General features: G+C 47.2%; 4 protein-coding genes and 1 non-coding gene across 9 annotated transcripts; 4 read left to right on the top strand and 1 right to left on the bottom strand.

Moving 5' to 3' along the window:
• Positions 1–39847: 39847 nt before the first annotated feature.
• LOC103645768 (anamorsin homolog) lies at positions 39848–43515 on the top strand. 2 transcript variants are annotated; one of them, XM_008670474.3, is made up of 8 exons: positions 39848–40089; positions 40232–40365; positions 42100–42260; positions 42352–42447; positions 42532–42691; positions 42785–42921; positions 43041–43115; positions 43231–43515. In XM_008670474.3, the coding sequence occupies exons 2-8, from the start codon at positions 40242–40244 to the stop codon at positions 43267–43269; spliced, it is 792 nt and encodes a 263-aa protein (XP_008668696.1). In that variant the 5' UTR covers positions 39848–40089; positions 40232–40241; the 3' UTR covers positions 43270–43515. The 2 variants fall into 2 exon arrangements, with proteins under 2 accessions (XP_008668696.1, XP_035821018.1); XM_035965125.1 differs by having other exon boundaries at positions 39877–40365.
• Positions 43516–44957: 1442 nt separating this feature from the next.
• Positions 44958–48422, top strand: LOC100281605 (uncharacterized 100281605). 3 transcript variants are annotated; one of them, XR_561722.2, is made up of 6 exons: positions 44958–45357; positions 46217–46451; positions 46595–46893; positions 46985–47478; positions 47571–47862; positions 47936–48422. XR_561722.2 is itself a non-coding variant. In XM_008669712.2 (5 exons), exons 1-4 carry the CDS (start codon positions 45319–45321, stop codon positions 47474–47476), a joined length of 1065 nt encoding a protein of 354 aa, XP_008667934.1. In that variant the 5' UTR covers positions 44958–45318; the 3' UTR covers positions 47477–47478; positions 47555–48422. The 3 variants fall into 3 exon arrangements, 2 of the variants coding, with proteins under 2 accessions (XP_008667934.1, NP_001357646.1); XM_008669712.2 differs by having other exon boundaries at positions 47555–48422; NM_001370717.1 differs by having other exon boundaries at positions 45155–45357; positions 47571–48399.
• Positions 48423–58013: 9591 nt separating this feature from the next.
• On the top strand, positions 58014–61869 carry LOC103645767 (uncharacterized). 2 transcript variants are annotated; one of them, XM_008670473.4, is made up of 2 exons: positions 58014–58372; positions 61185–61869. In XM_008670473.4, the coding sequence occupies exons 1-2, from the start codon at positions 58215–58217 to the stop codon at positions 61555–61557; spliced, it is 531 nt and encodes a 176-aa protein (XP_008668695.1). In that variant the 5' UTR covers positions 58014–58214; the 3' UTR covers positions 61558–61869. The 2 variants fall into 2 exon arrangements, with proteins under 2 accessions (XP_008668695.1, XP_035821017.1); XM_035965124.1 differs by having other exon boundaries at positions 58123–58372; positions 61167–61869.
• MIR396c (microRNA MIR396c) lies at positions 59427–59500 on the top strand. Its single transcript, NR_121106.1, has one exon. It is a non-coding gene; the product is annotated as a microRNA MIR396c (primary transcript).
• A 2240-nt stretch (positions 61870–64109) lies between the features above and the next one.
• On the bottom strand, positions 64110–64922 carry LOC100286242 (uncharacterized). Its single transcript, NM_001372396.1, has 2 exons — positions 64628–64922; positions 64110–64493 (listed from the first exon to the last, which is right to left on the bottom strand). The coding sequence occupies exons 1-2, from the start codon at positions 64839–64841 to the stop codon at positions 64312–64314; spliced, it is 396 nt and encodes a 131-aa protein (NP_001359325.1). The 5' UTR covers positions 64842–64922; the 3' UTR covers positions 64110–64311.
• Positions 64923–69932: the final 5010 nt, after the last annotated feature.

Below are 69932 nucleotides of genomic sequence, written 5' to 3'. Positions count from 1 at the left end.
ATCAACAAAATAAGGAGCTATGGAAGCACGCGATGGACGGACCATGACGTCGTCCGACTATTACTAAGGTCCTTTACCATCCTTGATCCTCATTTGGTGAATAATATTCGTGAGAATCCCAGGTACACCAAAATGTCGCCCGAAGAAGTCCTAGGAAAATTCGTCAGCGGACGAATGATGATTAAGGAAGCAAGGTACGTGGACGACGCCTTGAATGGACCGATCAACGAGCCGCAACCTCTTGCTCTCAAAGCAACAAGAAGCAAGGAGGCGCTACCTAGCAAGGTGGCACAAATTGAGGCGGACGGACTTAATGATGAAGAGATGGCTCTCATCATCAAACGCTTCAAGACGGTGCTAAAGGGTCACAAGGGACAGCCAAGCAAGACCAAGACAAAGGGGAAGCGCTCATGCTTCAAGTGCGGTAAGATTGGTCATTTTATCGCTAACTGCCCCGATAATGAGAGTGACTAGGAACAGGGAAACAAAAGGGAAAAGAAGAAGAATTACAAGAAGACCAAGGGCGAGGCACATCTTGGAAAGGAATGGGATTTGGATTGCTCCTCTTCCGACTCCGACAACGAGGGACTCGCCGCCACCGCCTTCAACAAATCGACCCTTTTCCCCAACGAGCGTCACACATGCCTTATGGCAAGGGAGAAGAAGGTATGTACTCGGAACTCTACCTATGCTTCTTCAAGTGAGGACGAATCTAGTGATGAGGATGAAGTAGATTACTCATGTTTGTTTAAGGGGCTAGATAGAACCAAGGTAGACAAAATTAATGAATTGATTGATGCCTTGAATGATAAGAATATACTCTTAGAGAAACAAGAGGATTTATTATATGAAGAGCATGATAAATTTGTAGAAGCACAAAAATCTCATGCTCTAGAAGTTAAAAGAAATGAAATGCTTTCTTGTGAATTATCTTCTTGTCATGAGATAATTTCTAAATTAAGGAGCATTAATGATGATTTGAATGCTAAGTTAGAGATTGCTAGTAAATCTACCTCTTGTGTAGAAAATGTTATAACGTGCACTAGGTGTAAAGACATTAACCTTGATGCTTATAGTGAACACCTAGCTTGCATTTCTAAATTAAATGAAGAGGTAGCTAGTCTTAATGCCCAACTTAAGACTAGCAAAAGTGATTTTGAGAAACTAAAATTTGCTAGGGATGCCTACACGGTTGGTAGACACCCCTCAATTAAGGATGGACTTGGCTTCAAGAGAGAAGCCAAGAACTTAACAAGCCATAAGGCTCCCATTCTCGCCAAGGAGAAAGGGAAGGCCCCTATGGCTAGTAGTGTGCAAAAGAACCATGCGTTTATATACCATGACAGGAGACAATCTAGAAATGCTTATCGGAGTTATAATGCATATGATGCTTTTGATTCTCATACCATGTTTGCTTCTAGTTCTTCCTATGTGCATGATAGAAATGTTAGTAGGAGAAATGTTGTTCATAATATGCCTAGGAGAAATGTTGTTGATGTTCCTAGGAAAGTTAATGAACCTTCCACAATATATCATGTTTTAAATGCTTCCTTTGCTATTTGTAGAAAGGATAGGAAGATAGTTGCTAGAAAATTAGGGGCAAGATGCAAGGGAGACAAAACTTGCATTTGGGTCCCTAAGGATATTTGCGCTAACCTTGTAGGACCCAACATGAGTTGGGTACCTAAGACCCAAGCCTAAATTTGTCTTGCAGGTTTATGCATCCGGGGGTTCAAGCTGGATTATCGACAGCGGATGCACAAACCATATGACGGGGGAGAAGAAGATGTTCACCTCCTACGTCAAGAATAAGGATTCCCAAGATTCAATTATATTCGGTGATGGGAATCAAGGCAAGGTAAAAGGGTTAGGTAGAATTGCAATTTCTAACGAGCACTCTATCTCTAATGTGTTTTTAGTAGAGTCTCTTGGATATAATTTGCTATCGGTTAGTCAATTGTGCAATATGGGATATAACTGTCTATTTACTAATGTAGATGTGTCTGTCTTTAGAAGAAGTGATGGTTCACTAGCTTTTAAGGGTGTATTATACGGCAAACTTTATTTAGTTGATTTTGCAAAAGAAGAGGCCGGTCTAGATGCATGCTTAATAGCTAAGACTAGCATGGGCTGGCTGTGGCATCGCCGCTTAGCACATGTGGGGACGAAGAACCTTCACAAGCTTCTTAAGGGAGAACACGTGATAGGTTTGACTAACGTGCAATTCGAAAAAGATAGACCTTGTGCAGCTTGTCAAGCAGGTAAACAGGTGGGAGGAGCACATCACAGCAAGAATGTGATGACCACATCAAGACCCCTTGAGCTGCTACATATGGACCTCTTCGGACCCGTCGCCTATCTGAGCATAGGAGGAAGTAAGTATGGTCTAGTTATTGTTGATGACTTTTCCCGCTTCACTTGGGTATTCTTTTTGCAGGATAAGTCTGAGACCCAAGGAACCCTCAAGTGCTTCCTAAGGAGAGCTCAAAACGAGTTTGAGCTCAAGGTGAAGAAGATAAGGAGCGACAACGGGACCGAATTCAAGAACCTTCAAGTAGAGGAGTTCCTTGAAGAGGAAGGGATCAAGCACGAGTTCTCCGCTCCCTACACTCCACAGCAAAATGGTGTGTGAAAGTCTCCTAGAGGGGGGGTGAATAGGGCGAAACTGAAATTTACAAATATAAACACAACTACAAGCCGGGTTAGCGTTAGTAATAAAGAAACGAGTCCGCGAGAGAGGGCGCAAAACAAATCCCAAGCGAATAAGCAAGTGAGACACAAAGATTTGTTTTACCGAGGTTCGGTTCTTGCAAACCTACTCCCCGTTGAGGAGGCCACAAAGGCCGGGTCTCTTTCAATCCTTCCCTCTCTCAAACGATCCACGGATCGAATGAGCTTTCTCTTCTCAATCACTTGGAACACAAAGTTCCCACAAGGACCACCACAAGTTTGGTGTCTCTTGCCTCAATTACAAGTGAGTTTGATCGCAATGAAAGAATCAAGAAAGAGGAAAGCAATCCAAGCGCAAGAGCTCGAAAGAACACAAGCAAATCACTCTCTCTAGTCACTATGGCGTTGTGTGGAATTTGGAGAGGATTTGATCTCTTTGATGTGTCTAGAATTGAGTGCTAGAGCTCTTGTAGTAGTTGGGAAGTGGAAAACTTGGATGCAATGAATGGTGGGGTGGTTGGGGTATTTATAGCCCCAACCACCAAAAGTGGCCGTTGGAAGGCTGTCTGTTCGATGGCACACCGGACAGTCCGGTGCACCCTGCCACGTCATCACTGCCGTTGGATTCTGACCGTTGGAGCTTCTGACTTGTGGGCCCGCCTGGATGTCCGGTGCACACCGGACAGGTACTGTTTGCTGTCCGGTGTGCCAGTATGGGCGCGACTGACTTCTGCGCGCGCTGCGCGCGCATTTATTGCTCTGCAGGTAGCCGTTGGCGCGGAGATAGCCGTTGCTCCGGAGTCGCACCGGACAGTCCGGTGCACACCGGACAGTCCGGTGAATTATAGCGGACTAGCCGTTGGCGTTTCCCGAAGTTGGCTAGTTCCTGAGGCCGCTCCTCCTTGGTGCACCGGACACTGTCCGGTGTACACCGGACAGTCCGGTGAATTATAGCGCAAGTGCCTCTGGAAATTCCCGAAGGTGGCGAGTTCGAGTTGGAGTCCTCTGGTGCACCGGACACTGTCCGGTGTACACCGGACAGTCCGGTGCTCCCAGACCAGAGGACCTTCGGTTGGCCCTTTGCTCTCTTTGTTGAATCCAAGACTTGATCTTTTTATTGGCTGAGTGTGAACCTTTTACACCTGTATAATCTATACACTTGGGCAAACTAGTTAGTCCAATAAATTTGTGTTGGGCAATTCAACCACCAAAATTAATTAGGGACTAGGTGTAAGCCTAATTCCCTTTCAATCTCCCCCTTTTTGGTGATTGATGCCAACACAAACCAAAGCAAATACAGAAGTGCATATTTGAACTAGTTTGCATAATGTAAGTGTAAAGGTTGCTTGGAATTGAGCCAATATAAATACTTACAAGATATGCATGGATTGTTTCATTCTTATATAACATTTTGGACCACGTTTGCACCACGAGTTTTGTTTTTGCAAATTCTTTTGTAAACCCTTTTCAAAGTTCTTTTGCAAATAGTCAAAGGTAAATGAATAAGATTTTGCAAAGCATTTTCAAGATTTGAAATTTTCTCCCCCTATTTCAAATGCTTTTCCTTTGACTAAAACAAAACTCCCCCTAAAAGAGATCCTCCTCTTAGTGTTTAAGAGGGTTTTGATATATCATTTTGAAATACTACTTTCCCCCTTTTTGAACACAAAAGAGTACCAATTGAAAAATATTCAACACTAAGTTTTTGAAATTGGTGGTGGTGCGGTCCTTTTGCTTTGGGCTCATTTCTCCCCCTTTTTGGCATGAATCGCCAAAAACGGAATCATTAGAGCCCTCGAGGCACTATCTTCCTCTTTGGTCATAAATAAATGAGTTAAGATTATACCAAAGACGAAGTCCTTTTGCTTGGTGCTCATGTTTCCTCCCCCTAGAACGGAGAGTTGCTTGGAGCGACGACGAAGGATGAGTTACGTAGTGGAAGCCTTTGTCTTCGCCGAAGACTCCAATTCCCTTTCAATACACCTATGACTCGGTTTGAAATAGACTTGAAAACACATTAGTCATAGCATATGAAAGAGATATGATCAAAGGTCTACAAATGAGCTATGAGTGCAAGTTAACAAAAGAAATTCCTAGAATCAAGAATATTTAGCTCATGCCTAAGTTTGTTAAAAGATTGTTCATCAAAAGGCTTGGTAAAGATATCGACTAATTGATCTTTAGTATTAATGTATGAAATCTCGATATCTCCCTTTTGTTGGTGATCCCTAAGAAAATGATACCGAATGGCTATGTGCTTAGTGCGGCTATGCTCGACGGGATTGTCGGCCATTTTGATTGCACTCTCATTATCACATAGCAAAGGGACTTTGGTTAATTTGTAACCGTAGTCCCGCAGGGTTTGCCTCATCCAAAGCAATTGCGCGCAACAATGACCTGCGGCAATGTACTCGGCTTCGGCGGTGGAAAGAGCGACCGAATTTTGCTTCTTTGAAGCCCAAGACACCAAGGATCTTCCCAAGAACTGGCAAGTCCCCAATGTGCTCTTCCTATTGATTTTGCACCCCGCCCAATCGGCATCGGAATAACCAATTAAATCAAATGTGGATCCCCTAGGATACCAAAGCCCAAACTTAGGAGTATAAGCCAAATATCTCAAGATTCGTTTTACGGCCGTAAGGTGAACTTCCTTAGGGTCGGCTTGGAATCTTGCACACATGCATACGGAAAGCATAATATCCGGTCGAGATGCACATAAATAGAGTAAAGAACCTATCATCGACCGGTATACCTTTTGATCCACGGACTTACCTCCCGTGTCGAGGTCGAGATGCCCATTAGTTCCCATGGGTGTCTTGATGGGCTTGGCATCTTTCATCCCAAACTTGTTGAGAATGTCTTGTGTATACTTCGTTTGGCTAATGAAGGTGCCCTCTTGGAGTTGCTTCACTTGAAATCCTAGAAAATACTTCAACTCCCCCATCATTGACATCTCGAACTTCTGTGTCATGATCCTACTAAACTCTTCACATGTAGATTCGTTAGTAGACCCAAATATTATATCATCAACATAAATTTGGCATACAAACAAATCATTTTCAAGAGTTTTAGTGAATAGAGTAGGATCGGCTTTACCGACTTTGAATCCATTAGCAATAAGGAAATCTCTAAGGCATTCATACCATGCTCTTGGGGCTTGCTTAAGCCCATAAAGCGCCTTAGAGAGCTTATAGACATGGTTAGGATACTCACTGTCTTCAAAGCCGGGAGGTTGCTCAACATAGACCTCTTCCTTGATTGGTCCATTGAGGAAGACACTTTTCACGTCCATTTGATAAAGCTTAAAGCCATGGTAAGTAGCATAGGCTAATAATATGCGAATTGACTCAAGCCTAGCTACGGGTGCATAGGTTTCACCAAAATCCAAACCTTCGACTTGGGAGTATCCCTTGGCCACAAGTCGAGCTTTGTTCCTTGTCACCACACCATGCTCGTCTTGCTTGTTGCGGAAGACCCATTTGGTTCCTACAACATTTTGGTTAGGACGTGGAACTAAATGCCATACCTCATTCCTAGTGAAGTTGTTGAGCTCCTCTTGCATCGCCACCACCCAATCCGAATCTTGTAGTGCTTCCTCTACCCTGTGTGGCTCAATGGAGGAAACAAACGAGTAATGTTCACAAAAATGGGCAACACGAGATCGAGTAGTTACCCCCTTATGAATGTCGCCGAGGATGGTGTCGACGGGGTGATCTCGTTGGATTGCTTGGTGGACTCTTGGGTGTGGCGGCCTTGGTTCTTCATCCTCCTTGTCTTGATCATTTGCATCTCCCCCTTGATCTATGCCGTCATCTTGAGGTGGCTCATTTGATTGATCTTCTTCTTCATCAACTTGAGCTTCATCCTCATTTTGAGTTGGTGGGGATGCTTGCGTGGAGGAGGATGGTTGATCTTGTGCATTTGGAGGCTCTTCGGATTCCTTAGGACACACATCCCCAATGGACATGTTCCTTAGTGCGATGCATGGAGCCTCTTCTTCACCTATCTCATCAAGATCAACTTGCTCTACTTGAGAGCCATTAGTTTCATCAAACACAACGTCACATGAGACTTCAACTAGTCCAGTGGACTTGTTAAAGACCCTATATGCCCTTGTGTTTGAGTCATAACCAAGTAAAAAGCCTTCTACAGTCTTAGGAGCAAATTTAGATTTTCTACCTCTTTTAACAAGAATAAAACATTTGCTACCAAAGACTCTAAAATATGAAATGTTGGGCTTTTTACCGGTTAGGAGTTCGTATGATGTCTTCTTGAGGATTCGGTGTAGATACAACCGGTTGATGGCGTAGCAAGCGGTGTTGACCGCCTCGGCCCAAAACCGATCCGAAGTCTTGTACTCATCAAGCATGGTTCTTGCCATATCCAATAGAGTTATATTCTTCCTCTCCACTACACCATTTTGTTGTGGAGTGTAGGGAGAAGATAACTCATGCTTGATGCCCTCCTCCTCAAGGAAGCCTTCAATTTGAGAATTCTTGAACTCCGTCCCGTTGTCGCTTCTAATTTTCTTGATCCTTAAGCCGAACTCATTTTGAGCCCGTCTCAAGAATCCCTTTAAGGTCTCTTGGGTTTGAGATTTTTCCTGTAAAAAGAATACCCAAGTGAAGCGAGAATAATCATCCACAATAACTAGACAGTACTTACTCCCGCCGATGCTTATGTAAGCGATCGGGCCGAATAGGTCCATGTGTAGGAGCTCCAGTGGCCTGTCGGTCGTCATTATGTTCTTATGCGGATGATGAGAGCCAACTTGCTTCCCTGCTTGGCATGCGCTACAAATCATGTCTTTCTCAAAATGAACATTCGTTAATCCTACAATGTGTTCTCCCTTTAGAAGCTTGTGAAGGTTCTTCATCCCAACATGGGCTAGTCGGCGGTGCCAGAGCCAACCCATGTTAGTCTTAGCAATTAAGCAAGTGTCGAGTTCAGCTCTATCAAAATCTACCAAGTATAGCTGACCCTCTAACACTCTCTTAAATGCTATTGAATCATCACTTCTTCTAAAGACAGTGACACCTACATCAGTGAATAGACAGTTGTAGCCCATTTGACATAATTGAGAAACAGAAAGCAAGTTGTAATCTAAAGAATCTACAAGAAAAACATTGGAAATGGAATGGTCAGGAGATATAGCAATTTTACCCAAACCTTTGACCAAACCTTGATTTCCATCCCCGAATGTGATCGCTTTTTGGGGATCGTGGTTTTTCTCATATGAGGAGAACATCCTTTTCTCCCCTGTCATGTGGTTTGTGCACCCGCTGTCGAGTATCCAACTTGAGCCCCCGGATGCATAAACCTACAAAACAAGTTTAGTTCTTGACTTTAGGTACCCAAATGGTTTTGGGTCCTTTGGCATTAGACACAAGAACTTTGGGTACCCAAACACAAGTCTTTGACCCCTTGTGCTTGCCCCCAACATATTTGGCAACTATCTTGCCGGATTTGTTAGTTAAAACTGTAACGCCCCGAATTTTGCAGTGAATTTTTTTTTTCTTTTCTTTACTCGCCAAAATTCGGGCGTTACCTTTTCCTTTTCTTTTTCCCTTCGCTAAACCTTGACCTTTTCCAAAGTTCTAAGCGGGATTCGGTTTGGAATTCCCGTGTAAGGAAAAACCCTAAATACTTTATGTTGTTTGATGCACCATGCCGAACCTTGCATTTCTTTTGATTGCTTTGAAAGCGCAATTGCATTCATGTAGAAAGATCGGATTTCGAAAATGTGGAGAAGATCTTTTCTTTCTTTTTTCTCCCTCTCCTTTTCTCTCCTCTTTTTCTCTCTCTCCCGCGCCGTGGGCCGACCCCGGCCGGCCCAGCCGCCCCTGGCGCCCCCCCTTGGGCCCAATTGGCCCAGCCGCCCCCCCCCTCTTTCCCTTATTCCCTAACCCTCTCCCTCTCCCCCCTCATTTTCTCCCTCCCCACCTAAGCCGCCGCCCCTACCCCCTACCCGCCCCCTGCCCTAGGTCGCCGCGCCGCCCCCTGCCGCCGGCCGCCCCTCGCCGTCGATCCCCGACACCGGTGAGCCCCCCCTCCTCTCTCTCTCCCTCCTCCCTCTCTCCCCTCTCCTCCCTCCCCTTCCCCTCGCCGCTCGGCCCCATGGCCGGTTCGGCCGCCCGCCCCCTGCTCGGCCGCTCGGCCGCTCGGCTGCCCCGCGCCCTGCCCCGCGCCCTGCCCCGCGCCCCTGCGCGCCCTGCGGCTCGGCCGCCCCGCCCCCCTGCTCGGCCGGCTCGGCCGCCCCCTGCGCCGCCCGCCCTCGCCAGCCCCGGCCGCGCCCGCGCCCGCGTCCCGCCTAGGGCCGGTTCAACCGCCCTAGGGCCGGTTCAACCGCCCCCCCCCCCTTCTGTTTTTTTTATTTTTTTTATTTTATTTTATTTACTTTCTGTGATCATAATTACTGTATTTTAAGTAGGCTAATCACTGTTCATGCTATGAGAAAATAGGAAGTTTAATTTAAAATTCCGTTGTGTTATTGATTCACGTAGTTAATTGTTTACCCTGTGCAATGTTGATCAACTAAAAGTGATTAGGTTTCCATCAATATATATAAATATATATAACAGAATTATTTTGTTAAAAACCAATTGTGTCATTAGTGCATAAGATTTAACCCCCCTGCGAGACCTTTCCCCGTTTCTTTCTAACCATAACAAATGCGTTATCGAATGTCATACTTGATGCATATTCGCTTTATTTGTTATCTTGTATGGTGTACTGTTCTTTTGTATTAAATATGTGGATGTATGTATGTTTGTTTGCGCTCGCATAGAGAACGATCCGGTCGAAGAGCCCGAGGAATTCGCAGGAGAAGCCCCTGAGCAGCAGTCGGTTGGTGGAGGCAAGTGTCCTTTGACCTATCTCTGTCCTATTCATTCTTTAATTCACCTCCCGCATTACACATTTATACCTAAGGATTGACTAGCTTTTGTTATCCATGTCCTTGTTTACCTATTTGGGTCGGATTATTACTACTTAGTCTGATGCTATTGCTCAACTCTAATCAATGAACATGATGTGATTATCTATGATACACTGTTTTCCCGTTCTTCTTTATGATTATACTTGTGGTTTTCAAGGGGACTCGAGCGGTTTCTCGAGTGCCTCTCCGTAAGGACCTGTTCTATGGATGACCGCCCGGGAAAACAGTGCAACCATGAGGGTGGAATGGGGTGCCCTTAGCTGAATAATTAGAGGATCCGGGATGTAGTTCACTTAGCCGTCGTGCCATCAATGGGGCTCGGTGTATGCGGCTCGCTCTGCCAAGTTTGGGTTCGCCCCTTGGGGAGGAGTGCGGTGCATTTAGGAAACCTAACGGGTGGCTACAGCCCCGGGGAATCTTTGTAAAGGCTACGTAGTGAAACCCTGCCTATTCACCTTGGTAGTGTTTAAGGGTTTGATCGGCCCGAGGCAAGAGGGAATCACGGCTTGTGGGTAAAGTGCACAACCTCTGCAGAGTGTTATGAAACTGATATATCAGCCGTGCTCGCGGTTATGAGCGGCCAAGGGAGCTCCAGAGATTAGTGATACTTGATCAGAGATTAGTGATACTTGATCAGAGATATTTTGGTACAGGTGGCAATGAGATTGATGGTTCTGGTTATGATTATGGTGCTGGTAAGTGGTATTCTTTCCGTTTGGAAAGGGTACATCGGGTTAATAACTTGGGTTAATGCTAAAACTTGGCTTTCTACTAGTAAATAATAATCTGACCAACTAAAAGCAACTGCTTGACTTATCCCCACATAAAGCTAGTCCACTACAGCCAAACAGGATACTTGCTGAGTATGTTGATGTGTACTCACCCTTGCTCTACACACCAAACCCCCCCCCCCCCAGGTTGTCAGCATTGCAACCACTGCTCAGGCGAAGATGAAGCTGTGGAAGGAGACTTCCAGGAGTTCCAAGATTACGACGAGTTCTAGGTGTGGGTTAGCGGCAACCCCCAGTCGGCTGCCTGTGAAGGCCGCGGTTATCTACGTTTCTTTTCCGCACTTTGATTTATTGTAAGAACTATATGGACGTCTCAGACGTATGATGTAATCGACTATTTTCCCTTATTAATACTATTTTGAGCACTGTGTGATGATGTCCATATTATGTAACTGCTGTGTACGTGAATAACTGATCCTGGCACGTACATGGTTCGCATTCGGTTTGCCTTCTAAAAACCGGGTGTGACATAAGTGGTATCAAAGCCGTGCTGACTGTAGGACCGCTAACCTAGAGTAGAATGGCCGTTCTAAGGACTATAGACCTCTGTCTCTTCCTTGACTTTGATATCCCTTCAAAAGTTGGTCCTACTGACCAAACCTATGTTCTACTACATATTATACCTTGCTGAAAATTATGTTTTATTCTGATCCTTCATTTATTTATGATTCATTACTTGCTGGTCATATTAATTCTGTTCTCACCCTTTTGCTTGCGATGTCTTTTGTAGATGGCTCGACTTAGACACACTGCACGAAAGTCAGTCATCCCCTTCTTACCCTCCCGCCTTGCTGAGCGTCCGCTTCGCCGTCCTGTGGCCGGACAGTCCAGCCACTTGGAGAGACTACACCACCGCCTGCGTGAGGAGCAGGAACGTCGACGACAGGAGCAGCAGAGCTCTTCCCTCTCGCTCCACCAGGAGATAGAGTCTGTGAGGAGCTGCTCCCCTGTGCTTCCTCTGGAGCCGCCCCCTGCACCACCACTGGGCGCCCCAGCCTCTGGAGTAGCTGCTGGAGGAGACCCAGACGACGGAGGAGGCGACGACAGCTCGAGCCACGACACCGACTTCTCTGCTAACCCTGAGCCGGAAGGATGGGTTGCTCGACCCATCACTCGCGACGCTGCTCGCGGGTGTCACTTCCATGATGCGCTCGACACCCTGCTACGTCGGGCATTTGACCGGCATACTTGGTCCGTCGAGTATCGCTGTCTGGTCTACCAGCATAGTCGCGGGGTCTACCCGGACCGCTGGGAGGCGACTTGCTTGGTGCGCTGCCCGGAGAACAGTCTCCAGGGTGCAGAGGCCTGTTCAGAGCACTATTCTATCTCTGAACGGGACTCAGCTGAGGCAGCCATGCAAGATGCTGCACGGCGTGCGCTTTCGCACTACTGCTCGGTTTTCGGTGGGGCAGCTGACGGTCTTGACCTGAAGTATTACCCCCGCCGTTCATCTGGCAGCACAGGAGGCGTGATTGTCTCACCTGTCGGTGAGGGCAATCCTAGGTTGAGCAGCACAGTCAACCTAGCCGCCGTGCTAAACACGGAGCTGGACCATGCATTAGACGAGCTGAGTAGGGCTCGTGCTGAGATCGCCCTGCTGCGGGCTGAGCGCGCGGAACGTCGTTATCTGGACGGTGGTTCCCCCGCTCCCGTTGGGACTCAGCACCCGTACCGCTCACCTCAGCGTGGACACCAGTCTTATGGCAATCCCGCCTGCAAGACCAAGATAACTCTAGAACCATAGATCGTTAGAGTTGGATCTTGTAATTAATACGAAATAAATTTATACATGGAAGCTTCAGTCTTAGCGTTAGTCTCGGTCTTAGTTAGTTTTAGTTAGACAGGGTAGTTTGCTATATCCTGTGCATTTATGTTTGTCATGATGAACTATGTTTGATTTGGATCTTTGTAATGATTGTCACCAGAGTGTGGGTATCCCCTGCATTTTGGTTTACATACTATGTCAATAAAGTTAGTTATATAGTTGGGAAACCCATTATTCTCCTTTCCTCTTTATCTGAGAAGCTGTGTGGTCTGTGTTGGAGATCAGTGAAGATGCTCATCTGTTCAGTGCTGTTGGAGAATTCTATACTCTTTCCTTATGCTGCAAGCTTTGCCAGATCAGTTCTGATGTGTGGTTGCGTTCTGCAGATGTCAGAGAACAGGCGTAGAGGAGGAAGGCGTGCTCAGCAGGAGCGAGCCGCTCCGCAGGATGAGGTGCCCCAGCAGCAGCACCTGCCGCCCCCGCCCCCGATGTCGATTGAGCAGATGTTTCTGATGCAGACTCAGGCAGTTCAAGCCATCGGTCAGACTTTGGCCGCCATTCAGCAGCAGCAGCAGCAGCAGCAAGCACCACCCCAGCCTCAGATGCCTCAGATGCCTAGAGACAAGCGTGCTGAATTCATGAGAGGTCATCCACCAACGTTCGCTCACTCTTCTGACCCCATGGATGCTGAAGATTGGCTGCGCACTGTGGAGCGGGAGTTGCATACCGCTCAGTGCGATGACAGGGAGAAAGTTCTGTATGGTCCCCGTCTGTTGAGAGGAGCAGCCCAGTCATGGTGGGAGTCTTACCTCGCCACCCATGCCAACCCCGACGCCATCACCTGGGAAGAATTCCGAGGTAGCTTTCGTCAGTACCATGTGCCTGCAGGTCTGATGACAGTGAAGAAGGAGGAGTTCCTGGCCCTTAAGCAAGGGTCATCGTCTGTCAGTGAGTATCGAGACAGGTTTCTGCAATTGTCTCGCTATGCTCCTGAAGATGTCAACACCGACGCCAAGCGACAGTACCGTTTCCTGAGAGGCTTGGTTGACCCTCTGCAGTATCAGCTGATGAACCACACCTTCCCGACATTCCAGCACCTGATTGACAGAGCAATCATGACAGAAAGGAAGCGCAAGGAGATGGAAGATTGTAAGCGCAAGATCAGTGGACCCCAGCCTGGAAGCAGCAGCCGTCCCCGTTTCTCAGGCAATCAACCTCAGCAGTTCAGGCAGAACCAGCGTCCATCTCAGCAGCATCAGCAGCGTCAGCAGTATCAGCAGTTCCAAAGGCAGTATCCTCAGCATCAGTACCAGAACCGTCAGAGCAATCAGTCAGGAGGTCAGTTTCAAAAGCAGAATCAGCAAGCACCTCGTCTTCCTGCCCCAGCAAATCAGCAGAACAGTCAGGCAGCACCAGCTCAGGTTGGAAACAGGGCATGTTTCCACTGTGGAGAGCAAGGCCATTGGGTGATGCAATGTCCGAAGAAGGCAGCCCAGCAGCAGTCAGGCCCCAATGCCCCAGCAAAGCAGAATGTGCCTCAGCCTGGAGCAGGCAATCGCTCTCAGCAGCGCTATAATCATGGAAGATTGAATCACTTGGAGGCTGAAGCAGTTCAGGAGACCCCCGACATGACAGTAGGTATGTTCCCAGTCGATTCCCATATTGCAGAAGTGTTATTTGATACTGGAGCAACACATTCTTTCATTACTGCATCATGGGTAGAAGCACATAATCTTCCAACTACTACCATGTTAACCCCCATTCAAATTGACTCAGCCGGTGGTAGAATTCGAGCTGATAGCATTTGTTTGAATATAAGTGTGAAAATAAGGGGGATAGCATTTCCCGCCAACCTTATAGTAATGGGTACTCAGGGAATAGATGTCATCCTAGGGATGAATTGGCTAGATAAGTATCAGGCAGTTATCAGTTGTGATAAAAGGACAATCAAGTTGGTGTCCCCACTAGGAGAGGAAGTGGTGACCGAGTTAGTCCCGCCTGAGCCAAAGAAAGGAAGTTGTTATCAGATGGCTGTCGATAGCAGTAAAGCAGACCCAATTGAGAGTATCAAGGTTGTGTCTGAATTCCCAGATGTGTTTCCAAAGGATTTACCGGGTATGCCACCAGAGCGGAAAGTTGAATTTGCTATAGAGCTTCTTCCTGGAACCGCCCCTATCTTTAAGAGAGCTTACAGAATATCTGGACCAGAGTTGGATGAGCTTAAGAAGCAAATTGATGAGCTGTCAGAGAAAGGTTACATCCGGCCAAGCACCTCGCCTTGGGCCGCCCCTGTCTTGTTCGTAGAAAAGAAAGATGGCACTAAGAGGATGTGCATCGATTATCGAGCTTTGAATGAGGTCACGATCAAGAACAAGTATCCTTTGCCCAGAATAGAAGATCTGTTCGACCAGTTGAGAGGAGCCAGTGTGTTCTCCAAGATCGATCTGAGGTCAGGTTATCATCAGCTCAGGATCCGACCTTCGGACATTCCGAAGACGGCATTCATTACCAAGTATGGTTTATATGAGTTCACAGTGATGTCTTTTGGTTTGACCAATGCGCCAGCATTCTTCATGAACTTGATGAACAGTGTATTCATGGATTATCTTGATAAGTTCGTGGTGGTATTCATTGATGACATTCTGGTTTATTCTCAAAGTGAAGAAGAGCATGCAGATCATTTGAGGATGGTATTGCAGAGATTGCGAGAGCACCAGTTGTATGCAAAGTTGAGCAAGTGTGAGTTCTGGATCAGTGAAGTCCTGTTCTTGGGTCACATAATCAACAAAGAAGGATTGGCTGTGGATCCGAAGAAAGTGGCAGACATTCTAAACTGGAAAGCGCCAACGGATGCTCGAGGAATCAAGAGCTTCATTGTAATGGCCGGATATTATCGGCGATTCATTGAAGGGTTTTCGAAGATTGCGAAGCCAATGACAGCGTTGCTAGGCAACAAGGTTGAGTTCAAGTGGACCCAGAAATGCCAAGAGGCCTTTGAAGCGCTGAAAGAGAAGTTGACTACAGCGCCCGTCCTAGTCTTGCCTGATGTGCACAAGCCCTTCTCGGTGTATTGCGATGCTTGTTACACAGGTTTGGGATGTGTGTTGATGCAAGAGGGAAGAGTTGTGGCTTACTCGTCCCGACAGCTGAAGGTTCATGAGAAGAACTACCCAATCCATGATCTAGAGTTGGCAGCAGTGGTTCACGCACTGAAGACATGGAGGCACTATCTGTATGGACAGAAATGCGATGTTTACACAGACCATAAGAGTCTGAAGTACATATTCACTCAGTCAGAGTTGAACATGAGGCAGCGAAGATGGTTAGAGTTGATCAAAGACTATGAGTTGGAGATTCATTACCATCCAGGAAAAGCGAACGTAGTGGCAGATGCTTTGAGCAGAAAGAGTCAAGTCAATCTGATGGTTGCTCGCCCGATGCCTTATGAGTTGGCCAAAGAGTTTGACAGGTTGAGTCTCGGATTTCTGAACAATTCGCGAGGAGTCACAGTTGAATTGGAACCTACCTTGGAGCGCGAAATCAAAGAAGCGCAGAAAAATGATGAGAAGATCAGTGAGATTCGGCGATTGATTCTAGATGGCAGAGGCAAAGATTTTCGAGAAGATGCTGAAGGTGTGGTATGGTTCAAAGACCGCTTGTGTGTTCCCAATGTCCAGTCTATTCGGGAGTTGATTCTTAAGGAAGCTCATGAGACAGCTTATTCGATTCACCCTGGCAGTGAGAGGATGTATCAGGATCTGAAGAAGAAATTCTGGTGGTACGGAATGAAAAGAGAAATCGCAGAGCATGTGGCTATGTGCGATAGTTGTCGAAGAATTAAGGCAGAACACCAGAGACCAGCTGGATTGTTGCAACCGTTGCAGATCCCTCAGTGGAAATGGGATGAAATTGGTATGGATTTCATAGTCGGATTGCCTCGCACTCGAGCCGGCTACGATTCCATTTGGGTAGTAGTGGACCGCTTGACCAAGTCAGCCCACTTCATACCTGTCAAGACCAACTACAACAGTGCAGTATTGGCAGAATTGTATATGTCTCGGATCGTTTGTCTTCATGGTGTGCCAAAGAAGATAGTGTCAGACAGAGGAACGCAGTTCACCTCTCATTTCTGGCAGCAGTTGCATGAAGCCTTGGGCACGCATCTGAATTTCAGTTCAGCTTATCACCCGCAGACAGATGGTCAGACTGAAAGAACCAATCAAATTCTTGAAGATATGTTGAGAGCCTGTGCGTTGCAAGATCAGTCCGGATGGGACAAGCGATTGCCTTATGCAGAGTTTTCCTATAACAACAGTTATCAGGCCAGTTTGAAGATGTCACCGTTTCAAGCGCTGTATGGAAGGAGTTGCAGAACTCCGTTGCAATGGGATCAGCCTGGAGAGAAGCAGGTGTTTGGGCCAGATATTTTGCTTGAAGCCGAAGAGAACATCAAGATGGTCCGAGAGAATCTGAAGATAGCGCAATCAAGGCAGCGAAGCTATGCAGACACAAGAAGAAGAGAGCTGAGTTTCGAAGTCGGAGACTTTGTTTATCTGAAAGTGTCACCGATCAGAGGAGTCAGAAGATTCGGAGTGAAAGGCAAGCTAGCACCCCGCTACATTGGTCCGTATCAGATTCTTGCAAGACGAGGAGAAGTGGCTTATCAGCTCAGTTTGCCAGAGAATTTGTCTGCTGTGCATGATGTCTTTCATGTGTCTCAGTTGAAGAAGTGCTTGCGTGTGCCGGAAGAGCAGTTGCCAGTGGAAGGTCTGGAAGTCCAGGAGGACTTGACCTATGTTGAGAAGCCAGCTCAGATCCTTGAGGTTGCAGATAGAGTCACCCGAAGGAAGACCGTCAGAATGTGCAAAGTCAGATGGAGTCACCACTCTGAGGAAGAAGCAACCTGGGAGCGTGAAGATGATCTGATGGCCAAGTACCCGGAGCTCTTTGCTAGCCAGCCCTGAATCTCGAGGGCGAGATTCTTTTAAGGGGGATAGGTTTGTAACGCCCCGAATTTTGCAGTGAATTTTTTTTTTCTTTTCTTTACTCGCCAAAATTCGGGCGTTACCTTTTCCTTTTCTTTTTCCCTTCGCTAAACCTTGACCTTTTCCAAAGTTCTAAGCGGGATTCGGTTTGGAATTCCCGTGTAAGGAAAAACCCTAAATACTTTATGTTGTTTGATGCACCATGCCGAACCTTGCATTTCTTTTGATTGCTTTGAAAGCGCAATTGCATTCATGTAGAAAGATCGGATTTCGAAAATGTGGAGAAGATCTTTTCTTTCTTTTTTCTCCCTCTCTTTTTCTCTCCTCTTTTTCTCTCTCTCCCGCGCCGTGGGCCGACCCCGGCCGGCCCAGCCGCCCCTGGCGCCCCCCCTTGGGCCCAATTGGCCCAGCCGCCCCCCCCTCTTTCCCTTATTCCCTAACCCTCTCCCTCTCCCCCCTCATTTTCTCCCTCCCCACCTAAGCCGCCGCCCCTACCCCCTACCCGCCCCCTGCCCTAGGTCGCCGCGCCGCCCCCTGCCGCCGGCCGCCCCTCGCCGTCGATCCCCGACACCGGTGAGCCCCCCCCCTCCTCTCTCTCTCCCTCCTCCCTCTCTCCCCTCTCCTCCCTCCCCTTCCCCTCGCCGCTCGGCCCCATGGCCGGTTCGGCCGCCCGCCCCCTGCTCGGCCGCTCGGCCGCTCGGCTGCCCCGCGCCCTGCCCCGCGCCCCTGCGCGCCCTGCGGCTCGGCCGCCCCGCCCCCCTGCTCGGCCGGCTCGGCCGCCCCCTGCGCCGCCCGCCCTCGCCAGCCCCGGCCGCGCCCGCGCCCGCGTCCCGCCTAGGGCCGGTTCAACCGCCCTAGGGCCGGTTCAACCGCCCCCCCCCCCTTCTGTTTTTTTATTTTTTTTTATTTTATTTTATTTACTTTCTGTGATCATAATTACTGTATTTTAAGTAGGCTAATCACTGTTCATGCTATGAGAAAATAGGAAGTTTAATTTAAAATTCCGTTGTGTTATTGATTCACGTAGTTAATTGTTTACCCTGTGCAATGTTGATCAACTAAAAGTGATTAGGTTTCCATCAGTATATATAAATATATATAACAGAATTATTTTGTTAAAAACCAATTGTGTCATTAGTGCATAAGATTTAACCCCCCTGCGAGACCTTTCCCCGTTTCTTTCTAACCATAACAAATGCGTTATCGAATGTCATACTTGATGCATATTCGCTTTATTTGTTATCTTGTATGGTGTACTGTTCTTTTGTATTAAATATGTGGATGTATGTATGTTTGTTTGCGCTCGCATAGAGAACGATCCGGTCGAAGAGCCCGAGGAATTCGCAGGAGAAGCCCCTGAGCAGCAGTCGGTTGGTGGAGGCAAGTGTCCTTTGACCTATCTCTGTCCTATTCATTCTTTAATTCACCTCCCGCATTACACATTTATACCTAAGGATTGACTAGCTTTTGTTATCCATGTCCTTGTTTACCTATTTGGGTCGGATTATTACTACTTAGTCTGATGCTATTGCTCAACTCTAATCAATGAACATGATGTGATTATCTATGATACGCTGTTTTCCCGTTCTTCTTTATGATTATACTTGTGGTTTTCAAGGGGACTCGAGCGGTTTCTCGAGTGCCTCTCCGTAAGGACCTGTTCTATGGATGACCGCCCGGGAAAACAGTGCAACCATGAGGGTGGAATGGGGTGCCCTTAGCTGAATAATTAGAGGATCCGGGATGTAGTTCACTTAGCCGTCGTGCCGTCAATGGGGCTCGGTGTATGCGGCTCGCTCTGCCAAGTTTGGGTTCGCCCCTTGGGGAGGAGTGCCGTGCATTTAGGAAACCTAACGGGTGGCTACAGCCCCGGGGAATCTTTGTAAAGGCTACGTAGTGAAACCCTGCCTATTCACCTTGGTAGTGTTTAAGGGTTTGATCGGCCCGAGGCAAGAGGGAATCACGGCTTGTGGGTAAAGTGCACAACCTCTGCAGAGTGTTATGAAACTGATATATCAGCCGTGCTCGCGGTTATGAGCGGCCAAGGGAGCTCCAGAGATTAGTGATACTTGATCAGAGATTAGTGATACTTGATCAGAGATATTTTGGTACAGGTGGCAATGAGATTGATGGTTCTGGTTATGATTATGGTGCTGGTAAGTGGTATTCTTTCCGTTTGGAAAGGGTACATCGGGTTAATAACTTGGGTTAATGCTAAAACTTGGCTTTCTACTAGTAAATAATAATCTGACCAACTAAAAGCAACTGCTTGACTTATCCCCACATAAAGCTAGTCCACTACAGCCAAACAGGATACTTGCTGAGTATGTTGATGTGTACTCACCCTTGCTCTACACACCAAACCCCCCCCCAGGTTGTCAGCATTGCAACCACTGCTCAGGCGAAGATGAAGCTGTGGAAGGAGACTTCCAGGAGTTCCAAGATTACGACGAGTTCTAGGTGTGGGTTAGCGGCAACCCCCAGTCGGCTGCCTGTGAAGGCCGCGGTTATCTACGTTTCTTTTCCGCACTTTGATTTATTGTAAGAACTATATGGACGTCTCAGACGTATGATGTAATCGACTATTTTCCCTTATTAATACTATTTTGAGCACTGTGTGATGATGTCCATATTATGTAACTGCTGTGTACGTGAATAACTGATCCTGGCACGTACATGGTTCGCATTCGGTTTGCCTTCTAAAAACCGGGTGTGACATAAACATAAGATGCATCAAAAGTTTTAAATGAAATGTTATGATCATTTGATGCATTAGGAGTTTTCTTTCTAGGCAACTTAGCATGGGTTGGTTGCCTAAAGCTAGATGTCTCACCCTTATACATGAAAGCATGATTAGGGCCAGAGTGAGACTTCCTAGAATGAATTCTCCTAATTTTGCTCTCGGGATAACCGGCAGGGTATAAAATGTAACCCTCGTTATCCTGAGGCATGGGAGCCTTGCCCTTAACAAAGTTGGACAATCTCTTAGGAGGGGCACTAATTTTGACATTGTCTCCCCTTTGGAAGCCAATGCCATCCTTGATGCCCGGGCGTCTCCCAGTATAAAGCATGCTACGAGCAAATTTAAATTTCTCATTTTCTAAGTTGTGCTCGGCAATTTTAGCATCTAGTTTTGCTATATGATCATTTTGTTGTTTAATTAAAGCCATATGATCATGAATAGCATTAACATCAACATCTCTACATCTAGTACAAATAGTGACATGCTCAATGGTAGATGTAGACGGTTTGCAAGAATTAAGTTCAACAATCTTAGCATGAAGAATATCATTCTTATCTCTAAGATCGGAAATAGTGGCATTGCAAACATCAAAATCTTTAGCCTTAGCAAGCAATTTTTCATTCTCAATTCTAAGGCTAGCAAGAGTAATGTTCAATTCTTCAATCCTAGCAAGCAAATCCTCATTATTATCTCTAGGGTTGGGAATTGAAACATTGCAAACATGAGAATCAACCTTAGCTAATAAATTAGCATTTTCATTTCTAAGGTTGTCTATTGATTCATGGCAAGTGCTTAGCTCACTAGATAATTTTTGACATTTCTCAATTTCTAGAGCATAAGCATTTTTAACCTTAACATGCTTCTTATTTTCTTTAATAAGGAAGTCCTCTTGGGTGTCCAAGAGATCATCCTTTTCATGGATGACACTAATCAATTCATTAAGTTTTTCCTTTTGTTGCATGTTGAGGTTGGCAAAAAGGGTACGCAAATTATCTTCCTCATCACTAGCATTATCATCACTGGAGGTTTCATATTTAGTGGAGGATCTTGATTTTACCTTCTTTTTGCCGTCCTTTGCCATGAGGCACTTGTGGCTGACGTTGGGGAAGAGAAGTCCCTTGGTGACGGCGATGTTGGCGGCGTCCTCGTCGTCGGAGGAGTCGCTTGAGCTTTCGTCGGAGTCCCACTCCCGACAAACATGGGCATCACCGCCCTTCTTCTTGTAGTACCTCTTCTTGAAAGGGAAATGTGCCCTTGGGCCATTTCTAAATATTTTGGTGATTGAGTGTCAACACAAGTGCTTAAATGTAAATCTATGCCCATGGATGGACAAGTTGCAAATCAAGAGTGAAGGTATGTTTCTAAGCCTTAGTACATTGGTTTTGTGTACTAATATACTTGTCTAAGTGTTAGAAACAGAGAGAAGAAGAAAGAAGAAGAGTTGGCTGTGTGCAGCCAAAAGGCTGTTTCGGTCTGGGGCACCGGACTGTCCGGTGGTGCACCGGACAGTGTCCGGTGCGCCAGGCTGCCTCGGCCTGAAGACGCTGTTCTCGGGAATTTGCCGACGGCGTACGGCTATAATTCACCGGACTGTCCGGTGTGCACCGGACTGTCCGGTGAGCCAACTGTCGGCCAGGCAAACGGTCGGCCGCGCGATCTGCGCGAGACACGTGGCCGAGCCAACGGTCGGAAGGGGGCACCGGACTGTCTGGTGAGCCAACTGTCGGCCAGGCAAACGGTCGGCCGCGCGATCTGCGCGAGACACGTGGCCGAGCCAACGGTCGGAAGGGGGCACCGGACTGTCCGGTGTGCACCGGACTGTCCGGTGCGCCATCGGCTCCCAGATCTTCAACGGCCTGCAACAGTCGACTGCGCTGTTTATGGAAATAAATCGGGCACCGGACAGTGTCCGGTGTGCACCGGACTGTCCGGTGCGCCCGACGACAGAAGGCAAGGATGGCCTTCTAGATTTATTCTCAACGGCTCCTAGCTGCCTTGGGGCTATAAAAGGGACCCCTAGGCGCATGGAGGAAGATACCAAGCATTCCTACAACCTTTCTAAGCACCAAGACATTGATCTCGCGCATTCGATTCATTGTGATAGCATATAGAGCTCTTGTGGAGTTGTGTACTCTTTGAGTTGTGTTGCGAGCTCTTATTGCTGCTTGTGTGCGTGTTGCTCTGATCTTTTGAAGTCTTGTGTGCGTTGCTCATTCCCTCCCTTACTCCGTATTTCTTTGTGAATCTCAAGTGTAAGGGCGAGAGACTCCAAGTTGTGGAGATTCCTCGCAAACGGGATATTGAAAGGAAAAGCAAAACACCGTGGTATTCAAGTTGGTCTTTGGACCGCTTGAGAGGGGTTGATTGCAACCCTCGTCCATTGGGACGCCACAACGTGGAGTAGGCAAGCGTTGGTCTTGGCCGAACCACGGGATAAACCACTGTGTCCTCTCTGTGTTTGATCTCTTGTGGTATAGTGTTTTGTTGAGACTCCTCTCTAGCCACTTGGCAATAATTGTGCTAACACTTAACAAGTTTTTGGTGGCTATAAGTTTAAGTTTTACAGGATCACCTATTCACCCCCCCTCTAGGTGCTCTCAATTGGTATCAGAGCCGTTCTCTTCAAGAAAGGGACTAACCGCCCGAAGAGATGGATCCTAAGGGGAAGGGAATCGTGATCAACGATAAGGAGAAAGAGTCCTTCGTCAATGAGCCCAAAGATGACAAGCTTACCGACTCCGGCTCGGGTCATAGACGAAAGGAAGGGAAGAAGAAGAAGACGAGGCGTATCAAGGAGATCGTCTACTACGACGACAGTGATGAGTCTACTTCCTCCCAAAAGGACGACGACCACAACAACTACGAACAAAGGAAACCGGTTAATTCTAACTTTTCCTTTGACTACTCTCGTATTCCGCAAAGTTCAAATTCACATTTGCTTTCCATTCCACTCGGCAAGCCCCCACACTTTGATGGGGAGGACTACGGATTTTGGAGCCACAAAATGCGTAGTCACCTATTCTCTCTTCATCCTAGTATATGGGAGATTGTAGATAGTGGAATGCACTTTAATAGTTCGGATAGTCCTATATTCATTAATGAGCAAATCCATAAGAATGCACAAGCTACTACTGTTCTTCTAGCTTCATTGTGCAGGGATGAATATAACAAAGTGAGTGGCTTGGATAACGCCAAGCAAATCTGGGATACCCTCAAGATCTCTCATGAGGGAAATGACGCTACCTTGCTCACCAAAATGGAGTTGGTGGAGGGCGAGCTTGGACGGTTCGCGATGATAAGGGGAGAAGAGCCAACTCAAACATACAACCGGCTCAAGACCCTTATCAACAAAATAAGGAGCTACGGAAGCACGCGATGGACGGACCACGACGTCGTCCGACTAATGCTAAGGTCCTTTACCGTTATTGATCCTCATTTGGTGAATAATATTCGTGAGAATCCCAGGTACACCAAAATGTCGCCCGAGGAAGTCTTAGGAAAATTCGTCAGCGGGCGAATGATGATCAAGGAGGCAAGGTACGTGGACGACGCCTTGAATGGACCGATCAACGAACCACAACCTTTTGCTCTCAAAGCTACAAGAAGCAAGGAGGCGCTACCTAGCAAGGTGGCACAAATTGAGGCGGTCGGACTTAATGATGAAGAGATGACTCTCATCATCAAACGCTTCAAGACGGTGCTAAAGGGTCACAAGGGGCAGCCAAGCAAGACCAAGACGAAGGGGAAGCGCTCATGCTTCAAGTGCGGTAAGGTTGGTCATTTTATCGCTAACTGCCCCAATAATGATAGTGACCAGGAACAGAGAAATAAGAGGGAAAAGAAGAAGAGTTACAAGAAGGCAAAGGGCGAGGCGCATCTAGGCAAGGAGTGGGATTCGGATTGCTCCTCTTCCGACTCCGACAATGAAGGACTCGCCGCCACCGCCTTCAACAAATCAACCCTCTTCCCAAATGAGCGTCACACATGTCTTATGGCAAGGGAGAAGAAGGTATGTACTCGCAACTCTACCTATGCTTCGTCAAGTGAGGATGAATCTAGTGATGAGGATGAAGTAGATTATTCATGTTTGTTCAAGGGCTTAGATAGATCTAAGATAGACAAAATTAATGAATTAATTGATGCCTTGAATGAAAAGAATATACTTTTAGAAAAGCAAGAGGATTTGTTGTATGAAGAACATGATAAGTTTGTAGAGGCTCAAAAATCCCTTACATTAGAAATTAAGAGAAATCAAATGCTTGCTTGTGAAGTGTCAACATGCCATGATTCTATTTCTAACTTAAAAATCATAAACAATGATTTAAATGCTAAACTAGTAGATGCAAATAAATCCAACTCTTGTGTTGAACATGTTGAAATTTGCACTAGGTGTAAGGATGTTGATATTAATGCTTGTAGTGAACACTTAGTCTCCATTTCAAAATTGAATGATGAATTAGCTAGTCTTAATGCCCAACTTAAGACTAGCAAGAGTGAATTTGAAAAACTAAAATTTGCAAGGGATGCCTACACTATTGGTAGACACCCCTCAATTAAGGATGGGCTTGGTTTCAAGAGGGAAGCCAAGAACTTAACAAGCCATAAGACTCCCATCTCCACCAAGGAGAAAGGGAAGGCTCCTATGGCTAATAGTGTTAAGAAGAATCATGCTTTCATGTACCATGATAGGAGATATTCTAGAAATGCTTGTAGAGGTCATGATGTTTTTTCACATGCTTATGACTCTTATGCTATGACTGCTTCTAGTTCTCATGTTATGCATGGTAGAAATGTGCCTAGGAGAAATGTTGTTTATAATGCTCCTAGGAAAGTAGTGAATGAACCTTCTACAATTTATTGTGCTTTAAATGCTTCCTTTGCTATTTGTAGAAAGGATAAGAAAATTGTTGCTAGGAAGTTAGGGGCAAAATGCAAGGGAGACAAAACTTGCATTTGGGTCCCTAAGGATATTTGCACTAACCTTGTAGGACCCAACATGAGTTGGGTACCTAAGTCCCAAGCCTAAATTTGCCTTGCAGGTTTATGCATCCGGGGGTTCAAGCTGGATTATCGACAGCGGATGCACAAACCATATGACAGGGGAGAAGAAGATGTTCACCTCCTACGTCAAGAATAAGGATTCCCAAGATTCAATTATATTCGGTGATGGGAATCAAGGCAAGGTAAAAGGGTTAGGTAAAATTGCAATCTCAAATGAGCACTCAATTTCTAATGTGTTTTTAGTTGAGTCTCTGGTATATAATTTACTATCTGTAAGTCAATTATGCAATATGGGATATAACTGTCTATTTACAAATGTAGATGTGTCTGTCTTTAGAAGAAGTGATGGTTCACTAGCTTTTAAGGGTGTATTAGACGGCAAACTTTATTTAGTTGATTTTGAAAAAGAAGAAGCCGGTCTAGATGCATGCTTAATAGCTAAGACTAGCATGGGCTGGCTGTGGCATCGCCGCTTAGCACATGTGGGGATGAAGAACCTTCACAAGCTTCTAAAGGGAGAACACGTGATAGGTTTGACTAACGTTCAATTCGAAAAAGATAGACCTTGTGCAGCTTGTCAAGCAGGTAAACAAGTGGGAGGAGCACATCACAACAAGAATGTGATGACCACCTCAAGACCGCTGGAGCTGCTGCATATGGACCTCTTCGGACCCGTCGCCTATCTGGGCATAGGAGGAAGTAAGTATGGTCTAGTTATTGTTGATGACTTTTCCCGCTTCACTTGGGTGTTCTTTTTACAGGATAAGTCTGAAACCCAAGGGACCCTCAAGCGCTTCCTCAGGAGAGCTCAAAATGAGTTTGAGCTCAAGGTGAAGAAGATAAGGAGCGACAACGGGTCCGAGTTCAAGAACCTTCAAGTAGAGGAGTTCCTTGAAGAGGAAGGGATCAAGCATGAGTTCTCCGCTCCCTACACACCACAGCAAAATGGGTGGTAGAGAGGAAGAACATGACGCTCATCGACATGGCAAGGACGATGCTAGGAGAGTTCAAGACCCCCGAGTGCTTTTGGACGGAAGCCGTGAACACGGCTTGCCACGCCATCAACAGGGTCTACCTTCACCGCCTCCTCAAGAAGACGTCGTATGAGCTACTAACCGGTAACAAACCCAATGTATCTTACTTTCGTGTATTTGGGAGCAAGTGCTACATTCTAGTGAAGAAGGGTAGAAATTCTAAGTTTGCTCCCAAAGCTGTAGAAGGGTTTTTGTTAGGTTATGACTCAAATACAAAGGCATATAGAGTCTTCAACAAATCATCGGGATTGGTTGAAGTCTCTAGCGACGTTGTATTTGATGAGACTAATGGCTCTCCAAAAGAGCAAGTTGTTGATTGTGATGATGTAGATGAAGAAGATGTTCCGACGGCCGCTATACGAACCATGGCGATTGGAGAAGTTCGGCCACAGGAACATGATGAACGAGATCAACCTTCTTCCTCAACAACAGTGCATCCCCCAACTCAAGACGATGAACAGGTTTATCAGCAGGAGGCGTGTGATCAAGGGGGAGCACAAGATGATCATGTGATGGAGAAAGAAGCGGAACCGGCACCTCCAACCCAAGTTCGAGCGATGATTCAAAGGGATCATCCCGTCGACCAAATTCTAGGTGACATTAGCAAGGGAGTAACTACTCGGTCTCGATTAGTTAATTTTTGTGAACATTACTCCTTTGTCTCTTCTATTGAGCCTTTCAGGGTAGAAGAGGCCTTGCTAGATCCAGACTGGGTGTTGGCCATGCAAGAGGAGCTCAACAACTTCAAGAGGAATGAAGTTTGGACGCTGGTGCCTCGTCCTAAGCAAAATGTTGTGGGAACCAAGTGGGTGTTCCACAACAAACAAGACGAGCACGGAGTGGTGACAAGGAACAAGGCTCGACTTGTGGCAAAAGGTTATGCCCAAGTCGCAGGTTTGGACTTTGAGGAGACTTTTGCTCCTGTGGCTAGGCTAGAGTCCATTCGTATCTTGCTAGCATATGCCGCTCACCATTCTTTCAGGTTGTTCCAAATGGATGTGAAGAGCGCTTTCCTCAACGGGCCAATCAGGGAGGAGGTGTACGTAGAGCAACCTCCTGGCTTCGAGGATGAACGGTACCCCGACCACGTGTGTAAGCTCTCTAAGGCGCTCTATGGACTTAAGCAAGCCCCAAGAGCATGGTATGAATGCCTTAGAGATTTCTTAATTGCTAATGCTTTCAAGGTTGGGAAAGCCGATCCAACTCTTTTCACTAAGACATGTGATGGTGACTTATTTGTGTGCCAAATTTATGTTGATGACATAATATTTGGTTCTACTAATAAAAAGTCTTGTGAAGAGTTTAGCAGGGTGATGACGCAGAAATTCGAGATGTCAATGATGGGCGAGTTGAACTACTTCCTTGGGTTCCAAGTGAAGCAACTCAAGGACGGCACCTTCATCTCCCAAACGAAGTACACGCAAGATCTGCTGAAGCGGTTTGGGATGAAGGACGCCAAGCCCGCAAAGACTCCGATGGGGACCGACGGACACACCGACCTCAACAAAGGAGGTAAGTCCGTTGATCAAAAGGCATACCGGTCAATGATAGGGTCATTACTTTACTTATGTGCTAGTAGACCGGATATTATGCTTAGCGTATGCATGTGTGCTAGATTTCAATCCGATCCTAAGGAGTGTCACTTAGTGGCAGTGAAGCGAATCCTTAGATATTTAGTTGCTACGCCTTGCTTCGGGCTCTGGTATCCAAAGGGGTCTACCTTTGACTTGATTGGATATTCAGACTCCGACTATGCTGGATGTAAGGTCGATAGGAAGAGTACATCGGGGACGTGCCAATTCTTAGGAAGGTCCCTGGTGTCATGGAACTCTAAGAAACAAACCTCCGTTGCCCTATCCACCGCTGAGGCCGAGTATGTTGCCGCAGGACAGTGTTGCGCGCAACTACTTTGGATGAGGCAAACCCTCAGGGACTTTGGCTACAATCTGAGCAAAGTCCCACTCCTATGTGATAATGAGAGTGCTATCCGCATGGCGGAAAATCTTGTTGAGCACAGCCGCACAAAGCACATAGACATCCGGCATCACTTTTTGAGAGACCACCAGCAAAAGGGAGATATCGAAGTGTTTCATGTTAGCACCGAGAACCAGCTAGCCGATATCTTTACCAAGCCTCTAGATGAGAAGACCTTTTGCAGGCTGCGTAGTGAGCTAAATGTCTTAGATTCGCGGAACTTGGATTGAATTGTAGCATACATGTGTTTATGCCTTTGATCATGTTCATTCTGCATTTTGTTGCTTACTATGGTGCTCAAGTTGTACAAACACTCCCTGGACCTCACAAGTCTGTTGCAAAGTGATGCACATGTTTAGGGGGAGATGTGTTACAACTTGACCCTTTGAGACTAACCATATGCTTGAGTTTGCTTGATTTAGTCTCGAAGGAGAATTGAAAGGGAAAAGGTGGACTTGGACCATGAAAGACTTCCACTGCACTCCGATGAGAGGGTAACTTATTCCAAGTTCATCTCATGAACTCTTATTGCCATTTGATCTTAATTGAAGATTTTGGTGAGGCAATGGGGTTAAAGGGCCAAGATTAATCCCGTTGTGGTGCTTGATGCCAAAGGGGGAGAAAATAAAGGCCAAAGCAATAGATGGATCAGCTACCACTTGAGAAATTTTGAAATTAGTAGAATAGAGCTTTTGGTTTGTCAAAACTCTTTGTATTGTCTCTTTTATCAAAAGTTGGTTTCTTATGGGGAGAAATGTTGATTATGGGAAAAAGGGGGAGTTTTTTTTGAAATCTTTGATCAATCTCTTTTGGAATGACTCTCTTTATGCTTCAACATGTGTGTTTGACTTAGAGATAGAGATTTGAGTTTGATTTACAAAAATAAACCAAGTGGTGGCAAAGGATGATCCATATATGCCAAAATTAAATAAAACTCAAATTTGTTTTATTTGAAGTGATTTTGCACTTGTTCTAGTTGCTTTATGTTGTGTTGGCATAAATCACCAAAAAGGGGGAGATTGAAAGGGAAATGTGCCCTTGGGCCATTTCTAAATATTTTGGTGATTGAGTGTCAACACAAGTGCTTAAATGTAAATCTATGCCCATGGATGGACAAGTTGCAAATCAAGAGTGAAGGTATGTTTCTAAGCCTTAGTACATTGGTTTTGTGTACTAATATACTTGTCTAAGTGTTAGAAATAGAGAGAAGAAGAAAGAAGAAGAGTTGGCTGTGTGCAGCCAAAAGGCTGTTTCGGTCTGGGGCACCGGACTGTCCGGTGGTGCACCGGACAGTGTCCGGTGCGCCAGGCTGCCTCGGCCTGAAGACGCTGTTCTCGGGAATTTGCCGACGGCGTACGGCTATAATTCACCGGACTGTCCGGTGTGCACCGGACTGTCCGGTGAGCCAACTGTCGGCCAGGCAAACGGTCGGCCGCACGATCTGCGCGAGACACGTGGCCGAGCCAACGGTCGGAAGGGGGCACCGGACTGTCCGGTGAGCCAACTGTCGGCCAGGCAAACGGTCGGCCACGCGATCTGCGCGAGACACGTGGCCGAGCCAACGGTCGGAAGGGGGCACCGGACTGTCCGGTGTGCACCGGATTGTCCGGTGCGCCATCGGCTCCCAGATCTTCAACGGCCTGCAACAGTCGACTGCGCTGTTTATGGAAATAAATCGGGCACCGGACAGTGTCCGGTGTGCACCGGACTGTCCGGTGCGCCCGACGACAGAAGGCAAGGATGGCCTTCTAGATTTATTCTCAACGGCTCCTAGCTGCCTTGGGGCTATAAAAGGGACCCCTAGGCGCATGGAGGAAGATACCAAGCATTCCTACAACCTTTCTAAGCACCAAGACATTGATCTCGCGCATTCGATTCATTGTGATAGCATATAGAGCTCTTGTGGAGTTGTGTACTCTTTGAGTTGTGTTGCGAGCTCTTATTGCTGCTTGTGTGCGTGTTGCTCTGATCTTTTGAAGTCTTGTGTGCGTTGCTCATTCCCTCCCTTACTCCGTATTTCTTTGTGAATCTCAAGTGTAAGGGCGAGAGACTCCAAGTTGTGGAGATTCCTCGCAAACGGGATATTGAAAGGAAAAGCAAAACACCGTGGTATTCAAGTTGGTCTTTGGACCGCTTGAGAGGGGTTGATTGCAACCCTCGTCCATTGGGACGCCACAACGTGGAGTAGGCAAGCGTTGGTCTTGGCCGAACCACGGGATAAACCACTGTGTCCTCTCTGTGTTTGATCTCTTGTGGTATAGTGTTTTGTTGAGACTCCTCTCTAGCCACTTGGCAATAATTGTGCTAACACTTAACAAGTTTTTGGTGGCTATAAGTTTAAGTTTTACAGGATCACCTATTCACCCCCCCCCTCTAGGTGCTCTCACTTCTTCTCCTTTCTTCTCCCCTTCTTGTCGTCGCCTCGGTCACTGTCACTTGATATAGGACATTTAGCAATAAAATGACCGGGCTTACCACATTTGTAGCAAACCTTCTTGGAGCGGGACTTGTAATCTTTCCCTCTCCTTTGCTTGAGGATTTGGCGGAAGCTCTTGATGACGAGCGCCATTTCCTCATTGTCGAGCTTGGAGGCGTCTATTGGTTTTCGACTTGGGGTAGACTCCTCCTTCTTTTCTTCCGTCGCCTTGAATGCGACGGGTTGAGCCTCGGATGTAGATGGATCATCAAGCTCGTTGATCTTCCTCGAGCCTTCGATCATGCACTCAAAACTTACAAAATGCCCGATTACTTCCTCGGGGGTCATTTTAGTATATCTTGGATTACCACGAATTAATTGAACTTGAGTAGGGTTAAGGAAAATAAGAGATCTTAGAATAACCTTAACCATCTCATGGTCATCCCACTTTACGCTCCCGAGGTTGCGCACTTGGTTCACCAAGGTCTTGAGCCGGTTGTACATGTGTTGTGGCTCCTCCCCTTTGTGAAGCCGGAACCGACCGAGCTCCCCCTCGATCGTTTCCCGCTTGGTGATCTTGGTGAGCTCGTCTCCCTCGTGCGCAGTTTTGAGCACATCCCAAACCTCCTTGGCGCTCTTCAACCCTTGTACTTTGTTATACTCCTCTCTACTTAAAGAGGCGAGGAGTATCGTTGTCGCTTGAGAGTTGAAGTGCTCGATTTGGGCCACCTCATCCTCATCATAATCCTTATCCCCTATGGATGGTACCTGTGCACCAAACTCAACAACATCCCATATACTTTTATGGAGTGAGGTTAGATGAAAACGCATTAAATCACTCCACCTAGCATAATCTTCACCATCAAAGGTTGGTGGTTTGCCTAATGGGACGGAAAGTAGAGGTGCATGTTTAGAAATGCGAGAGTAGTGTAGGGGAATCTTACTAAACTTCTTACGCTCTTGGCGTTTAGAAGTTACGGAGGGCGCATCGGAGCCGGAGGTTGATGTCGATGAAGTGTCGGTCTCGTAGTAGACCACTTTCCTCATCCTCTTTTGCTTGTCTCCGCTTCGATGCGGCTTGTGGGAAGAAGATTTTTCTTTCTTCTCTTTATGGTGAGAAGAAGATTTCTTCTCCTTCCCTTTGTTGGAGGAGCTCTTCTTCTTCTCCCTCCCCTTGGTGCGGGACTCTTCCGATGAAGTGCTCCCGTGGCTTGTAGTGGGCTTTTCGCCGGTCTCCATCTCCTTCTTGGCGTGATCTCCCGACATCACTTCGAGCGGTTAGACTCTAATGAAGCACCGGGCTTTGATACCAATTGAAAGTCGCCTAGAGGGGGGGTGAATAGGGCGAAACTGAAATTTACAAATATAAACACAACTACAAGCCGGGTTAGCGTTAGTAATAAAGAAACGAGTCCGCGAGAGAGGGCGCAAAACAAATCCCAAGCGAATAAGCAAGTGAGACACAGAGATTTGTTTTACCGAGGTTCGGTTCTTGCAAACCTACTCCCCGTTGAGGAGGCCACAAAGGCCGGGTCTCTTTCAACCCTTCCCTCTCTCAAACGATCCACGGATCGAATGAGCTTTCTCTTCTCAATCACTTGGAACACAAAGTTCCCACAAGGACCACCACAAGTTTGGTGTCTCTTGCCTCAATTACAAGTGAGTTTGATCGCAATGAAAGAATCAAGAAAGAGGAAAGCAATCCAAGCGCAAGAGCTTGAAAGAACACAAGCAAATCACTCTCTCTAGTCACTATGGCGTTGTGTGGAATTTGGAGAGGATTTGATCTCTTTGATGTGTCTAGAATTGAGTGCTAGAGCTCTTGTAGTAGTTGGGAAGTGGAAAACTTGGATGCAATGAATGGTGGGGTGGTTGGGGTATTTATAGCCCCAACCACCAAAAGTGGCCGTTGGAAGGCTGTCTGTTCGATGGCACACCGGACAGTCCGGTGCCCCCTGCCACGTCATCACTGCCGTTGGATTCTGACCGTTGGAGCTTCTGACTTGTGGGCCCGCCTGGATGTCCAGTGCACACCGGACAGGTACTGTTTGCTGTCCGGTGTGCCAGTATGGGCGCGCCTGACTTCTGCGCGCGCTGCGCGCGCATTTATTGCTCTGCAGGTAGCCGTTGGCGCGGAGATAGCCGTTGCTCCGGAGTCGCACCGGACAGTCCGGTGCACACCGGACAGTCCGGTGAATTATAGCGGACTAGCCGTTGGCGTTTCCCGAAGCTGGCGAGTTCCTGAGGCCGCTCCTCCTTGGTGCACCGGACACTGTCCGGTGTACACCGGACAGTCCGGTGAATTATAGCGCAAGTGCCTCTGGAAATTCCCGAAGGTGGCGAGTTCGAGTTGGAGTCCTCTGGTGCACCGGACACTGTCCGGTGTACACCGGACAGTCCGGTGCTCCCAGACCAGAGGACCTTCGGTTGGCCCTTTGCTCTCTTTGTTGAATCCAAGACTTGATCTTTTTATTGGCTGAGTGTGAACCTTTTACACCTGTATAATCTATACACTTGGGCAAACTAGTTAGTCCAATAAATTTGTGTTGGGCAATTCAACCACCAAAATTAATTAGGGACTAGGTGTAAGCCTAATTCCCTTTCAGTGTGGTAGAGAGGAAGAACAGGACGCTCATCGATATGGCGAGGACGATGCTTGGAGAATTCAAGAAACCCGAGCGTTTTTTGTCAGAAGCCGTGAACACGGCTTGCCACGCCATCAACAGGGTCTACCTTCATCGCCTCCTCAAGAAGACTTCGTATGAGCTACTAACCGGTAACAAACCCAATGTATCTTACTTTCGTGTATTTGGGAGCAAATGCTACATTCTAGTGAAGAAGGGTAGAAATTCTAAATTTGCTCCCAAAGCTGTAGAAGGGTTTTTGTTAGGTTATGACTCAAATACAAAGGCGTATAGAGTCTTCAACAAATCATCGGGTTTGGTTGAAGTCTCTAGCGACGTTGTATTTGATGAGACTAATGGCTCTCCAAGAGAGCAAGTTGTTGATCTTGATGATGTAGATGAAGAAGGTGTTCCAACAGCCGCGATACAAACCATGGCGATTGGAGACGTTCGGCCACAGGAACAAGATGAACGAGATCAACCTTCTTCCTCAACTATGGTGCATCCCCCAACTCAAGACGATGAACAGGTTCATCAACAGGAGGCGTGTGATCAAGGGGGAGCACAAGATGATCATGTGATGGAGGAAGAAGCGGAACCGGCACCTCCAACCCAAGTTCGAGCGATGATTCAAAGGGATCATCCCGTCGACCAAATTCTGGGTGACATTAGCAAGGGAGTAACTACTCGGTCTCGATTAGTTAATTTTTGTGAACATTACTCCTTTGTCTCTTCTATTGAGCCTTTCAGGGTAGAAGAGGCCTTGCTAGATCCGGACTGGGTGTTGGCCATGCAAGAGGAGCTCAACAACTTCAAGAGGAATGAAGTTTGGACGCTGGTGCCTCGTCCTAAGCAAAATATTGTGGGAACCAAGTGGGTGTTCCGCAACAAACAAGACGAGCACGGAGTGGTGACAAGGAACAAGACTCGACTTGTGGCAAAAGGTTATGCCCAAGTCGCAGGTTTGGACTTTGAGGAGACTTTTGCTCCTGTGGCTAGGCTAGAGTCCATTCGTATTTTGCTAGCATATGTCGCTCACCATTCTTTCAGGTTGTTCCAAATGGATGTGAAGAGCGCTTTCCTCAACGGGCCAATAAAGGAGGAGGTGTACGTAGAGCAACCCCCTGGCTTCGAGGATGAACGGTACCCCGACCACGTGTGTAAGCTCTCTAAGGCGCTCTATGGACTTAAGCAAGCCCCGAGAGCATGGTATGAATGCCTTAGAGATTTCTTAATTGCTAATGCTTTCAAGGTTAGGAAAGCCGATCCAACTCTTTTCACTAAGACATGTGATGGTGATTTGTTTGTGTGCCAAATTTATGTCGATGACATAATATTTGGTTCTACTAATAAAAAGTCTTGTGAAGAGTTTAGCAGGGTAATGACGCAGAAATTCGAGATGTCAATGATGGGCGAGTTGAACTACTTCCTTGGGTTCCAAGTGAAGCAACTCAAGGACGGCACCTTCATCTCTCAAACGAAGTACACGCAAGACCTGCTGAAGCGGTTTGGGATGAAGGACGCCAAGCCCGCAAAGACTCCGATGGGGACCGACGGACACACTGACCTCACCAAAGGAGGTAAGTCCGCTGATCAAAAAGCATACCGGTCAATGATAGGGTCTTTACTTTATTTATGTGCTAGTAGACCGGATATTATGCTTAGCGTATGCATGTGTGCTAGATTTCAATCCGATCCTAAGGAATGTCACTTAGTGGCGGTGAAGCGAATCCTCAGATATTTAGTTGCTACGCCTTGCTTCGGGCTCTGGTATCCAAAGGGGTCTACCTTTGACTTGATTGGATATTCAGATTCCGACTATGCTGGATGTAAGATCGATAGGAAGAGTACATCGGGGACGTGCCAATTCTTAGGAAGGTCCTTGGTGTCATGGAATTCTAAGAAACAAACCTCCGTTGCCCTATCCACCGCTGAGGCCGAGTACGTTGCCGCAGGTCAGTGTTGCGCGCAACTACTTTGGATGAGGCAAACCCTCAGGGACTTTGGCTACAATCTGAGCAAAGTCCCACTCCTATGTGATAATGAGAGTGCTATCCGCATGGCGGAAAATCCTGTTGAGCACAGCCGCACAAAACACATAGACATCCGGCATCACTTTTTGAGAGACCACCAGCAAAAGAGAGATATCGAAGTGTTTCATGTTAGCACCGAGAACCAGCTAGCCGATATCTTTACCAAGCCTCTAGATGAGAAGACATTTTGCAAGCTGCGTAGTGAGCTAAATGTCTTAGATTCGCGGAACTTGGATTGAATTATAGCATACATGTGTTTATGCCTTTGATCATGTTCATTCTGCATTTTGTTGCTTAATTATGGTGCTCAAGTTGTACAAACACTCCCTGGACCTCACAAGTCCGTTGCAAAGTGATGCACATGTTTAGGGGGAGATGTGTTACAACTTGACCCTTTGAGACTAACCATATGCTTGAGTTTGCTTTAGTCTCAAAGGAGGCTTGAAAGGGAAACGGTGGACTTGGACCATGAAAGACTTCCACTGCACTCCGATGAGAGGGTAACTTTTTCCAAGTTCATCTCATGAACTCTTATTGCCATTTGCTCTTAATTGAAGATTTTGGTGAGGCAATGGGGTTAAAGGGCCAAGATTGATCCCGTTTTGGTGCTTGATGCCAAAGGGGGAGAAAATAAAGGCCAAAGCAATAAATGGATCAGCTACCACTTGAGAGATTTGAAAATAGTAGAGTAGAGCTTTTGGTTTGTCAAAACTCTTTCATTGTCTCTTCTGTCAAAAGTTGGTTTCTTGTGGGGAGAAGTAGTGATTATGGGAAAAAGGGGGAGTTTTTGAAATCCTTGATCAATCTCTTTTGGAATGACTCTCTTTATGTTTCAACATGTGTGTTTGACTTAGAGATAGAGATTTGAGTTTGATTTGCAAAAACAAACCAAGTGGTGGCAAAGGGTGATCCATATATGCCAAAATGAATCAAAATAAATTTAAGTTTTATTTGAAGTGATATTGCACTTGTTCTAGTTGCTTTATGTTGTGTTGGCATAAATCACCAAAAAGGGGGAGATTGAAAGGGAAATGTGTCCTTGGGCCATTTCTAAGTATTTTGGTGATTGAGTGCAAACACAAGTGCTTAAATGTGAATCTATGCCCATGGATGAACAAAGTGCAAATCACAAGTAAAGGTATGTTTCTAAGCCTTAGTACATTGGTTTTGTGTACTAATATACTTGTCTAAGTGTTAGAAACAGAAAGAAGAAGAAAAGAAAAGAGGTGCAAAAGACTTGGCTGTGTACAGCCAAGACTCAGCTCTGTCTGGCACACCGGACTGTCCGGTGGTGCACCGGACAGTGTCCGGTGGTGCACCGGACAGTGTCCGGTGCGCCAGGCTGACTCGGCGTGAAGAGGCCGCTCTCGGGAATTCTCCGACGGCGTACGGCTATAATTCACCGGACTGTCCGGTGTGCACCGGACTGTCCGGTGAGCCAACGGTCGGCTGGGCCAACGGTCGGCCGCGCGATCTGCGCGAGACACGTGGCCGAGCCAACGGTCGGAAGGGGGCACCGGACTGTCCGGTGTGCACCGGACTGTCCGGTGTGCACCGGACATGTCCGGTGCGCCAACGGCTCCCAGATCTGCAACGGTCGGCAACGGTCGGCTGCTCCGTTTAAGGAAAGAAATCGGGCACCAGACAGTGTCCGGTGTGCACCGGACTGTCCAGTGCACCCGACGACAGAAGGCAAAGATGGCCTTCTAGTTTTGCTCTCAACGGCTCCTAGCTGCCTTGGGGCTATAAAAGGGACCCCTAGGCGCATGGAGGAGATAAGCAAGCAACCTTAGAGCATTCTTGATCATCCACACTCAGTCTTTACGCATTCGTTCGTCATTCTAAGTGATTCGAGCTCCGTTCTAGTGAGAACTTTGAGATAGTCCTTTGAGCTCGATTCTTGGCCGTGTGTGTGCGCATTTTGCTGTGGATTTGTGTGTGTTGCTTCTCTTCCTTACTCCGTGCTTCTTTGTGAACTTCAAGTGTAAGGGTGAGAGACTCCAAGTTGTGGAGATTCCTCGCGAACGCGATAAGAAAAGAAAAGCATAACACTGTGGTATTCAAGTTGATCATTGGATCACTTGAGAGGAGTTGAGTGCAACTCTCGTCCGTTGGGACGCCACAACGTGGAGTAGGCAAGTTTTGTACTTGGCCGAACCACGGGATAAATCACTGTGTCTTCTCTGTGTTGAACTCTTTGTAGTTATCGTATTGTGCAAGATCTTCGCCCTAGCCACTTGGCATTAACTGTGCTAACGCTTAATCAACGTTTTGTGGCTTAAGTTTTTAAGTTCTACAGGATCACCTATTCACCCCCCTCTAGGTGCTCTCAGATAAGAAGTATTATATCTCTTCAATGGTTGAGCAGCATAATCACACACTTGTCTCACCTGATAAAACTCATCTTCTCCGATCAAACCGTTCAGTCAGCCAGAGAGCGAAGAATACATTGTTTACATGCCACAAGGCGAGTGTAGGTACCTCACAAGCATATAGAATTCTACAAGTCAGTGATGATGGGTTCAACAATATTGGATGCACGAAGCGTGACCTTCAGAACTACTATCGAGGGCTTAGGGATAAGATAAAGGATGCTGATGCCCAACTATTTGTTGCACAGTTAGAGAGAAAGAAAGAAGTAAATTCAGCCTTTTTCTATGATTTTGTTGTTGATGCACAAGGGAAGTTGGTCTATGTATTCTAGGCTGATGCCACTAGTAGGAAAAACTACAGCCACTTCGATGATCTAGTGTCTTTTGATGCAACATATAGCACAAATCAATACAATATGAAATTTACACCTTTTACTGGTGTGAATCATCATATGCAAAGTGTGTTTTTTGGAGCTGGATTCTTACTAAATGAGAAGATCGAGTCTTATGAATGGTTGTTGAAGACATTCCTTTTGGCAATGGGAGGAAAAGCTCCAATCCTTATGGTGACCGATGAAGATGCAAGTATGAAATCAGCAATTGCCTCTAATCTTCCTGATATAGTACACAGGTTCTGCATGTGGCATATATTGGAGAAAATACTTGAAAAGGTTGGCCATGCCAAAAGTAATGACAAGGAGTTTTGGCCCATGTTAAATGCTTGTGTGTGGGGTTCAGAGACTGGAGAAGAATTTGAGATGCGGTGGAATGCTTTCATAACTAAGTATGGTCTCGAGAATAATGAGTGGATGGCTAATAGGTATGCCATTCGTGAGTCATGGATTCCAGCATACTTGATGGATGTACCTCTTGCAGGGCTCCTTAGGACCACCTCGAGATCTGAAAGTGCAAATTCATTCTTCAACCGCTTTATCCATCGCAAATTATCATTTGTTGAGTTTTGGCTTAGATTTGATACAGCCTTGGAATGCGAGCGACAGGAGGAGTTAAAGGAGGATCACATGAGTATACATACCACACAACTTTTGAGGACACCATGGCTCGTGGAGAAACAAAATAGTATGTTGTACACACGTACTGTGTTTAAAAAGTTTCAAACTGAAGTGCAAGCTGCTAGAGATCAATGCTCTGTTGTAAGCATTACACACTTTGATAGTGTCAAAATGGTGGTAATTAATGACGGGTGCGTAAAGGACAGGGTGGTTCGCTGGTGCACATCAAATATATTTGGAAATTGCTCATGCAAGTTATTTGAAACAATGGGAATTCCTTGTCGCCATATCATTTTAGCGTTGCGAGGTGAAAAGCTAGATGTACTACCAGAAGCTTATATTCTAAAGAGGTTTCAAAAAAGATGCAAGAGGTAAAAAAATATTACATAACTTGTTGTTATACTTTTCTTATATGACATGACCATGATTTTGTTGTTTTTTCTTTAGAGAGAGTGTGTATGACGAGGAGGGCAACCTATTGGATGAGAAGCCCATAGATGCTAATGAAGCGGAGAAAAGGAAAAAGATAGCCATGGTACGAAACAAGGTTGAAGATTTAATTCAGCACACGAAGAGTTCAAAGGAAGGAATTGATTTCTTAGTTTCAAGTGTGATGAACATAGAAGCTTCTCTTGGTACCATTGTACCTACCACAGTGCAAACTAAACAACAAGAGTATGAGGATTTCATTGGATGCCAAATTCCATCTCAAGTAGATATACATCCACCAAATGATGTTCGATCCAAAGGACGGAGTAAAAGAATTAAAAAAACAAAAGAACTGCCCAAACCTCGCAAGCTAAAAATTTCGAGACAACAGCCACCAGCAGAATAGATGATGGTTTCATGTGTTTTCCATTTAAGTTTGTATGAAATCTTTAAGTTTGTGGATTATGCGATAGTTCTGGTGCTTATTTATATTTTCTGGGTTGTAATGTGAAACTCTGCACACTGAAAATGTAATCTGAAAATACAATTCTGGTGCTTATTCATAATCTGCTCTTTTACCATTATTGATTTAATGTTGAGGATGTTCAATTATTCAGAATATGCTCTTTTACCATTATTCAGACTGTTCAGGATGTTCAGGATTTTCAGGCTGTTCAGCATTGTCTGCTGTTCAGGATATATGCACAGGATTGTGAATCACGATTGCCTTCATATATATGTTCAGGATGTTTAGACATGTTCAGGTATTTTGTAAATATGAGCACAATGCTATTTTCAGCAGTAATAAGGCACAGATCCTTGAATATTTATGGGGGCATCCATTTGCAACTCTGGACGGTGGCGGCGAGCTGCTCCTGGCCCATTTGCGCCTGAATCAAACGGTGGAGGGAGTTAGATGTAAAACTTTCCACGCCAGCCAAGGATGGTGGGAGGAGTTCTCTGCAAAATTGCCGGCTGTCGTTGGATGGAAGATAGATGGCCGAGATTTAATATGCGCATATGAGTACGGTACCGGTTTGAGCACACGATACGTTGCCTTCTCGAAACGCCCCGCTCGACGACTAGGGTTTTCTGGTAAAAGAAGCGAACACGATCCTCTCCGCTGTCGACATCGGCAGCCGCATTCCAAGCCCCGTCGCGGGCATCAACAGTGCCTCTCTTCTGCGTCTGCGGTGGCAAACGACACGGGGCGAGCAGGGTGCGCGAACCTGAGGTTCGTAGGCGTCGCCTTCCGCCCCTCACTGAAGTCGTCGTCAGCAGCTCCCTCCAGTCTCTGCCACGGTAAATGGCGTGACCTGACTTAGTACAAGCACCTAGGGGTCTCCGGCCTCGTGAAGACGCACTCTCCGATTTCGTCACGAACCCAGTACGGTATTGTGCTGACCTGTGCCATTGTCTATCCTCGGCGTGTGCTCGTGTGCAGATTGGACTCCATGTCGGCGGCGCTCGCGGTGACGGACGAGGTGGCCCTGCCGATCCGGGCGGTGGGGGATCTGGCGGCCGCCGCCGAGGTCTCGCGGGAGGAGGTCGCCGTCATCACCCAGTGCGCGGCGCTCGGTGAGCTTAGCTGGCTCCGCCCCCGTCTTGCCCTCTCTCCAATTTTTCTTCTATTTCTTTCCTTCGAGGCGACCATGGCAAGTTGCCAAGTTCGTGCTTGTGGATGCAGGAACCCATCGATGCGTGCTGTTTTTTTCCTGCCTTGCTTGCATGCTTCAATTAGCGAGCCTTCTGGGGTGATTCCGCGGAATGGGCTAGATTATTTTTTCTTTTGCAATCAAATTTGGAGTAGTGGACGTTTGGTTCTTAAGGGTTCCCACTTCAATTAGAGAATTAGTTTATCAAACCATCCTGCCGGGATCGGGAGGCTAGCAAGTTGCTCAAGTAATATTTAAGCGCAGTCAGTGGACGCCAAGTTTGGCCTTGCAATGTTTCTTCCTGTGATAGTGCCACTTACTGATGCTTCGAATGAAAACTTTCAGTACCAATAGTAGTTTTGGCCCTGTGGCATCTCTTGCGCTACTGCCACTTTCTAATGTGTAGAATGAAAACGTCGAGCCGACGCCTCAACAGCAACAAAAAAAAAGTCTCAACAACGACAAAAAGAAAAGAAAACTGAAGTTATTTCCCAACTCCAAAACCGCTGAATCTGTGGACTTGCCCTTGCAGACTTCTTCAGATTTGAACTTGAACCTCTCCTTGCAGTTCTTGATATCTATGCCGTGTCTCATGTGCTAGTTGCTTAAGAGCATCTCCAGAAGAACGCTAAAACCAACCCGAAAACATGTTTTGGGGTGAAAAACAAAAAAATCTCCACCCAACAGTTCCCCTTTCCTTCCCCCAAATTATCAGCGTCCCGCATCCGAGCTCCACTCTCCCTCAAATATTGGCGAGCAAAGGTCTTCCCCAATCCGCAGCAACTTGCACCGCAACTCCCGTGACCTCGCCTAGAGCCTCCTCCCCGGCGGCAACTCCTGTGGCCTTGCATTTGCTAACCTGAATTGACCTGGATATGATGCATCTCGCACTGCATGCAGTGCCACCACCGTACCTGCCCGCTCTGTGCCGCCGTTTGCCGCCACTGCCGTCGTCGAGAGGAGGGCCGTGCTCTCCGCGTGCACTTTCTGCCGTCATAGCCTGGCTGAGCCCCGGTAGCCGGCCGGTGCCCCTCCCCTGAATCTACGTTTCGGGAAATAGGTGTAGTGGCTTTCTGGAGAAATTTGATTTGTTCGTCACTTCCACAAGTCACCGGCGGAGAGAAGACGCCTGGGCCTATCCTATGATGACAGTTTTGGGGACCAGTTATTAGCATTCTGATGTGAGTTTAGTTTTTTTAGTGGATTTTTTTCAGCAGCCCCCAATATGATGTTTTGGGGAACAATTTCTTAGGAAGCTCTTGGAGTTGCTCTAAGTCCCATGGATTTACGAATGACATGTGTTAATCTTCCTACCGCTTTTTCTCAAGCAACTGAAAAAAAATATAAGGTAAAAGGAGCTGGAAGATATTACCAGGTCAGCCGGAGATGAAAGTTAGGATTATACTTTCAAAAGGAACAGAATACTTTAGCCATGGATTCAACATCTGAATTTGTATTATTAAATTTAATGGTTCAGTAATGTATGCTTCCTGATTATCGATGTGTGTGTTTTGGGAGCCTCTATTAGACAATAATGTTCGATTTTTAATTTGTGTTATGCTTTGCTATGTGCTATGCCCTCATTGTGTCCACTTGGTGTGTATATATATATATTATCACAAAACCGTGGCCAAACTATTGTTCTGCCATGCAACAGGTGGGAAGTTGCCTTTTGAAGATGCATCAGTTGGTGCGGTTCTTGCAGTCATTAAAAACGTGGAAAGCTTGAGGGAGCAATTGGTTGCTGAAATCAGTCGGGTGCTGAAAGCTGGTGGAAGAGTATTGGTGCAGAGCCCTGCACCCTCATCCAGTCAGAAGGTATTAACTTATCAGAATCTGTTTTTGTCGTTACATTTCTCTTGCACTGTTGATGTAAAGTTCTTAATTTTTTTATGATTGTCTCCATTAGCCGAACACTGAAATTGAGCGCAAGTTACTGATGGGTGGATTTGCTGAAGTGCAATCTTCTGCTGCAAACTCGCAAGATAGCGTGCAATCTGTTACAGTGAGTGGTCTAAGTTCATGTGTTATAGTATGTTAGTTTTTCTGTGCAGGCTTTAGTTTTGGTGCTAATTTGAACCACTTGTAGGTTAAGGCAAAGAAGGCTAGCTGGAGCATGGGCTCTTCTTTTCCCCTTAAGAAAACAACAAAAGCCCTTCCCAAGATTCAAATTGACGACGACTCTGATCTGATTGATGAAGACAGTCTCTTGACTGAGGAGGACCTGAAGAAACCACAACTTCCAGTTGGTAGAGCACCAAAATCCGTCAACTTAGTTCAACTCCGTAAGCAATAGCCAGTTTAGGTTTGGATCCTAAACAGTTAAGTGATGTTTTCACCAGTTGGGGACTGTGAGGTGGGGGCAGCAAAGAAAGCATGCAAGAACTGTACTTGTGGCAGGGCTGAGGCCGAAGAGAAGGTTGGGAAGCTGGAGCTCACTGCGGAGCAGATCAATAACCCTCAGTCAGCTTGTGGCAGTGTAAGTATTGCTTACAGGTGGCACTTGTGCCCCCTCGTGAAATTTCATACGTTCACTCGGACTAGGTTACCTATCACGTCTGGTGATATCTGTAAATGATCCTTGATTTTTCTTTGCAGTGTGGGTTGGGTGATGCCTTCCGCTGTGGAACCTGTCCCTACAGAGGTCTTCCACCATTCAAGCCTGGCGAGAAGGTAAAACAGTTCTACTCGTCTCCTCCCCTGATAGAAACACGAGGAGATCAAAATATGTCTGTCGATTGTACTCTGGATTCTGAACGTTCACTGCTGCTGCTTCTCCGATTGGCAGGTTTCCTTGTCTGGCAACTTCCTTGCTGCTGACATATGATGGCGATGCAAGTGAACATCGGCAAAACAAGGAGACGGGGGTTACCTACGTTGTTAGTCGAGTGAACTGCATTCCAAATAGCTTCTGTTAGCCAATGCGAATGTGCGTGTGAGTGACTTGTCTTTCGGATGATATATATATAAGCTGGCCAATCGCGCCTCTACACAAACACAAGTGTGCATCAGTGCATGTGTTTTCAGATTGATTTTGTGAGCCTGGATGTGAAGAATGAATATCGCTCAACCACATTGTAAAGCTTTACATACAGACTGCAGAGCTAGTCGCCGCTGGTAGCGAGGTCTAGTACTCTGGAGAGAGATCGATCGAGGGGATGGATGTTACCAATGAAAAGACACGCGCCTCTAGGAACCCCCGCAAGAGGCTCACAGTACTTCGTCGTGAAATCGAACTGTTTCAGCCTGTTTGGCCTCTGAAAATGGCTCCGGTTGACTATGAAGTAAAAAACTCGGCCGGGGAGGGAAAGACCGTCCTCCCGGTATCAACAGAGTAGACCCGAGAGTTGATAGGGCACAACGAGGGTTTTTTTTAATAAAGCCTGAAAATTCGTTCCGGGGGAATCAAACCCAGGATTTGGAGGTGATACTCGGAAGTCCTTAACCACTAGGCTAGAGGCCCTTTCGTCGGTTGACTCTGAAGTAGCTGCTCATCCATAGGAATATTTTTAATTTGGCATGTCCATAGTGTCTTTGTTAGACATTTGCACGAACACCTCGTGTTGTAGGCCGCGTCACGAACACCGCGTGTTGCGTGTCAGCTGTCTCTGCGCCGTCTTTGGATGTCGACTGTGAGGTCATTCGTTTGGCTTTAATCTGTACTGACTTCTACTAATTTTATATAATATTTTTTATCTCTATAAGTGGATTGCCGTTGCAGCACTCTAAACAGCCGACTTTAATCTAGAGCGACTCGGGTGCTGTCTACGCGTGCTCGCTGCCTGCGCTTGTAGTCGCCCATGCGCCGTCTCTATGCTTGCGCCTTGCATAGTCGCAGAGCCGCTGGGAGCTATTTTTGGGCTCCGAATCTCACTCTAAAGTACCTTCCGTTTCTATTGAGCTCCCATTGACAAACCTAAAATACCTTCCGCTATTATTGAGCTCCCGTTGAGAAGTCTTTTTTTGCATCATGTTTGGGAGGGCTCCGTCAAATTGTCTAAGCCTCCCAAAGCCCTCTCAAACGAACACTTATCTGCAGAAACTGACCGTTTTTTCTCGTAAACACACCAAACAACGTCGTATGAGAACCTACATACTCTCATCTCCAAAGTGATTAATTGAGCTAAAATGTTTTTGGATATTTATTTGAAAATTAATTTTTCTATCTTCTCTCTCCAATTATAAATAAATAGGATATAAAATCTGCTATTTAAATATATATTTTTGTTTTCAACATTGAGCTTGTTAAGATCCACGCAAATTAGTCCTAAAATTTATTCTATATATTCTCAAATTAATTATTCGAATTCAATTTTTTTTCGTCTCTTTTGTTATAGTGAGTAAATAATGTACACAAAAGTTGTACATAACTATATTTTTGTTTTATATAATATACTTAACAACATAACTAAAATTTAGCACTAAATTCTATATTCATCTATTTTAAAATATTAAATTTATCTTATAATTGGAATGTTGGGATCGGGTACTCCCCAGTCCCCACTCATCTAAACGTGGTAATAAGCCCACGTCGCAATCAACTGCCATCGAAGGCTTGGAGCCTTGGCTTAACCAGCAACCAGCGCGGCGACGCGTCCGCCGGCTCGCGGATCGCCTCGTGCCCTCGTCCCCGTGCCGGCCCCGGCCCCGCCCCGCCCCGCCCCATCCACCCTTTTCTCTTTTGTCTTTGCAGCGCCTTCTTTGCTCGTCGTTGAAATATCCACAGCGAAAACTAAAAACATTCCTCCGCGACGGCTCCAGGCTGCGAAGTCTCCCACCAACGCGCGCCGATCCGGACCGAAGGCCTCCTGCAGTCCTGCTCTCCGTCTCCCTCGCGGCCTCGCCCCGTGGATCTCCGCTCCGGCCGACGGGCGCGATGGCGGAGCCGGAGCGGGAGCAGCGCCCGCTGCTAGAGGTTCGTGCCTTTCTTTTCATCCAAGCGTGCATCTTGCGCCTCCGGCCTCCCATCTGTGCGCCCCTGCACGGACCATTTCGAATACGGAGAAGAAGGAGACAAGCGCCGATGGGCAACGGACAGGAGCCCCGTACTTCGCGGCGCTTTTGATGCAGCTAGGCCACTACCCAAGGGGAGATTTGACAGTCTCGGGTAGCGGTGGTTACCCTTCTTTTCTTGCTTCATGTGTCCCTAGCGTTGGAGTATGGAAGTCATCAGATAGCGCGGGTTGGTTGGCCTGGATGGATGCTTGCCCATAGCAAAAGCAGTCTGTGACATCTTTACCGTATTTGATTACCATGGATTTTGCACCAGAGATTGGCCACAAGGCCCTTTTATGGGTACCTTACTCCAGCCGAGTCCAGTCGAGTTTAGGGTTTATACTTAATGGATACGTATATGTATGGTAAGAGATCGTCGACCAAACACTAGCGAACTGCAACGGTATCAGAATCGTGAAAAAAATGCAGATATTATGTTAGATTCAGTATTCGAGTGAAGTGGTTGTAGATATGGATTGGAAGTTATTACTTTGGCATTGAGTCCTGTGCGAAGGATGGTTGGTAAACGGCGTCCTCCGATGATTTTGCTCATCTGCAAGTAGGGCTCTAAATTTTACACTATAAAATATAAGGATCAGATCGGGCCCTATTTCTATTCATTTTGAACTAAAAATAATCTAGGGACCTATCAATTTATGAACAAATATTTGGATCATGATCCATTACCACCCCTATCTGCAAGTATGCTATTCCTTATTGGTGCACAACTGTAGTATCATCTGCAGCAATGTGTTGATTGCCAGCCTCTTTTTGTTCAGGTAGAGCAATCCGTCACGTCCATACCGGAAGATCATGAAGCCACATGTTGGGGCTGTGGGCTCCGGCTTGTTTTTGCGGGTTACTCGCCTATCTATAAGTGTGGCTGGTGTGGAGCCATCACGCAAAGTAACCAGACCACAAGGAAACCTGATAGTGTATGGTTTTCCCACTGGAGGCGCGTGCGGGACAGATTCTTTGTCACCGTGCTCATCCTCTTCATGCTCTTTGTGATATGTATGTTCCTGTCCTCTTGCCATCGGCACAATTTGTAACCTCTTGCATTTATTTGTCTATTCCATGCAGCTCTTCTATTGATATCTAACGATTTTATCTCTTCGCCAGCTGATTAATTAGGCTGCTGTTTTGTTTTGACACAGGTGGTGGGGTCTGGGCGGTATATCCTATTGTTTTCAAAATCAGCAACTTCTGTGGCATCTTTCACTGCATGGTAACAGCTGTGTTAGCTGTATTTACCATCACAAGCTACTGCTTGGCCTCTTCTAAATCTGCAGGCGCGCCAACAAATGTACGTTGGGGCAGCTATCCCTTGGTTGGGAAAAGGGATCTTGAGAACTATACTTTTTGTACATACTGTAATAAACCAAAGCCCCCCAGAGCACATCACTGCCGATCTTGTAAAATGTGTGTGGTGGACATGGATCATCACTGCCCATTTGTAAGTATGATAACTGCATTCTGCTACATTATTGTTTTGTTGATTGTTAGACTTCACTTGTTTATTCATCACCCCTTCTGTTCAAGTGCAGATTGGCAACTGTGTGGGAGCTTCAAATCATCAAGTGTTTGTCATTTTTCTTATTTCTGTGGTCATTAGTTGTTCTTATGCTGCTGGGATGACCATATATGCAAGCTACCAGATATGGCCCTCTGTTGATTTTCCAAACCTAGCATCATCTCGTGATTCAATGAGCTTTTGGAAAATATGGTTGGAGATTATTACTACGGTTGCAGGCTCTGCCTTCTTCTTGTCAGCAAGAGGTCTAGTTCTGGTATATCTAGCATTCGCTAGTTTATCAGTCAATGCTGGTATAGGTGTACTACTGTGCCAGCAGCTTAGTTATATCTACGAAGGAAACACATATCTCAACCATCTAAGTTCACCGAATGCGTTGCATGGAGAGAGGGGTTTGCATAATATTATTAGATTTTTTGGGTGCCCTTATCCAATTTCCAGAGTTCTGTTGCGATACTCGAATGCTGGCAAGTTGCAGGATAATTCAGGGTCAAAACTTCTCTAGAGGTAATGAGGCCTATATTATTAGAGTTTAAGTCCTTCATTTTTTCATGTTCCTTATTAGTCATGACATAACAAACAGTTCCATTCGCATGTAGGTTTCAGTGATACACTCTTACTGTTCCAGCAACTGAGGCAGTGTATGGAATTAGTTGTTCCGAGTCAAGATGGTTCTGTTACCTGGAATCATGATTTGTGAACCTCAGTTGACCATCAACAGATTAGTTTGAGTAACTGAAGTTGTTCAGGGACGCAACACTCATGACAGTCCATGTTCTGGACTCTGGAGAGGAGTTGTTCATGTCACTCACATTGATTTGGTAGAACAGCTCTGGCAGATGCTGAAGTACCATGTGGCCTGCGCATTCATTGCCTGCAGACAATCATAAGGTGCTGATGGCATTGCAATAAATTGCAGTATCTGAAATCCCGCACCATGCATCATCACTGCCTTTTTCGATAGGGCTGAAGATGGAAGCTTCACGCTTTTGGTTGCTGCAGAAGAAACGGACATCAGGATTAAATCTGACAGCGGCTTTGAGTGGTGCTAGGATGTTTGGAAAAATGTGTGCCTCCTTGATGCTAATACACGGACATGTATATAGGAAAATGATACACCCAGCCTAGTGAGGTTAACCGAGAGCCAACAAATTAGGGTTATCTGGAGCCTAACAGTTCATTAAGTACAACAAAACTCGGGGAGAGATCCGATCGCCCCAAAATTCTAGTCCGATGGGGAAGGGTGGTTCTCCCTTTTAGGGCTAGTTTGGGAACCTACTTTTTCGAAAGGATTTTCATTTTTCTAAGAAAAAATAGTTCATTTTTCCATGAGAAAATAGAAATCCCATTAGAAAATAGAGTTTCCAAACTAGGCCTTAAGATGGTTTTTTCCTCACAAGTTATGCAAGGTGATATAATTCTAAGGCTTACACGGTCGCCGTCCGACTACATTTATCTTTGCCAACAGGTAATAGTGGATGATGTACTCATCATTTCCAACTTAAGATGGGTCCTAGCTCTCATACTAGATAATAAAGACATGCTACGGTGGTGCCCGTAAGATTTCCCGATCTTTCACGGTACAGATCAGGGCTTCTCTAAATTTTGTTGAACCGAAATCACCACTAGTATGTGACGAGGGAAAATAAATCCAACTCTAAATATAATGGGTGAATGATTTAATATTGAGAAAAGAACAGCTAGGGAACAATAGATTATTCCCAATGACGATTGATCTAACAAGCTACTACGTAGATATTCTCTTGCCATAATCAAACTGCAGCAGCCACACAACTTGAGATGATCGCACACAAAAATAGCTGTAGGCAATAACTGGACTCCTCAATAATAACCCAATAGTCTCGTTTAGATCAATCAACTACAAGCAGTAGCGACAATACGAAGATAGGAGGGATCAGCTTACAAGAGATGCAAACCAAACCCTAGATACATTCTTCCACTGGCGGTCATGACGTACCACGATCAGGAGATGGGGATCCCACCAGAAATCCGATGCACACCAAGCAGCAGTAGCAGCTGGATCACGCACTCCACACAATCCTTGAAGGATCAGCAAGAGGTTGATGAGAGGAACACGCTATCCTTCGTATGAAATGGCTCAGATTCATCACGCCATCTCCCATAGAAGCCAATTAAGCTGGAACAGCAGCATCAGGAATCTCGCCTTGTGCATGGAATCAATATAAATCATGTTTGGTTCCTTTTTTTTTTCTTCTATCATCTTGATGATAAATTTGACGCCTCTAAAAAAATTATTTGAAAACATTCCACTAGCCTTGAATATTCCCTTCTTCATGTTATATTTTTCCTTCAAAGAAATATCACCAAATGGAAAACTAGATGACTCATCACGAGAATTACCGGCATAATTTTCTGTAACAGTATTTTGATGAGTCATGGACTCATCATCCTCCCCCTTGAAAACATTAAATCTCCAAAATATAGATCTGTTGATAGACCAGTAGTTATAAATATTTTATCTATATTCTGATATTTTTCATCATTAGAATAAGAGCCAAATCGAATACTGGACGACCGTAGAGAATATCTCCAATATAATTACTGCTAGCAATATCATGATAGCAAAAATGCCATATATAGTGGCTGACGGAGGAAGAAGATGTGGCGTGGCTCCGTCGGTTGATCGGCTCCTGGCCTGCTTCTCCACATACACTCAACTCTATATATAACCTAGGTTCGGCCCTGCTGGTTTCCATTGCATCGCAAGCGAGATTGTGTCGGTTCATTGCATTGGCCATTTGGCCGTCCGTACGTCCTTGTATGCCCGCCGTTGTTACCGGTCGGACCCCGTCCCGTCAGGGCCTGACGTCAGGAACAGATGACAGGTCGCCCGGTCCGATCTAGACTCACTACCAGAATCGACGGCTCTTAAAAACACTCGGCAAAAGCTTTACCGAGTGTCGCACTCGACAAAGAGGGCTCGGCATACAGTTTATCGGCAAAGCCTTCTTTGCTGAGTACTTTTTCTCGTGCACTCGGCAAAGAAAAACAGCTGTTACGGCGTCGGGTGACGGAGACAGCGTCTTTACCGAGTGTCCCAGGTGACACTCGGCAAAAGAGTTACCTTTGCCGAGTGTCTGCCTAACAGCACTCGACAAAGAATCCGCCAGAGGGGTCCCTATGTCAGGTACTTTGTCGAATGCTTGGTATGGCACTCGGTAAAACGTGCTTTTTTGCCGAGTGCCAGAGCAAGTACACTCGACAAAGAACCTATAAATTTGACTCAGTATTAAACCTACTTATTTCATATGAATCACCTTAGAGGTTTGGTCGCGGGCGTGACGGTGGGTCGCGGGTGAGACGACGGGGCGCGGGCGACGGTCGAGGGCGCGGCAGCGTGGGGGCAGCGGCGGCGAGGCGCAACGACGTGGAAGGCGTGCGCGGTCGGGCGAGGTCGAGGGGCCCGGGCGTGGCGGCCGGGCGAGGGGCGAGGGCGCGGTGGTCGGGCGAGGGCGCAGCGGGCGAGTGCACGGCGGCGGCGACACGTGAGAGTGAGAGGGCGAGGGCGCGGCGGGCGGGCGCCGGCGAGGGCGCGGCGGGCCAGGGCAGGGGAGTGGCGGGCGAGGGCTCAGCTGGCGAGGGCAGGGGCGCCGGCGAGGGCGCGGCGGGCAAGGGCAGGGGCGCGGTGGGCGAGGGCGGGCAGGGGCGCAGCGGGCGAGGGCGCAGCGGCGGCGGCGTGGAGAGCAGCGGCGGCGGCGCGTGAGAAGAGAGTGAGAGAGTGAGAAAGAAAGGACTTACATTTGCTATGTACGAGTGCTTTGCCGAGTGCCCGTGATCTGGCACTCGGCAAAGATTTTTTTTAATTTTAAAATACACTTTGTCGAGTGCCAGATCGGGGGCACTCGGCACAGATTATTTTACTATTCTTTGCCGAGTGTCAACCAACTGACACTCGACAAAGGCTACTTTGTCGAGTGTCATTTTTGGACACTCGGCAAATAACATTTTTATTTTTTATTTTCCCAACCAAATTTTTTGTGATGTGTTTCTACACTATATAAACGTACATGTACCATTTTGAGACAATTAGAAAAGTTTTTTCTATAGCTAGTAGATTTAGTTTGTTTATTTCAATTTCTTCGAAAAATTCACATTTGAACTGCAAGTTACTCGAAACTTGGAAAATCGTGCATGCAAAAATCATATCCATGCTATTTAGCACAAGTTACGACCGATTTTAGGAGCGGACCGGAAACTTCGAGCACCATGCTCACTCAACATGGTCGTGAACTTGCCATCCAACTGTTTAAAATTTTTATAAAACACAAACAAACTCAGAAAATCATGAAACTTGTCCACGTGTCATCATATCATATATAGAGGTTGTGATAAAAATTTGAGAATGTTTGAAGAAAGTTGTGAGACACTATGTGTAGAAACCTAAGAGAACTAAACATGAAATCATAGAGTTTCAATGTGGATCTTTTAGGTTTCTACACATAGCGCGTCACAGTTTTTTCGAAACTTTTTCAAATCCTCTACATATGATATCATGACACGTGGACAAGTTTCATGATTTTCTGACTTTGTTTGTGTTTTATACAATTTTTAAACATGTGGATGACAAGTTCACGACCATGTTTAGTGAGCATGTCGCTCGAAGTTTCCGGTCCGCTCCTGAAATCGGTCGTAACTTGTGCTAAATAACATTTGTATCATTTTTGCATGCACGATTATCTAAGTTTCGAGTGACTTGCAGTTGAAATCTAAATTTTCCGAAGAAATTTAAATAAACGAACTAAATCTACTAGCTATTGAAAACATTGTTATAATTGTCCCAAAATGGTACATGTAGGTCTATATAATGTAGGAACACACCACAAAAAGTTTGGTTGGGGAAATAAAAAATAAAAATATGTTTTGCCGAGTGCCCACTGAAAACACTCGGTTAAGACTTTCTTTGCCGAGTGTCAGATATTTAACACTCGACAAAGAGTATTCTTTGCCGAGTGCCGGACTTTGGCCCTCGGCAAAGGCTGACGACCGTCAGCTGTAAACGGCAACTAACGGTCCTTTGCCGAGCACCATCTTTGCCGAGTGTTTTCCACTCGGCTAAGTAGTATTTTCCGAGTGTTTCTGTGTGCCGAGTATCCCGCACTCGGTAAACAAGCTCTTTACCGAGTGCAGGACTTTGTCGAGTGCGGCGCTCGACAAAGCCGCTGGCACTCGGCAAAGGCCCGGATTCCGGTAGTGACTAGCTAGCTAGCTTGAAAGTTTATGTCCTTTTCCCCTTGTTTCGGTGTACCTCTTGATATGTACGTGTAACAGAGAATGTTCTAATGGAGAGAGCATGTGCTAATTTCCAATTAGGTGCTGGTTAATGAGACAATTTGTATTTTTTTCATTTTTATAGTCAGAATCTGGCATTTGAAAGTGTAGGTATCCAAACATGTAGATTCTAACCAGCAACTCCTCTCCATAACTAGGTTGCTAAACACTTATATTCTTATAAGTCAGCTTCTCTCCATAGCCATATTTTTAGAAAAAAGCCGATCCAAATAGGCCCACGGTTTAGTCCGCCCCATTTGAATGATCAATAACTGAATTCGAGGTGACCAGTAAGGTTTAGGCCACATGGCACGTACGTATAACAACGTACGCATACGCGTAATGCGATCACCATGACTCCATGCGCACGCATACATGGTTAGACGACGTGGCACGTGACGCGCACAAACCGCATGATCCATCGATCGACGACGACGAGCCCTACGTCGTCGGCGTGGCCGGCCATATATGTCAACGTACGGCCGGGCGCATACGCATGCAGAGCAAAAAGGCGGCCGTGGCGGAAGGAGACCTCGATCGGCAATGCATGTTTTTGCCATGTGCGCCACCGCGCGCGCGAGCGGGGGGCACGGCACGGCATGGCGCAAACTACCAGGTCCGGCTAGCTAATGGATCACCTGATCGACCTTACGTACGTACCGGTCCCAGGCTCGTATATATGCCGTGCCGACAGACAAACCTTCAAGCTGCTGCCTGCGTCGCCGGCGGCGGTTCATGTGAATCTATCTGTTTCTCTTTGGGTGATAGTACGTACATGCGTGTGTGTTGCACGGACAGTCTGGGAGGCCGGCCCGCTCGTCTTTACAGCTCAAATATTCACAAATGGCACATGCAGCATGCTGATGGATGGATCGGCTTTCATTCAGATCCAACACAAATCCGCTTTCCCGACGGGTGCCTGTGCCTTGAATCGTGCCGTGCGTGCTCTGCTGCTAGACATAGATAGGATGCGCCGTGCACTTGCCGTCGTCGGTCAGGCTGGAGCTTGGAGCTGGGACCCCTTTTCGACAGGTAGATGACGCCAAGACAGAACAGGTAACAACAGATGGATGGATGCAGGGCGCTGTGGTTGGTTGGCACCGGTAGCTAGCCACCCTGTCCGTTTGGCTGGCCAAGCGCTACTGACTCTTCAACAGTGTCACAACCTCCCCTCGCGGCCATGTGTACGCACGAGCTTCCTCGATTCGCCACCACAAAGCACATTCTGCTGTCTGACTGTAAAGGCACACACTTTTTTTTTTTTTTTGCAGTACCCACAATGACCGTCGTTGATCGATCACCTCTCTATTATACGACTGCCTTCTTTGACAAGTGTCCGGTTATTTTACACTCGGTAAAACCATGCTGAGTGTTACACTCGATAAATAATATTCGGTAAATATTTTATTGACAATGGGTTCTTTAATAAGTACTTTTTCGGACACTCGGTAAAGATTTTGCCGAATGTCGAAAAACGCTCGACAAATTAAAAATCGCAAAAAAAACAAAAAAACAGCATTTTTTTGAAATTATGGGAACAACTCCGCACCCACTACTCATTCCATACCTATCGTCATATCATTTTCACCATTATTTTGAATCAAATTTACATGTTTTGTGAATGGTGAGATTCGAACTAATCGCAAATAAACCCCCAAAAAGCAACAAAGTATTTTTAAAATTATGGGAACAACTCTGCAACCACTACCCGTTCCATACCCATCGCCTTATCATTTTTACATTTAAGGCCGGTTACAAAATTTGAATTTCACAATTAAAAATTATCAATTACAAAGTTTCATTACATTTCAAGACCTATAACTTTTATTTTGGTATATTTTTTTCCATATGAGGTAGTTTGAAAAATTCAAATTTTAAAATTCAAACATAGTTTTGCATGACAAGATGATTTCAAACCAAAACATTGTCAACTACAAAGTTTTATAATATTTCAAGACCTACAACTTTTCTGTTGATGGTTTTTCCATTCGAGGTCGTTTTCAAAATTCAATTTTTTAAAAAATTAAGACGTAGTTTTCGTTCACAAGATGACTTCAAATGAAAAAAGTTGACACTACAAAATTCTGTAACTTCTCAAGATCTATAAAGTTTATTTTGGTTGTTATTTATTCATTTGTTCATCTCACATGATATTTCTAACATTATTCACAAATCTTGTACATCTCTCTTCGAGTTTCATAAACTACGAGAGAGATATAGGTTTTATGAACACATTTACTTTTATTCTGTCATACGAGGAAATGATCAAAATATAAATTGTACGTCTTGATGAGTTATACAAAATTTGTAGTTGAGAACTTTTTTATTTGAATTAATTTACTGCTTTAAAATGTGATTTTTAAATTGTCTTTGACTTGTGTTGAAAAAAACACTCGGAAAAGAAGTTCTTTGCCTAGTGTCCAAAATAAATCGCTCGACAAAGAAGTGTAAGTGCAATCAACTCTAAGTGAGATTTTTTGTGATTTAATGACAAAACAAATAAGGGTACTAACAAGTTCGCTCATAGTGTATGCTTAGAATGTGCAGGAACTAAAGGAGTCACAACCACTGGTGAGAAATCAAAAAGGAAGTTCCAAGAACAAAAGAAACACATATGTGGTTCCCTTGAAAAGACTCCATGTGGTGGACGTATAAAATTTTATGTATATCTTGAGTCGCAGGATCTATTTTTTCCTTAGTAGTTTTCGCACAGGTAATGGTGTTTGCTATAGCTCAAGCTCCAAATTCAATAGCTATTTTTGAAAACCAAATCTTTTGAATGCTCTAAGTCTGAACGTGGTTAGGTTTGAGAAACTGAGAGTGTTCTTATTGAAAAGCAATTGAACTTCTTCAGATGCAGTTGAACTTTTTCAACTGAGTTAAACTTCAACTGAGTTAAGCTTCTTCAGCTGAGTTGAACTTCTTCAACTACAGTTGAGCTTTCTCAACTCGAGTTGAACTTCAACTTCAACTGTGAACCTCTTTGATCATACACCAGTTGAACTTGCCTCCGGGCCAGTTGAACTGAGGTTTTCTCTCCTGAATTCTCTGGTCAAGACCAGTTGAACTGGTCCTCAGGGGCGGTTCAACTGGTCCCTGACCCCTCTGATCTCTTACAAACAGTCTACCAGTCAGACTGGTAGACAAGTCGACATAGATGTCAGGGGCAGTTCAACCGGTCTAGGTCAACTTGACCAGACTGCGCGATAGTCTGCTAGTCAGACTAGTAGATTGTCTGCCTGACCTGTCAGGGGCGGTTGAACTGCCCCCTAGAGCGGTTCAACCGGTTTGGGTCGGGTTTTCTAGTCAAACAACTTGTGGTGTGATCGAACCTTGAGATAAATCTTGTGTCTTGTGTTCTTGATTGCTCTGTGATTGAGATCTTATTTGGCAAGATAGACATATATGTTTTCTCGCCGTGCGGATCTTATGGTGAAATAGCTCTCATATCTTCATCATACTCACTTTGCCTATTAGTTGCATTGTCCTCTACAAGGGATTCACAATATATTTTTCGCTTAGTTCATAGTCTAGAGTTACCCTAATAGTTGGACTGATTCAAAGTAGTTCAACTTGCCTGTGTAGCAGTTGAACTGGCATGCACCAGTTAAACTGTAGATTTAACAATATTTCGAAGTTTATAGTGAAAAATTTTAGGTTAGCCTATTCACCCCCTCTAGGCTACTTTTAAGAAGCTCTTTGTCGAGTGTAAAAAAAACACTTGTCAAACAAACTGTTTGCGGAGTGTCAAAAATAAAAAAACTCGGCAAAGGGTTTCTTTGCCGAGTGTTTTATTTTTACCGAGTGTTTTTTTACTTAGTACTCGACAAAGAGTTTCTTTATCGAGTGTCCGAAAAAAACACTCGACAAATTATTTAGCACTCGTCAAAGAGCCGAATTTGGGTAGCCCTTTTCAACGACGAATACGACGACAAACCCACTCAACTAAATGGCAAACGTTCATTCGATTTTATTTTCGTACCCAGTTATCTATAAAACTACATAAAACTTGTATCAAGAAAAGTTATAATAAAAGACTATGCTAATAAGTGCTGCTCTGTAAAATATTATATATACAAAAGTTACGTGTGTATATAACTTGGTAATTTTCTAAAAATATATATATAGAAAAGCTGCGGGACCGCTCATCATTCGATGGATTAGAGGCCGACCGTGAAAGTGGATTTGGTCGACAATTATATCCTTTGCAGGAGAGCAAAGGCAGGCTTTGTGGCTCAATCAATCTGTCGTCATATGGTGGATGTCGCATCGCATGCACGGGAATGGGTGGCGGCGTCATGACAGCGACGCCCAGCCCACTGCCGGGTGATGGCCATGGGGAAGGCACCGCCCGCCGGAGCCGGACCTCATGGTCATGGCAATGGCAGATTCACGGTGTACGGTCGGTAGTACAAGAGAAGTGAACACACAGAGCAGAGCAGAGAACAGAACAGAACAGTCAATGTCCGGCTCCGGCCCATGCATAGTTCTCTGGCAACAGTAGGGGTGTGGTCCAGAGTCCAGACCTTCTTTAGATTCAGCGCTGCCAGCCTTGCCTTGCATTGCATCAACACAGACGCAGGGTTATTGCTTGTAAGGGACCGGTATGCACGCCCTAGGTTAGTACCACCTCGCCTAGCCAAGGGGGCCGTGTTGCACTTATAAGGGCGGGCCTCCCTCCTCTCTCAGCCTAGGTTTTGAGAGCGAGGTGCCCGTCTGAATAGGCTGCGCACGAGCGCATGAACGTATGACGCTGGCGATGGTGGGCTTTAGGCGGACTGGCCCAGTGGGTGCGTTACAATTGGTATCGGAGCCCACACTGCCGCTGCTGCCTGGGAGAGCTTTGGGCCTCTTAGGGGGGTGGGATGTGAGAGACCGATATGCACGCCCTGGGTTAGTACCACCTCGCCTAGCCAAGGGGGCCGTGTTGCACTTATAAGGGCGGGCCTCCCTCCTCTCTCAGCCTAGGTTTTGAGAGCGAGGTGCCCGCCTAAATAGGCTGCACACGAGCGCATGAACGTCCGACGCTGGCGATGGTGGGCTTTGGGCGGACTGGCCCAGTGGGTGCGTTACAATTGGTATCGGAGCCTACATTGCCGCTGCTGCCTGGGAGAGCTTTGGGCCTCTTAGGGGGGTGGGATGTAAGGGACCGGTATGCACGCCCTGGGTTAGTACCACCTCGCCTAGCTAAGGGGGCCGTGTTGCACTTATAAGGGCGAGCCTCCCTCCTCTCTCAGCCTAGGTTTTGAGAGCGAGGTGCCCGTCTGAATAGGCTGCGCACGAGCGCATGAACGTATGACGCTGGCGATGGTGGGCTTTGGGCGGACTGGCCCAGTGGGTGCGTTACAATTGGTATCGGAGCCTACATTGCCGCTGCTGCCTGGGAGAGCTTTGGGCCTCTTAGGGGGGTGGGATGTAAGGGACCGGTATGCACGCCCTGGGTTAGTACCACCTCGCCTAGCCAAGGGGGCCGTGTTGCACTTATAAGGGCGGGCCTCCCTCCTCTCTCAGCCTAGGTTTTGAGAGCGAGGTGCCCGTCTGAATAGGCTGCGCACGAGCGCATGAACGTCCGACGCTGGCGATGGTGGGCTTTAGGCGGACTGGCCCAGTGGGTGCGTTACATTGCTGTCCTGCCGGTCGGTCATCCCATTCTCTGGAGATGCGTAGCAGACGCTTGTGTTTCAGGAAAGATGAAGAGGTTTATAGTATATATCGTATACTGTATGAAGCAAACACATGGCCATGACGAAGAAAGGCAGGGCAGGAGGCACTCGACACGGGCTAGAAAATCTCGGACCGCCTTGTCCGATACCCACCGGAGCCGGCCGGGCGGCACATGGACACCGAGGAAAGCTTGTTTTTTTAACATCTTGGACGGCTGGAGCGAGCGAACAAAGCTCTCTTTTTTTAAAAAAAAAATCGCTTTTGGAAGAATGGAAGGAGCATGTGTGCCTTCCTGCCTGCTGCTGCCGCCCGTGCCCGATCTCGATCGCCTGCTCCGGTGTCAGGCATGGCCCGGGGTTGGTGGCCTGGCCGATCTGTTCCGTTGCCGTTCGTCGTCTTCTCCTGCGAGCTCGCAAGCTAGTGGCAGGTATTTCTTTCTCCTAATCTCCTTGGTGGCTTGGCTGCTGGCAAAAACTGTGTTCGCTCAACATTCAGTTCAGGCTGCGAGCGAGCTCGAATACGTACGGCCGGCCTCGGCCCTGAACCCCATCCGGCATTCATCATCGTCCCCGAATTCACGACGATGGATCCGTTTCATGGCGAACAGGCAGGAGGCAGCCAGCCAGCGCAGCTAGCTAGCTAGGCCGATCTCGCTAGTCGGGTAACGCTAGGTAGAGCAGGAGGCTAGCGCTGCAGCGGCGGGATCGGGGCGGCGATAGAGCTGGACCGGCCGGGATGGTTTTTAATCCGGGATAGGGCGCAGCAGCAGCCGCAGCGGCTGAGGCAGGCAGGCAGGACAAGCAAGCGGTGCTGTAGTATGTATGTGATGCGATCGGTGGATAGATCCACGCAGCGCTGGCCCGGCCGGCACTGCAGTTGCTTCGTCTCTGTCCTCTACCTCTACGGTTTCATTTTTTTTACGAGGATAAAAAAAAGCAGCACAAGAAAGAAAGGGAGGAAAGGGAACTACTCCTAGAGTCCTAGCTAGCGCAAACGAGGCCGAATCAATGGCGAGCGCGCGGGTGCCGGCAGGCGCACGGAAAAGGAGGGGCCTGGCACTGGCAGCCTGGCTGCCTTCGTCCGCCATGAGCCTCGCCCATCCATGGGCAGAGAGCCAGACAGAGGGAGGTCAGAGGAGAGGACCGAGAGTACTCGGCTACGGGGCTACGGCTGGGTACCGGCCCGTGCCTCTGCGCTCTGGCCGCTGCCTGCCGCCTGCCGGTGCCGCTACCACGCCACCCGCCACCGCCAGCCCGGTTGGTTGGTTACTTGCCGCAGCTATTTATATCCCCCGGCCTCTGTGGGCCGTTGCTCTCACTCCAAAGCAACCCTCTCTCTATCTCTCTCTCTCAACCACCTCCCTCCTCTCTCTCCACACCACAGTTCCAGTCCCCCTCCCTCTCCGTGGGCGGCGTAGAATTGTGGTCGGCGCGTGTCCCTCGCCGGAGGAACGGGGTGTGGGACGTGTGGAGAAAGGTGCGCGGGCATGCTTTCCACAGGCTTTCTTGAACTGTGAACTCGTGGGTGGTGGTGGTATGTCGGATGGAATGCTTGGCTCCTCCCAGCTAGCAATTCTCTTCCCCCATGCACCGGCCGTGAATTGAGCTGCGGAGCTTCCCCGCAGCCTCGCTCTCGGCCGGCTCTACCTGTTGATGGTTCAAGAAAGCCCATGGAAACCATGCAGCCTCCCCTCTTGTGCCAGCATCGCCGAGAATTCAGCCGGTTGAGGGGAATTTAGGTCCTCCCGCTCTGAATTTCGGCTCCGTATGGGTCGCCCGGGTGTAATTCTCGGGGAATTCAATTCGCTGACAACGAGTTCGCTCTTGCCGCATCGGGTGCCTGAATTCCCTCGCGTGTGCGGAGGCGAATTGTGGCTCAGATGGTTTTCTGTGGGTTGAATTCAGGTAGCTAGGGGGGGTGGTTCCGGCCTTGTGAATTTCTCGGTGCGGGTTGCTTGGCTCCTCGGATGCGAGTTCCGCCTTCTTTTCTTTGTTTCGCTGCGGGTTTCTTGGCTCCTAGGATGTGTTCCTTCCTTCCCTGGATCTTGCACAGTTTCGACGAATGCATTTGCTCTGGTTGTTTCGATCGGCGAGCCAGATTTGAGAATTCTTTGTTCCGGCTAACTAAATCTCGCGCGAACCAATTCTCATTCTAGCCACGATTTCCTCGGCGCCGCCGCTATGAAGATGCAGTCAGGAGCCACTGGATGGACTCGAGGGAATTCCTCGTGCCAGGGAAGCTTTCAGATTTCGTGTTGCTTCGTCCTGAAGCAGATCGTCAGGCTTGTCGTGCTGCTTCGCTGAAACGTCTTCATGCTTTCCCTCTCTCCTGCAGTTGCACAGCAGCTCCAGTGAGGATCCATCCATACATGAAGAAAACGTGCTGACGGTTCGCAGAGACACGATCCGTGTCCGCGGGGGGGGGGGGGGGGGGGGGGGGGGGGGGGGGGGGGGCGCAGTTCAGCACCTGCGCCGTGCAATTGCCATGTTCGAAATCCATCTGCGCTTGCGCTGCTCGCCGTAGCCTGAACCTGGCTGTGCAATTGCCATGGTTCCCAGGGCTGCTGCCTGTCCATATTCAGAGGAACACGACCGGAGGCCAAGCTTCCATGTTTTCCCTTCTTCTTTATTTCCTGATGAAATTAAATGAACAGGAATGCTCTCTGCCAAGCCTTACTGTAGTAGTCAGTAGCAGCTCCCAGCTCCGTGTATGCTTGAAATTCCAGTACCTGGGAAATTCAGCGTGAGCCGCAGCTCGGTTTCGGTTTGGGAGTGGTGGTGTTTGCTGTGCAGATCAGTTACACCGCTGCAGCACGCAGGCACGCCAATGCCATGCAGCAGCACCTTGCAGGCCCAAGTCAGGGAGGTGTGAGTGCTTTGGCAAATTGGCGCCCTCGTCTCGGCTCGGCTCGGCTGCTGGTGTGGGTGGGGTCGGGATGTGAGTGTGTGGTGGGGGGAGGGGCGAAAAGAGATCTGGTGGCACACGAGGGCGAGGGACAGGAAAGCAGCAAAAGGCTCTTGGTTTGGTTGGCATAATGGCATGGCAACAATCGCTCAGTCCTAAAGGTTTTATCAAATTTATATAATATATAATGCATATTATTATATTAACCATATATTATAATTTTATGGTGAATTCATTGGAGACCAAAAAATATTAGTAGTGTTTTTATATATTTTTAGTTGATTTTTAAAAAAAGAAAATAACCGCAAGCCGTACAGTTATTTTTTTTATTATAGGACAAAGCGAGTGCTCCGCTCCGTACGTGAGGGACAGACAGGCAGACAGCGATTCCATCCATGCATTCTCCAGCAAACCGTGGTGAAAATCACGCCCGTCTGCCCCGCGCTGGCGCTGCCATCTACAGTACCCCGCACGGCGGCTGCTCCTGCGCTCTGCAGGTCCGCAACAACCCCACCCGACGAGGCTCTGAACGCGAGGGGGATTTCGCGGGATTCCCGAGGGCAGCCGAGTGCATTTTCATTGCCTGTTCTTGCAGTAACAGCTCGCTGCTACCGTTTACTCCTACCTCCCCTGTTCCCCGTGGATGGGAGCTCCACCTCCATGGATGGAGATTGTCACCTGCTGTGCTGCCAGCGCGCTGCACACTGACACTGCACTGCGGTCCAGCGATGCCAGTGTGCTGTGCAGGTGGGAGCAAGATGAGCCAGGCGAGCGAGTTTTTTTTTACACGGATCACATGATCCGCAATGATGGGCGGAGGGAGAGGCCTGGCCCTGGGCCCTGGCAGTGGCAGTGGTGGCCCTGAGGGCGGGGCGGAGTGGCGGTCGCCCTGGCCCCCCGAATTTATAGGGCCCAATTCTAGTCATGTGATCTAATAGCCCATCAACAAAATAATGAATATCCAAATATGTATATATTTTTTTATTTACTTATTATTTGATATAAATATTTTTAGATGTATTTTGAGTGTATAATTAGTAACATTTATATATTAAAAAATACTCCCTCCGTTTCTTTTTATTTGTCGCTGGATAGTGTAAAATTGCACTATCCAGCGACAAATAAAAAGAAACGGAGGGAGTAATTTGAAGGACCTATATTTGAAACCTTGTCCCGGGCTCCTAAAATGTTAGGACCGCCACTGGGCAGTGGCCGGCCGGTTGACCCACACTGACACTGGGCTGTGCAGATCCAGAGCCTTCCTGCCCCGGCGCGCCGGATCGGAGGGGGGCGGGCGGCTGCAGATGCAGAGCAGATGACGGGGGACCGACCAGATCTCCCACGGGGCATGCGAGATATTCCTATCCTCGCTGTGTGCCCGCGAAGCCTAGCTACAATGCTCCTGCAGCCCTGCTCCTAGCTACTCTACTAGTGTAGAGTTGATTGATGAGTTGCAATCGTGTCAGGCATCTACAGCCATGCATGCAATGCATTGCAATGCAATGCAAGCACTGAATTCATCAGTTCTATATACTTGAGGTACAGGCTACAGAAGAAAGAGGAAGGGGGAAGGGTATGTACTTCTCAGTTCAGAAGCTCAGTCAGAGCTGGCTATCTACTAGCTGCTGCTTGCTCCTTCACTTCACCGCCCCCAAATTCAGCACTGCTCGTACTCGCTGCTATGCTACTTTTAATTTACTGCTGCCTTTCGCTTCCCTTCCTTCCTTCCAACTAGTAGCAAGCACCAGCTATTTATGCGGCAGCAGTGTGTGACACATTGAAAAGCATCTGATTCTAAAGCAAGGCAGCAACAAGACACGAGCCCCGGGCGGTCCCACTAGATGGCAGCACAGCAGCAGTGTGCCAGCGTGTTGGTTGGTGGTGGTGGTGTCAGATCAGCAGCAGGCAGCTAGCTCTTCAGTCTCCTGCTCCATCAGGATTCAGCTCTCTCGCTAGCTAGCTAGGTCTGGGGAACAGGAACTTCATGGAGATGGGAGGCTTGACGCCGGCGAGCGGCCGAGCGCCAGGCCGCCAGCACCGACTGCGGCAGCGTCCAGATGCCGTCGCCGCAGCAGATGAGGCCCGACGCGACGGGGGGCACCAACGCCTTGACCCTGCCCGGGTCCAGGCGGTCCCACACCAGGCGCACTAGGCTGCCGATGACGAAGTAGGGGCCGAGGTAGAATGGGATGGCCATGGCCATGGCCAGCGCCCAGCGGGATGTAGGCGGCGGATTGGATGGATGGATTTGCAAGAACCCTGGCTGGACCTGGATCTTTCCCACCGTCTCCTGCTTACGTACCCGGTAGCTCACGATGCCACTGGAGCTCCTGCTGCTGGGTTTGAGGTCGGCGAGGTACCATACCATCAGTCGCCCTTCTGCGCTCGATGAGAGCGGCCACATGATGTGCCCCACGACGAGACCACTACTCCTCCCAAGAGGACGGAGGCGTTGAGAAATCGAAGAAGAACGTGCAGGTGCGTTGAGAAATCGAAGAAGAACGTGCAGGTGCAGGCCGCAGCAATTTCAGTTGCTACGCTGACTGAGCTCTGAAGCCCAATGCACCAAGCTACTGGGCTTACTTCTGCCTCTAGGCCTCGAGGCCCACTGGCCCAGAGTGGGGAAGGACATGAAGCCGCAGCCCGCAGGCGGTGTAGAACCACTGAAGAAGGCGAAGAAGAACTTCACTGGCGTCTTCATCGGTTCAGAGTTCAGACATACTATGCAAATTTCATTATCAAGTGGTGCTGTGTACAGCCGCCTTACCCAAGTCCGGAACATGATTGGCCTGCTGCCCTTTTTTTACTGAGGAAGACGTGAAGCTGCGTTCATGAGCACGTAATCGGCAGCAAGCAAAACTTTGCTGCAAGTGCAACACAGCACACGAGCAATCCGGCAGCGACAGGGGCGTAGCAGCATGCAGCCAGAATGACGATCGCCTCCATGCCGGAGAGGGGAGTTGGAAAGATTAATGGAATGTTGGGCTGATTTGTAATGTGATAAAAAATTAGATTGAATAATTACGGATATTCATCGGATAACTGTGAGCGAGAGGTAAAACCCGTACCGGCCTGATTTGATTTAACTACAGGTTGGATACAGGTGAGACCCGTGGGTTAGATTTTGTGCCCTGAACTTGATGGATCAGATATTTAACGGATATCCGAATCCACGTGTAAAATTGCCATATCTATTTGTCTCGCATCCCAGCCACACATGATCCAGTAAACGAGCACCAGCAAACGAAGAACACGACACATTCCAGGCAAAGACGGTCGGGTCAGGCATGCATTGCAGTTGCAGTCGCATCATGTGTGACGTACCGTACGTACGCGCACCGGAGACACGTACGTACACGGCTGAGTACAAACGACTACATGGGGTAGTATACTGCTAGCGCGCGGTACACAAGACAAGAGGAGAGGCGTCGCGCGCGGCGGCCTCCCTCGCCCATGCGTACGTCAAGGGCACTTGGGGCGGCCGCCGCGGGTGGTGATGGCGGCGTAGCAGGGGCAGACGTCGTGGTTCCCGGCGGTGCCCGGCGGCACGCAGTTGCAGCGGGCGCAGCAGGACCCGCACGCCCTCCGGCACAGGTTCCACCGCGACGACAGCGCGCACCGCGCCCCGCACGCGCTCCCGCAGTCTGCAGTGCAGTAGACGACGTCCGTTAATTCGTAGCGAGCAGGACGCCGTGTCGTTGTTAGTCATTCAGCACATGTACACAGAATCGAAGCGTGTACGGCATCCACCACGTACGGGACGGAGGAGGAGTTTTACCTATGAAGCTCACGGGGGACGGTGCGGGGGCAGGCGCAGGACTCCACGGCGAGGGCGACGCCGCGCTTAGCTGCTCCCAGTCCCAGTCCTGCTCCTGCTCCCCCCGGTTGGCATCAACGACGATGACGGCGGCGGCGGCGGCACCCACAACGAGGAGGAGGAAGAGGAGGAGGAGCGCGCAAGCAGACGGAGCCCGTCCGGACGCCGCCGCCATGGCAGTTGGCAGAGCCCGATCGAGCCGAGCGTGACAACTGGACGCTGGCGAGCTCTCTCGATGCCAGAGGTACGGTGCAATGCAAGCCCAGCAGCATTTCCCTTGATATAAAGGCTCGGACGTGGGCGTGGGCGTGTGGCATACAGTTGTACTCCGGGAGAGTGAGGTGTAAAGGGTACGACGCCGGCGTCTATCCGTCAGACAACAGCTGGAACAGTGATGGTTCCGGACGTCGCGGCTACGTAGCACGTCCAACGGTTCCAGCTTTCAAGTCAAGGCATGCAAAGGGCCGCGCAGGCCACCTGCCTCGTTGCCCGCGCCGTGCTTACGGCCGAGGTGGTTGTTATTAGAGCAAGGATAGTGGTGCTCATGCCATCTTTAGCTTTTAATATAGTCATCTTACGGCCGAGGTATATATTTGGAGAACTTTTCAAGTTCTTTTTAATCTTAAAACAATTCCGGGAAAAACTATCCTCGATCAAACAACTAAAATCTCAAATCAAATCTAACAAATCATAAATTTATCAAATCAAAAACCCGTGTATCTCAATCGATGACCTAATAGCTCTGTTTCACTAACACCTAGTAGCCTCGTTTGCACATGCCATCGTCTTGGTTGCGTCGCTGCCTGCCGCGTATCACTGATGTATGAGTATACATGTCTAAATTGGTGGGGTCTATTAAATAGGTCGTGGGTCAGCATGGTTTAGCCTTGGTTGGTCCGTTCTCCACATGGCTCATGCCAGCCCAGCTAGATCACCGTGTTGGGCTTGGGCCTTAGATGCAACACAACAGACTAGGTCTGGTACACACTTTTTTAATTTTTTTCATATACATACTAGGTATGTGCCCGTACGTTGCCACGAGGCGGGAAAGCGTGGGGAACAGCGCCTAGGTTACAAATATATTTTTTGTTTATTTCTAAACACTAAGATATCTGTGGTCTGGTTGTTTGCCCCAAATTTTTGGAGTAGAGGGAAATAGGGTCAAACCTTTTCCTAAATGATTTTGATGGTTGAATTGCCCAACACAAACAAATTGGACTAACTAGTTTGCTCTAGATTATAAGTTCTACAGGTGTCAAAGATTCAACACAAACCAATAAAAAGTCCAAGAAAGGGTTCAAATAAAAAAGAGCAAAACCAACCGAAGGCTGCCCTGGTCTGGCGCACCGGACTGTCCGGTGCACCACCGGACAGTGTCCGGTGCACCAGAGAGAATCACTCCGAACTCCTCAGCTCCGGGTTTCTGGAAAATGTTCTCCGCTATAATTCACCGGACTGTCCGGTGTGCCATGCGGAGTAACGGCTACAGCGCCAACGGTCGTCTGCAAAAGTGAACAGTGAAGCTACAATTGGGATGAAGAATCTTCACAAGCTTCTAAAGGGAGAACATATTTCGGGACTAACCAATATTCATTTTGAGAAAGACAGGATTTGTAGCGCATGTCAAGCAGGGAAGCAAGTTGGTGTTCATCATCCACACAAGAACATCATGACGACCGACAGGCCGCTTGAGCTACTCCACATGGATCTATTCGGCCCGATTGCTTACATAAGCATCGGCCCCATTATGCAGAGCAAATAGTAATAAAAAGAAAAAAAAGACTTGTGCTCCTTTATCCTAAAAGAACAGACTAAAGGATCAGCTACTTAGCCAACTTTCATAATTAAATATTGTCACTGTATGAATAACTCTTATTGTGAAAATAGTTATTTACTCTACAATGGATAGGTAGAGCCAAAGAATGTGAACATAATTGTTGACGCCTTTTCGGAGCGCCAAACACTCAACAAGAACCGTGGCGGTGCCCTCTGCACAGGGGCGGACGGTCCGCGCGCAGGGGCCGGACGGTCCGCGGCCTGGTGCGAGGCGCGGTGGTGCTCTCTGCGCAAGGGCGGACTGTCCGCGGCCTGGGGCCGGACGGTCCGCGGCCTGGTGCGCTGCTGGGACTTCTGCCTGACGGCCGGACGGTCCGCGCCCTGGGGCCGGACGGTCCGCACGTACGCAGGGACGGCGGAAGATCGCCGACGGCGCCTGGATCTCGCTCCCGGGAGGGACCCCGTCGGGGAGTAGAGATCCTAGGTGGTGTCTAGGCTCGGGCAGGCCGACCCAGACTCCTCTAATCGACGTAGAGTCGAGGAGAGGCGGAGAATTTGGGGATCGAGTGGCTAAACCTAAACTAGACTAGAACTACTCCTAGGATAAAATGCGAATAAAAGTTGTATTGATTCGATTGTTGATGATTACAAATCGGCCGTAGACCTCTCTATTTATAGAGGAGGGGGCTGGACCCTTTACACAACTGATTCCGAGCTAATCCCGCGAATATAGCTAACAACCGTAGCACAAAACTCGGAACCCTAATCTGTTCTGTGCACGCGCGGACCGTCCGGCCCACAGGCGCGGACCGTCCGGACCGCGGACCGTCCGGCCTCAGGGCCGGACAGTCCGCCGGCTCAATTCTGGTTCGAACATATGCCCCCCTGCCTTTTGGTGGAGCTAGGCGAACCAAAAGCAACTAACTCGATGTGATCACATCGGTTTTCTTAGGCATCTTGCCACATACTAGGATGGTACTGTTTGAGGAAACGCACATTCAAAGCCTTAGGTAAATCCTTGCCTTGTAATGTTTGTAGTAAATAAGCGTTACCAGACATCACCTGTTTCACTTTATAAGGACCCTCCCAGCTTGGCGACCATTTCCCGAACTTTCGGTCTTTATTCCTTAGAGGTAGAATGGTCTTCCACACCAAGTCTCCTACTTGGAATGATTTTGCTTTGACCTTCTTGTTGTAGGCCCTGGCTACCATGATCTTGTCCTTTTCTATTGCTCCCAAAGCTATCATCCTCTTGTCGGTCACCTCATCAATATTATCCATCATTGAATTATAATAATCAGTAGCAGTTAGATCATTTTGTCTGGCAAACCTGACAGCATTCAAACTTATTTCCACAGGTAACACTGCTTCCTGCCCATAGACAAGCTCAAAAGGAGATACTTTAGTAGCACTATGCTTAGATATTCTATGAGCCCATAAAGCTTCAGACAAAATCTTATGCCAATGTTTAGGATTATCATATACCTTTTTCTTTATCAAATTAATCAACGTCCTATTACTAGACTCGGCCTGTCCATTGGCCTGAGCATAATATGGAGACGAATTAAGCAGCTTAATTCTGTATAATTCAGCAAATTCACGTACCTCCTTTGACATAAAAGAAGTACCTTGATCTGTAGTCAAGGTCTGGGGAATGTCGAATCTATGAATAATATGCTCAGTTATGAACTCAATTACCTCCTTGTGCGTCATGTTCTTTAGAGCAACGGCTTCAGTCCATTTGGTGAAATAGTCAGTGGCAACTAACACAAACCGATGCCCCTTTGATGATGAAGGATGAATTTTTCCAATAAAGTCTAATCCCCATCCTCTGAATGGCCAAGGCTTGATGATAGGATGTAATTCGGCTGCAGGGACCAACTGTAGGTCACCGAATTTTTGACACACTTGGCACCCCTTGTAGTACTTGAAACAATCAGCTGTCATACTAGGCCAATAAAAACCAGACCTTCGCAACAACCACTTCATCTTTGGAGCTGATTGATGGGTACCACAAATTCCTTCATGTACTTCGGCATGGCTAATATAGCATCATTTAGGCCCAAGCATTTAAGCAGGACATCATTAACCGTTCGGCGGTAAAGTTCATCACTCATCAAAACATACTTGAAAGCTGTTCGCCGAATGTTCTTATCTGTCCTGATATTGGGATTTTGCAAATAATTAAGTATAGGTGTCCTTCAATCACTTGTATCGGCTTCATTGTCAGCCGAATCGATTAAGAGAACCTTTCTGGTAACCTCGGACGGTCCGGCGTCAACACGCGGACGGTCCGCGACCTGGGAATTTGGCTCTGCACTGGTTATCAGATTTTCAGTTTTGTGAAATTTCCCTCTCTTTATCCGATAACCCGATGCATCTTGTGCCAAGTTGTTAGCTCTATGATTCTCAACTCTAGAGATATGCTGAATACTGAATTCATCAAAAGAATGGATTATGCTCCAACATTTCTCAAGATAACTATTTAGAGTACCATCAAGACATTGATATTCTTCTAACACTTGTTGGACAACCAGCTGAGAATCACCAAATACCTTCACATGTTTTACTCCCATACCATTTAACAGTTCTAAACCGAATAGGAGGGCCTCATATTCAGCTTGATTATTAGTGCAATACGTTTTCAATCGGCTAGAGAAGTCAAAGGAGACATTACTTGGTGAAACAAGCACAATGCCAATTCCTTGCCCTTCATTGCAAACCGATCCATCAAAATATAAAGTCCAAGGAGTAATAGTGAGGTATGATATGTCTAGTTCATGAATATCATTAACCCGATGTTCTACAATAAAATCCGCTACGACTTGGCCTTTCATAGATTTCAATGGTTCATAAGCCAAGTCATATTCTATGAGTGCATAAGCCCACTTACCAATTCTACCACTCATAATTGGGTTATGCAACATGTACTTGATTACATCGGCTTGACCAGAAACAGTGCAATGACTAGACAGTAAATAACATCTACATTTGGTGCATGCATAAAACAAGCATAAGCATAACTTTTCAATAAAAGTGTACCTTGTTTCAGCATCCACCAACCTTCGGCTTAGATATGTCACCACATGCTCCTTCCCCTCAGTTTCTTGTGTCAGAACAGCCCCAATAACCTTGTCTTCAGCTGCAATGTATAATCTGAATGGTGCTCCTACTTGTGGTGCTTTTAACACGGGAGCCGAAGACAAGTATTTTTTAATGAGATCAAATGCTTCCTGCTGCTCTGCCCCCCAAGTGAATTCAGCATCATTCTTAAGCCGAAGGATAGGGGTGAAGGCATCAATTTTCCCGGCTAAGTTAGAAATAAACCTTCGTAAATAATTCACCTTGCCGAGAAACCTCTGCACTTCGACCTTACACGTCGGAGGCCCCACATTCCGAATAGACTTGATTCGGTCAGGGTCTATTTCTATACCATGTTCATGGATGACAAATCCTAAAAACTTCCCAGCCGAAACTCCAAAAGCACATT

This window comes from Zea mays, chromosome 2, assembly GCF_902167145.1.
Source record: "Zea mays cultivar B73 chromosome 2, Zm-B73-REFERENCE-NAM-5.0, whole genome shotgun sequence".
Classification (NCBI taxonomy): domain Eukaryota; kingdom Viridiplantae; phylum Streptophyta; class Magnoliopsida; order Poales; family Poaceae; genus Zea; species Zea mays.
This window is presented reverse-complemented; position numbering and strand designations above follow the sequence as displayed.

Coding starts and splice junctions, on each gene's coding strand:
- LOC103645767 (XM_035965124.1), top strand. CDS start 58,215: ATGGAAGGAGCATGTGTGCCTTCCTGCCTGCTGCTGCCGCCCGTGCCC. Junction 58,373..61,166: donor AGCTCGCAAGCTAGTGGCAG/GTATTTCTTTCT, acceptor CAAGCCGTACAG/TTATTTTTTTTATTATAGGA.
- LOC103645768 (XM_008670474.3), top strand. CDS start 40,242: ATGTCGGCGGCGCTCGCGGTGACGGACGAGGTGGCCCTGCCGATCCGG. Junction 40,366..42,099: donor CACCCAGTGCGCGGCGCTCG/GTGAGCTTAGCT, acceptor GCCATGCAACAG/GTGGGAAGTTGCCTTTTGAA. Junction 42,261..42,351: donor CACCCTCATCCAGTCAGAAG/GTATTAACTTAT, acceptor TGTCTCCATTAG/CCGAACACTGAAATTGAGCG.
- LOC100281605 (XM_008669712.2), top strand. CDS start 45,319: ATGGCGGAGCCGGAGCGGGAGCAGCGCCCGCTGCTAGAG. Junction 45,358..46,216: donor AGCAGCGCCCGCTGCTAGAG/GTTCGTGCCTTT, acceptor CTTTTTGTTCAG/GTAGAGCAATCCGTCACGTC. Junction 46,452..46,594: donor CTTCATGCTCTTTGTGATAT/GTATGTTCCTGT, acceptor GTTTTGACACAG/GTGGTGGGGTCTGGGCGGTA.
- LOC100286242 (NM_001372396.1), bottom strand. CDS start 64,841: ATGGCGGCGGCGTCCGGACGGGCTCCGTCTGCTTGCGCGCTCCTCCTC. Junction 64,494..64,627: donor GTCCCCCGTGAGCTTCATAG/GTAAAACTCCTC, acceptor ACTGCACTGCAG/ACTGCGGGAGCGCGTGCGGG.